General features: G+C 37.1%; 2 protein-coding genes across 3 annotated transcripts; both read right to left on the bottom strand.

Annotated features, from left to right (window-relative positions):
- Nucleotides 1-33,601: 33,601 nt before the first annotated feature.
- Nucleotides 33,602-45,935, bottom strand: LOC139846693 (serpin-ZX-like). Of its 2 annotated transcripts, XM_071836178.1 has the most exons (3): nucleotides 45,356-45,491; nucleotides 43,053-43,310; nucleotides 33,602-34,538 (listed from the first exon to the last, which is right to left on the bottom strand). In XM_071836178.1, exons 2-3 carry the CDS (start codon nucleotides 43,209-43,211, stop codon nucleotides 33,756-33,758), a joined length of 942 nt encoding a protein of 313 aa, XP_071692279.1. In that variant the 5' UTR covers nucleotides 43,212-43,310; nucleotides 45,356-45,491; the 3' UTR covers nucleotides 33,602-33,755. The 2 variants fall into 2 exon arrangements, with proteins under 2 accessions (XP_071692279.1, XP_071692278.1); XM_071836177.1 differs by lacking the exon at nucleotides 43,053-43,310 and having other exon boundaries at nucleotides 45,356-45,935.
- Nucleotides 45,936-47,778: 1,843 nt separating this feature from the next.
- On the bottom strand, nucleotides 47,779-49,043 carry LOC139850447 (serpin-ZX-like). Its single transcript, XM_071840021.1, has 2 exons — nucleotides 48,654-49,043; nucleotides 47,779-48,572 (listed from the first exon to the last, which is right to left on the bottom strand). Exons 1-2 carry the CDS (start codon nucleotides 49,041-49,043, stop codon nucleotides 47,787-47,789), a joined length of 1,176 nt encoding a protein of 391 aa, XP_071696122.1. The 3' UTR covers nucleotides 47,779-47,786.
- Between the last annotated feature and the right edge of the window lie 21,021 nt (nucleotides 49,044-70,064).

Genomic DNA, 70,064 nt, shown 5'->3' with positions numbered 1-70,064 from the left:
GTTATAGTCCCACTTTTAAAATCTAATATTTTTGGGATGAGAATACATGCAGGTTTTATAAATGATTTACAAAATAGACACAAGTACGTGAAACTACATTCTATGGTTGAATTATCGAAATCGAATATGCCCCTTTTTATTAAGTCTGGTAATCTAAGAATTAGGGAACAGACACCCTAATTGACGCGAATCCTAAAGATAGATCTATTGGGCCTAACAAACCCCATCCAAAGTACCGGATGCTTTAGTACTTCGAAATTTATATCATATCCGAAGGGTGTCCCGGAATGATGGGGATATTCTTATATATGCATCTTGTTATTGTCGGTTACCAGGTGTTCACCATATGAATGATTTTTATCTCTATGTATGGGATGTGTATTGAAATATGAAATCTTGTGGTCTATTGTTACGATTTGATATATATAGGTTAAACCTATAACTCACCAACATTTTTGTTGACGTTTAAAGCATGTTTATTCTCAGGTGAATATTAAGAGCTTCCGCTGTTGCATACTAAAATAAGGACAAGATTTGGAGTCCATGCTTGTATGATATTGTGTAAAAACTGCATTCAAGAAACTTATTTTGTTGTAACATATTTGTATTGTAAACCATTATGTAATGGTCGTGTGTAAACAGGATATTTTAGATTATCATTATTTGATAATCTACGTAAAGCTTTTTAAACCTTTATTGATGAAATAAAGGTTATGGTTTGTTTTAAAATGAATGCAGTCTTTAAAAAACGTCTCATATAGAGGTCAAAACCTCGCAACGAAATCAATTAATATGGAACGTTTTTAATCAATAAGAACGGGACATTTCAGTTGGTATCCGAGCGTTGGTCTTAGAGAACCAGAAAATTTGCATTAGTGTGTCTTATCGAGTTTGTTAGGATGCATTAGTGAGTCTGGACTTCGACCGTGTTTTCTTTAAAAATGATTGCTTAACATTTTTGTTGGAAACTATATATTTTTAACATATGAATATTATGTGATATATTAATCTCTTAACGTGTTTGATATTATGTGATAGATGTCTACCTCTAGAACAAGTCCCATTGACTCACCTAATAATAATGAAGAGTCAAATGTAAATTGGAATGATTTGTGGACTGATTCACAAGTTCCCGAAGAGGAACCGGAAGAAGAGTCGGAACCGGAAGAAGAATCGGAACCGGAAGAAGAATCGGAACCGGATGAAGAAATAGAACCGGTGGGGGAAATAATAAAACGGTTAAGTAAAAGAAAATCCTCAACCAACCGACCAAAGTTAATTATGGTCAATGGTGTTTCCGCCAAGGAAGCAAAATATTGGGAGGATTACCAATTCTCCGATGAATCGGATTCCGACGAGAATTCCGATGATGTTATAGAAATTACCCCAACTGAATTTAAAAAGGCAAAAGAAAATAATAAGGGAAAGGGCATAAAAATAGAGAAATCTAATTCCAACCCCGATGAACTTTATATGTATCGTCAACCCCCGAAGTCCTTAAGTTGTAACAATGACCCGGGAACCTCTAAACCACCAGGTTTTTCTAAACCAATGTGGACAACGACGGCTCGTATTAGGGGAACATCATATATCCCTAGAAACTTGGCAAAACGAACCAAAACCGAAGAAGAAGAAACGAGCGAGTCGGAATAAGATAGTTGTATTCGTGTGGTGTAATATATGGAATATAGTGTTCTTATGCTTTATGATATATGTAAAAATTGCTTGTATTAATAAGTATTTTTTTTATGAATCTAACTCTTGTCTATTTTACAGTTTAAAAACACAAAATGGATAGACAACCCAATATTTTAAGAGACCTACCCGGAGACATGATTGATGAAATCTTGTCTAGAGTCGGCCAGAATTCTTCGGCACAACTATTTAAGGCGAGATCAGTTTGTAAGACATTCGAAGAACGTTCCAAGAATGTCTTGGTTTATAAGAGACTTTCGTTTGAAAGATGGGGGATATCACATTGGGAAACCCATAAGTTACGATGTGTTTACTTTGACGCATATATTGCGGGGAACCCAAATGCTATTTTACGCAACGGGTTAAGAAATTATTTTGACTCAATATATCCGAATATTGGACTTCGTGATTTAGAAAAAGCGGCTAACATGCAACATAAAGAAGCATGTTATGCTTACGGATTAGTAATGTTCGCTTCTCACCAAAGTGAGAACAAGAACATCGGGCTACAACTATTAAACAAAACGTTTCCACAAGTGACGGAGTCGGTAATTGGGGTAAGAAATGAGGTTTTTAGATTATTACGGGACTGTTGGACATTACGTAACCCTCGTCCCTTTGATGACGTTACAACACGCTGTCTTATCAACGGCCATAACGGTTATGTTGCACAAGACCAAGGATGGGAAGTAGTCCTAGTAAAACCAGAATGCATGACTTGTTTCTGGACGTATGAATTACGTGTCTTTATTGCCTTTGCTGAACGACTTGTGTACTAGCTAGAATTGTCTTCACAACTATCTTGTATCAAAGTTATTGTGTGCTATATTTCATGCTTTATGTAAAATAAGCGGTATTGTAAGTTTGTAAAATATTGTATAAAAGTTTGAACGCGAAATATTATTATAATCAGTTTTTCATATAGAATTGTAGTAGTTGAATTGTATATTAGCTACTAAGTATGAACTTAACGGGTAGGTACTACCCGAATTTAAACTTATAAAACGCTAATATGAAGAAAAAGCTTTTATAAATGAGTTCATATTATGCTACGAAATACTATTAACTACTCTTAATATTCTGTATGATTAACTTGTTCCATTTAACTATTTTGAAGGAAATGGCACCGACTACTCGACACACCGTGAATATGAATGAAGAGGAATTCCGTACTTTTCTAGCTTCAAACATAGCCGCAGTACAGGCTGCGCTACATACCAACAATAACCTTGGATCTAGCAGTACAGGAAATCGTGTAGGATGCACCTACAAAGAATTCACTGCCTGCAAACCTTTGGAATTTGATGGAACCGAAGGACCGATCGGATTGAAACGGTGGACCGAGAAGGTTGAATCGGTGTTTGCCATAAGTAAGTGTACTGAAGAGGACAAAGTGAAGTACGCTACACATACCTTCACAGGTTCTGCGTTAACATGGTGGAATACCTATCTAGAGCAAGTGGGACAAGATGATGCGTACGCACTACCGTGGTCAGCATTCAAGCACTTGATGAACGAGAAGTACCGTCCCAGAACCGAGGTCAATAAGCTCAAGACAGAACTTAGAGGGTTACGAACCCAAGGGTTTGATATTACCACGTACGAAAGACGATTCACAGAATTGTGCCTATTGTGTCCGGGAGCATTCGAAGATGAGGAAGAGAAGATCGACGCGTTTGTGAAAGGATTACCGGAAAGAATCCAAGAAGATATAAGTTCACACGAGCCCGCCTCCATACAACAGGCATGTAGAATGGCTCACAAACTAGTGAACCAGATTGAAGAAAGAATTAAAGAACAGACTGCTGAAGAGGCCAATGTGAAGCAAGTTAAAAGAAAGTGGGAGGAAAACGGTGATAAGAATCACCAATACAACAACAACAGCAATTATAACAATAATCGCAACAACTATCCTAACAATCGCAACATCAATCGCAACTACAACAAACGGCCCAACAACAACAACAACAACAACAGCAACCACAACAATCATCTTAACAACAATAATAACCGCAACAACAACAACAATCAGAAGCCGCTATGCCAAAGGTGTGAAAAGAATCACTCGGGGTTCTGCACCAAATTTTGCAACAAGTGTAAAAGAAATGGTCATAGCGCGGCGAAGTGTGAGGTCTACGGACCAGGGGTTAATAGAACGAAAGGAACAAATGGTGTCGGAACGAGTAATGGTGGAGCAAGTAGTGTCGGAGCAAGTTATGCCAATGTAGTTTGTTATAAATGTGGAAAACCAGGCCACATTATTAGAAATTGCCCGAACCAGGAGAACACGAATGGACAAGGCCGTGGAAGAGTTTTCAATATTAATGCGGTAGAGGCACAGGAAGACCCGGAGCTTGTTACGGGTACGTTTCTTATTGACAATAAATCTGCTTACGTTTTATTTGATTCGGGTGCGGATAGAAGCTATATGAGTAGAGATTTTTGTGCTAAATTAAGTTGTCCATTGACGCCTTTGGATAGTAAATTTTTACTCGAATTAGCAAATGGTAAATTAATTTCAGCAGATAATATATGTCGGAATCGAGAAATTAAACTGGTTAGCGAAACATTTAAGATTGATTTGATACCAGTAGAGTTAGGGAGTTTTGATGTGATAATCGGTATGGACTGGTTGAAAGAAGTGAAAGCGGAGATCGTTTGTTACAAAAATGCAATTCGCATTATACGAGAAAAAGGAAAACCCTTAATGGTGTACGGAGAAAAGGGCAACACGAACCTACATCTTATTAGTAATTTGAAGGCACAAAAACTAATAAGAAAAGGTTGCTATGCTGTTCTAGCACACGTCGAGAAAGTACAAACTGAAGAAAAGAGCATCAATGATGTTCCCATTGCAAAAGAATTTCCCGATGTATTTCCGAAAGAATTACCGGGATTACCCCCACATCGATCCGTTGAATTTCAAATAGATCTTGTACCAGGAGCTGCACCAATAGCTCGTGCTCCTTACAGACTCGCACCCAGCGAGATGAAAGAACTGCAAAGCCAATTACAAGAACTTTTAGAGCGTGGTTTCATTCGACCAAGCACATCACCGTGGGGAGCTCCTGTTTTGTTTGTCAAGAAGAAAGATGGTACATTCAGGTTGTGTATCGACTACCGAGAGTTGAACAAACTTACCATCAAGAACCGCTACCCACTACCGAGAATCGATGACTTATTTGATCAACTACAAGGCTCGTCTGTTTATTCAAAGATTGACTTACGTTCCGGGTATCATCAAATGCGGGTGAAAGAAGATGATATTCCAAAGACTGCTTTCAGAACACGTTACGGTCATTACGAGTTTATGGTCATGCCGTTTGGTTTAACTAATGCACCAGCTGTGTTCATGGACCTTATGAACCGAGTGTGTGGACCATACCTTGACAAGTTTGTCATTGTTTTCATTGATGACATACTTATTTACTCAAAGAATGACCAAGAACACGGTGAACATTTGAGAAAGGTATTAGAAGTATTGAGGAAGGAAGAATTGTACGCTAAGTTTTCAAAGTGTGCATTTTGGTTGGAAGAAGTTCAATTCCTCGGTCACATAGTGAACAAAGAAGGTATTAAGGTGGATCCGGCAAAGATAGAAACTGTTGAAAAGTGGGAAACCCCAAAAACTCCGAAACACATACGCCAGTTTTTAGGACTAGCTGGTTACTACAGAAGGTTCATCCAAGACTTTTCCAGAATAGCAAAACCCTTGACTGCATTAACGCATAAAGGGAAGAAATTTGAATGGAATGATGAACAAGAGAAAGCGTTTCAGTTATTGAAGAAAAAGCTAACTACGGCACCTATATTGTCATTGCCTGAAGGGAATGATGATTTTGTGATTTATTGTGACGCATCAAAGCAAGGTCTCGGTTGTGTATTAATGCAACGAACGAAGGTGATTGCTTATGCGTCTAGACAATTGAAGATTCACGAACAAAATTATACGACGCATGATTTGGAATTAGGCGCGGTTGTTTTTGCATTAAAGACTTGGAGGCACTACTTATATGGGGTCAAAAGTATTATATATACCGACCACAAAAGTCTTCAACACATATTTAATCAGAAACAACTGAATATGAGGCAGCGTAGGTGGATTGAATTATTGAATGATTACGATTTTGAGATTCGTTACCACCCGGGGAAGGCAAATGTGGTAGCCGATGCCTTGAGCAGGAAGGATAGAGAACCCATTCGAGTAAAATCTATGAATATAATGATTCATAATAACATTACTACTCAAATAAAGGAGGCGCAACAAGGAGTTTTAAAAGAGGGAAATTTAAAGGATGAAATACCCAAAGGATCGGAGAAGCATCTTAATATTCGGGAAGACGGAACCCGGTATAGGGCTGAAAGGATTTGGGTACCAAAATTTGGAGATATGAGAGAAATGGTACTTAGAGAAGCTCATAAAACCAGATACTCAATACATCCTGGAACGGGGAAGATGTACAAGGATCTCAAGAAACATTTTTGGTGGCCGGGTATGAAAGCCGATGTTGCTAAATACGTAGGAGAATGTTTGACGTGTTCTAAGGTCAAAGCTGAGCATCAGAAACCATCAGGTCTACTTCAACAACCCGAAATCCCGGAATGGAAATGGGAAAACATTACCATGGATTTCATCACTAAATTGCCAAGGACTGCAAGTGGTTTTGATACTATTTGGGTAATAGTTGATCGTCTCACCAAATCAGCACACTTCCTACCAATAAGAGAAGATGACAAGATGGAGAAGTTAGCACGACTGTATTTGAAGGAAGTCGTCTCCAGACATGGAATACCAATCTCTATTATCTCTGATAGGGATGGCAGATTTATTTCAAGATTCTGGCAGACATTACAGCAAGCATTAGGAACTCGTCTAGACATGAGTACTGCCTATCATCCACAAACTGATGGGCAGAGCGAAAGGACGATACAAACGCTTGAAGACATGCTACGAGCATGTGTTATTGATTTCGGAAACAGTTGGGATCGACATCTACCGTTAGCAGAATTTTCCTACAACAACAGCTACCATTCAAGCATTGAGATGGCGCCGTTTGAAGCACTTTATGGTAGAAAGTGCAGGTCTCCGATTTGTTGGAGTGAGGTGGGGGATAGACAGATTACGGGTCCGGAGATTATACAAGAAACTACCGAGAAGATCATCCAAATTCAACAACGGTTGAAAACCGCCCAAAGTCGACAAAAGAGCTACGCTGACATTAAAAGAAAAGATATAGAATTTGAAATTGGAGAGATGGTCATGCTTAAAGTTTCACCTTGGAAAGGCGTTGTTCGATTTGGTAAACGAGGGAAATTAAATCCAAGGTATATTGGACCATTCAAGATTATTGATCGTGTCGGACCAGTAGCTTACCGACTTGAGTTACCTCAACAACTCGCGGCTGTACATAACACTTTCCACGTCTCGAATTTGAAGAAATGTTTTGCTAAAAAAGATCTCACTATTCCGTTAGATGAAATCCAAATCAACGAAAAACTTCAATTCATCGAAGAACCCGTCGAAATAATGGATCGTGAGGTTAAAAGACTTAAGCAAAACAAGATACCAATTGTTAAGGTTCGATGGAATGCTCGTAGAGGACCCGAGTTCACCTGGGAGCGTGAAGATCAGATGAAGAAGAAATACCCGCATCTATTTCCAGAAGATTCGTCAACACCTTCAACAGCTTAAAAATTTCGGGACGAAATTTATTTAACGGGTAGGTACTGTAGTGACCCGAACTTTTCCATGTTTATATATATTAATTGAGATTGATATTTACATGATTAAATGTTTCCAACATGTTAAGCAATCAAACTTGTTAAGACTTGATTAATTGAAATATGTTTCATATAGACAATTGACCACCCAAGTTGATCGGTGATTCACGAACGTTAAAACTTGTAAAAACTATATGATGACATATATATGGATATATATATATATAGTTAACATGATACTATGATAAGAAAACATATCATAAAGTATATTAACAATGAACTACATATGTAAAAACAAGACTACTAACTTAATGATTTTTAAACGAGACATATATGTAACGATTATCGTTGTAAAGACATTTAATGTATATATATCATATTGAGAGATATTCATACATGATAATATCATGATAATATAATAATTTAAAATCTCATTTGATATTATAAACATTGGGTTAACAACATTTAACAAGATCGTTAACCTAAAGGTTTCAAAACAACACTTACATGTAACGACTAACGATGACTTAACGAATCAGTTAAAATGTATATACATGTAGTGTTTTAATATGTATTTATACACTTTTGGAAGACTTCAATACACTTATCAAAATACTTCTACTTAACAAAAATGCTTACAATTACATCCTCGTTCAGTTTCATCAACAATTCTACTCGTATGCACCCGTATTCGTACTCGTACAATACACAGCTTTTAGATGTATGTACTATTGGTATATACACTCCAATGATCAGCTCTTAGCAGCCCATGTGAGTCACCTAACACATGTGGGAACCATCATTTGGCAACTAGCAAGAAATATCTCATAAAATTACAAAAATATGAGTAATCATTCATGACTTATTTACATGAAAACAAAATTACATATCCTTTATATCTAATCCATACACCAACGACCAAAAACACCTACAAACACTTTCATTCTTCAATTTTCTTCATCTAATTGATCTCTCTCAAGTTCTATCTTCAAGTTCTAAGTGTTCTTCATAAATTCCAAAAGTTCTAGTTTCATAAAATCAAGAATACTTTCAAGTTTGCTAGCTCACTTCCAATCTTGTAAGGTGATCATCCAACCTCAAGAAATCTTTGTTTCTTACAGTAGGTTATCATTCTAATACAAGGTAATAATCATATCCAAACTTTGGTTCAATTTCTATAACTATAACAATCTTATTTCAAGTGATGATCTTACTTGAACTTGTTTTCGTGTCATGATTTTGCTTCAAGAACTTTGAGCCATCCAAGGATCCATTGAAGCTAGATCCATTTTTCTCTTTTCCAGTAGGTTCATCCAAGGAACTTAAGGTAGTAATGATGTTCATAACATCATTCGATTCATACATATAAAGCTATCTTATTCGAAGGTTTAAACTTGTAATCACTAGAACATAGTTTAGTTAATTCTAAACTTGTTCGCAAACAAAAGTTAATCCTTCTAACTTGACTTTTAAAATCAACTAAACACATGTTATATATCTATATGATATGCTAACTTAATGATTTAAAACCTGGAAACACGAAAAACACCGTAAAACCGGATTTACGCCGTCGTAGTAACACCGCGGGCTGTTTTGGGTTAGTTAATTAAAAACTATGATAAACTTTGATTTAAAAGTTGTTATTCTGAGAAAATGATTTTTATTATGAACATGAAACTATATCCAAAAATTATGGTTAAACTCAAAGTGGAAGTATGTTTTCTAAAATGGTCATCTAGACGTCGTTCTTTCGACTGAAATGACTACCTTTACAAAAACGACTTGTAACTTATTTTTCCGACTAGAAACCTATACTTTTTTTGTTTAGATTCATAAAATAGAGTTCAATATGAAACCATAGCAATTTGATTCACTCAAAACGGATTTAAAATGAAGAAGTTATGGGTAAAACAAGATTGGATAATTTTTCTCATTTTAGCTACGTGAAAATTGGTAACAAATCTATTCCAACCATAACTTAATCAACTTGTATTATATATTATGTAATCTTGAGATACCATAGACACGTATACAATGTTTCGACCTATCATGTCGACACATCTATATATATTTCGGAACAACCATAGACACTCTATATGTGAATGTTGGAGTTAGCTATACAGGGTTGAGGTTGATTCCAAAATATATATAGTTTGAGTTGTGATCAATACTGAGATACGTATACACTGGGTCGTGGATTGATTCAAGATAATATTTATCGATTTATTTCTGTACATCTAACTGTGGACAACTAGTTGTAGGTTACTAACGAGGACAGCTGACTTAATAAACTTAAAACATCAAAATATATTAAAAGTGTTGTAAATATATTTTGAACATACTTTGATATATATGTATATATTGTTATAGGTTCGTGAATCAACCAGTGGCCAAGTCTTACTTCCCGACGAAGTAAAAATTTGTGAAAGTGAGTTATAGTCCCACTTTTAAAATCTAATATTTTTGGGATGAGAATACATGCAGGTTTTATAAATGATTTACAAAATAGACACAAGTACGTGAAACTACATTCTATGGTTGAATTATCGAAATCGAATATGCCCCTTTTTATTAAGTCTGGTAATCTAAGAATTAGGGAACAGACACCCTAATTGACGCGAATCCTAAAGATAGATCTATTGGGCCTAACAAACCCCATCCAAAGTACCGGATGCTTTAGTACTTCGAAATTTATATCATATCCGAAGGGTGTCCCGGAATGATGGGGATATTCTTATATATGCATCTTGTTATTGTCGGTTACCAGGTGTTCACCATATGAATGATTTTTATCTCTATGTATGGGATGTGTATTGAAATATGAAATCTTGTGGTCTATTGTTACGATTTGATATATATAGGTTAAACCTATAACTCACCAACATTTTTGTTGACGTTTAAAGCATGTTTATTCTCAGGTGAATATTAAGAGCTTCCGCTGTTGCATACTAAAATAAGGACAAGATTTGGAGTCCATGCTTGTATGATATTGTGTAAAAACTGCATTCAAGAAACTTATTTTGTTGTAACATATTTGTATTGTAAACCATTATGTAATGGTCGTGTGTAAACAGGATATTTTAGATTATCATTATTTGATAATCTACGTAAAGCTTTTTAAACCTTTATTGATGAAATAAAGGTTATGGTTTGTTTTAAAATGAATGCAGTCTTTAAAAAACGTCTCATATAGAGGTCAAAACCTCGCAACGAAATCAATTAATATGGAACGTTTTTAATCAATAAGAACGGGACATTTCATATTTCATGCTAGTTGCCAAATGATGGTTCTCACATGTGTTAGGTGACTCACATGGGCTGCTAAGAGCTGATCATTGGAGTGTATATACCAATAGTACATACATCTAAAAGCTGTGTATTGTACGAGTACGAATACGGGTGCATACTAGTAGATTTGTTGATGAAACTGAACGAGGATGTAATTGTAAGCATTTTTGTTAAGTAGAAGTATTTTGATAAGTGTCTTGAAGTCTTTCAAAAGTGTATGAATACATATTAAAACACTACATGTATATACATTTTAACTGAGTCGTTAAGTCATCGTTATTCGTTACATGTAAATGTTGTTTTGAAACCTTTAGGTTAACGATCTTGTTAAATGTTGTTAACCCAATGTTTATAATATCAAATGAGATTTTAAATTTTTATATTATCATGATATTATGATGTACGAATATCTCTTAATATGATCTATATACATTAAATGTCGTTACAACGATAATCGTTACATATATGTCTCGTTTCTAAATCATTAAGTTAGTAGTCTTATTTTTTACATATGTAGTTCATTGTTAATACACTTAATGATATATTTACTTATCATTTAACATAATTAACCAAGTATATCAATATCTTAATATGATTCATATGTACCTAGTAAGACGTTATAACGATAATCGTTATATATATCTTTTTCGAGTTTCTTAATTTAATAGTCTCATTTTTATGTATATAACTCATTGTTAAAATACCTAATGAGATACATACTTATAATAAAATCATGTTAACTATATATATAACCATATATATGTCATCGTATAGTTTTTACAAGTTTTAACGTTCGTGAATCACCGGTCAACTTGGGTGGTCATTTGTCTATATGAAACCTATTCCAATTAATCAAGTCTTAATAAGTTTGATTGCTTAACATGTTGGAAACACTTAATCATGTAAATATCAATTTCATTTAATATATATAAACATGGAAAAGTTCGGGTCACTACATGGGGTCCTGCACCGGTTGTTGGGGGGAGAAATTTGCGGTACTTTGTCCTATTTATTGATGACCATTCACGCATGACCTGGATTTATTTTTTAACCCACAAATCAGAAGTGTTTGAAATTTTTTTTCTATTTTTTTAAAATGGTACGAACTCAATTTAACAAGAATATACAAATTTTAAGATCCAATAATGGGGGTGAGTTTTTAAATACTTCAATGAAATAATTTTGTGAGGATAAAGGGATTATTCACCAAATATCTTGTGCTCATACTCCCGAACAAAACGGAGTAGTCGAACGAAAAAATCGACTACTCTTAGAAATGACAAGAGCTTTATTAATTGAATCCAAGGCCCCGAAGAGTTTTTGGCCCGAAGCTCTTACTTTCGCTACCTATCTGATCAACCGTTTACCCACTAAAATTTTAGACAAAAAAACTCTTTCCTAGTTCCATACCCTTCCGACTTCATTTAGCATTGAACCTCGAATATTTGGGTGCTCGGTCTTTGTCCATATTCCAAAACATGAGCGTGCCAAACTTGATTCATGTGCGGAAAAATGTGTCATGGTTGGCTATGGAATAAACCAAAAAGGATATCACTGTTATAGTCCAAAAAGAGGTCATGTTTTTACTACAATGAACTGTGATTTTGTCGAAATCTAATATTTTTATGATACCCAACTCACGAGTGTGGGGGAGAAAGAGGATAATGACACTCTTAGTTGGATAACCTGGATACCTAAACCTGGTAACATTCAAACACCAACACCCAATTCTGACAATACCCAAATATTAACACCAAACCCTAATCCCGAATCACCAAATTCTGATCCCGAATCACCAAATCCTGATCCCGAATCACCAAATCCTGGTCCCGAATCACCAAACATTGAACCAAATGAAATATCCTTAAGTAATGAACAAGGAGAATAAAATAGTCCGACTTCAGCTGAAACTACCAAAGATATGTTCTACCACAAAGAGCCAATAGAGGAGTACCACCAAAGAGATACTCACCAGAAAAAGAAGCTCAAAGATCAAGATACCCAATTGCTAATATTACACAGGGGAACCTATTAAGTGAAGCACAGAAATTCAATTCTGCTTTATATTCTGAAGAAATTACAGCTACAATTGATCAAGCAATGAAATCTGACAAATGGAGAAAGGCTATGGAAGAAGAGATAGAAGCACTTAAGAAAAATGACACATGGAAAAATGTGTTATTCCTTAAGAAAAGAAACCTGTAGGATGCCGATGGGTGTTTACAATTAAACGAAAACCAGATGGCACCATTGAAAGATATAAAGCACGTCTTTTTGCCAAAGGGTATACTCAAACCTATGGGATAGATTATTCCAAGACCTTTTCCCCGGTTGCAAAGATTGATACTATCAGAGTTCTCTTCTCTATCGCTGCAAATGAAGTGTGGCCACTTCACCAATTTGATGTGAAGAATGCTTTTCTCCATGGTGAATTAAAAGAAGAAGTCTATATGGATGCTCCACCAGGATTTGCAGGAAACTTCAATGATAGGAAAGTTTGTCGACTTAAAAAATCATTATATGGGCTAAAACAATCTCCACGGGATTGGTTTGGGAGATTTACATTATTTGTGAAAAAATATGATTTCAAACAAAGTAATTCGGATCACACTCTATTTTTAAAACAAAAAGGAAATTCAATTACATGCTTAATCAAACAGGGTCGCTAAGTGGTCAGACTTATCCTAACCATGAGAGGATCTGTCTCATACAATGGGGGGCACCATGCAAATTAGCTTATAAGACTAATAAATCAGATCCCCAGAATGGATAATCTCCTTAAAAAAATCAAAAATCAGCTTTTAAGCCTAATATTACTCAATCCTTGAGATTGACCATAAAGATTGAGAATTCAAACTCATGAAATTCAATGATATCTAAACTCGAGCTTGAACGAGAAAATATTTTGATCAAATTACAAACCGATTTGTTTTCTGAAACCCTATTTTCAATGCGTTCATTACCATTGAACGTAAAATCCTAAGAATTCACCGGAATTCATTAGGTCACCTGAACCAAATCGGGTGTCAACCTTAAGAATGGTGGTCGCATAGCATGGTCGAAGACAGGTGTGATGATCACTCCAAATCCATATGGACGAACACGTCATTCATCGATTTCATTGCGAGGTATTTGACCTCTATATGATACGTTTTGTAAACATTGCATTCTTTTGAAAAGGCACACCATAAATGAATGTTTAAATCAAAGATTTTCGACATCTGATGATTTCTACATATAGACAATCACCGTAAATAATAGTTTACAATAGTAATTTCGTTGACAATGCAGTCAAAATAAGATACATGGTGATGATTTGGTGAATGCAACGTTTCCTTGATAAATATGCCATGTAAGACTCTATGCACATAGCTTGTCTAACATATAAGCAAACAGCTGAAGACTTCTAGGGAACCTGAGAATAAACATGCTAACAAGTGTCAACACAAAGGTTGGTGAGTTCATAGTTTTAGTGTTTCGCATAGTCTGTATATAAAGGTGGATCACAAGATTTCAATTGTCTCATCCAGAAACGTTTATCAAAATATTCTACAAAATTGAGCACCCTGGTAACTAAACTTAACGTATATATAATTTATACCCTTTGTATAATCATCTTAATAATACACGCAAACCAACGTGTACGCTTCTCAAATAGCATATGTCCGTTAAAAGGCTAGTGCTCTAGCTCGGACGGGGATATCAAGCCCTATGGATCCATATATAACTACTCGCGCCCACCAGTTCCTATAACCGGCAGTTACTAGTTACCAAAGCTTAGGGATTTTCGGTTCAAACTCGGTGTAGAATTTAGTATGTACTTGTATCCATTGCGTTTAAAATAAAGTGCATGTATTCTCAGCCCAAAAATATAGATTGCAAAAGCAATTAAAAAGGGAGCAAATGAAACTCACCTTAGCAGCATATAAAGTCGTTCACCAAAATGTGACCGAAACTCGAATTACCAAATAACCTTAGATCTCAACCTAGAGAACATATGTTGGTCAATAAATGTTTATCAAGCTATGTTAGGTCATAGTGTATCACAATCCTAATGCTCGAGATCGACATACAAAAGTTATCCAAAGTCGTTTCAAAAAGTCAATTTTGACAATAGTTCAGCAAAACGAGACGTACCTTATATAAGGATTCATTTACTCGGTTGGTAATATTCAAAAATCCAATTTATCAATCTTACAAACAAGTTGTTTAAATATTAATTGCAGATTCAAAAGCAATTCCAATTAACGTCAATTATAATTCAGTTGATCATATCTTTTAATCCGTTCATCGAAACTATTCGATATCTAAATGAAAAGTTATTGATTTTTCGCCAGCTTTCCAAAAACACGTATATCATATACCTTTTACCAGTAATATATGTATTTAATTTGTGATCTATTATAAACTATTTAACGACAAAATTTAGCATACAAGCATGCATAAATATATATACTCGAGCACTAGACATGGATACACAATTAATATACAAAAGATAAAATATGAATGCTCACGTATCAATATTGCGATTCAATATTGTAGAAAAGTAAGTAGACGCAACAGAGATGATAAACACTAGGTTTGATTCATAAATATACCCCCGAACATTTCCCATAATTTTCTTAGCTCTATCCCGCTTGAAAACCCATTTTGAAAGTGACACGCTCAAGACCTCGTCGTAGTATTTTATGTATAATATTAATACTACTAATAATAATAAGATTAATAATAATATTAATCTTAATAATAATAATAATAATAATAATAATAATAATAATAATAATATAAATAAAATAAATAAATACTTACGGAGTAATTGAATCAAAACATAAGCAAAATGATCGAGCTTTTATAGGTGTGGCCTGTCCCCAGACCCCATGCGATCGCATGGTTCTGAAGGCCATTGGCCATGCGATCGCTTGGCCCATTTTTCCAGCTCACATAATTTTGGCAACTAGCTCGTCGACATATTTTTATAATATATATATATAATATATAATTTAAATTAATTAATTATATATTATATTTTATTCTCGTGCATAGTTGAATTGTAATTTTTGTTCCGATAAGTGTTACGTCGTCACTCGACTTATGTCCCGGTTCCGGTTTTTCGAATGTCCCTTCGTACGCTGAGAAAATTCGCTCTTTACGTTTCGTGACACGTACCTTTGTCAAAATATAGTCTTAAATTATCAATAAACTATATCACTCAAAGTGTATCTTAAACTTTCGAGTGTTTTGGTCATTTACTTCTATAAATCATCGTCTCGTAGTATATACATATACATTTTTATTTTGAAATAGTGTTTTACTGTAGCAAAGTTACTGTAGCAAAGTTTTTTACTGTAGCAAATAGTGATTTTTGAAAACACTGTAGCTTTTCGGGTACTGTAGCAATTCGAAAATACCGTAGCAAATTAGTGTTTTACTGGTTCATCTTAGACGTTTTAGTTAACTTATCTAAATATCAATCGAATCAATAATCGAATGTTACTATCGTTTACTAAATAACTTGAAATCATATATATATATATATATATATATATATATATATATATATATATATATATATATATATATATATATATATATATATATATATATATGCAGATTAAGTTATATATATATTGTTCGTGAATCTTCGAGAACAGTCAAAGAATAATTGATTACATGAATATAGTTCCAAAACTTTGAGACTCAACATTACAGACTTTGCTTATCGTGTCGAAAACATTAAATCATTTAAAGATAAAGTTTAAATTTGGTCAGAAATTTCCGGGTCATCACAGTACCTACCCGTTAAAGAAATTTCATCCTGAAATTTAAGTGAGGTCGTCATGGCTAACAATAAAAATGTTTTCATGACGAATATGAGTTGATAAATAGAATTTTATCACTGTTGAATAATATGGATAAAACAATCCGATTTCTCGAAGCATATGAGAGAAGTTATCGTAAAAGAGTGAAATGAAAGAATAGAGATTCGTCTTAACTTTTGACATAGTTACGATTGATTTTCGGAATTTAAGGAATAGAAAATCTTCATAATCTAAATAATATTTGATTCTTCGAAATTTAAGGAAATTAAGATTTCCTTTAAATGCGTAATCTGCCTCGATTGTTATGTCTGATATTTTGCTATAAATTAACCACTTCCGTTTCATTATTTTCACCACTCCTACATCTTCTTCCTTATTTCATATTTCCAAAAGATTGTGAAATGCTTAATCTAGTTCCGATTCTTGATATTTTCTTGGCTATCGTATCCTTCATTCTTCTTTTTCATCTGCCACCAGAGGAAGTTATTTTCTTCTACTATTACCTTGGGGTTATAGTATTTTTCATTCTCCCGCGTCTTTATATTGCTATATGCATTGATATACACAGTTTGTAATATATGTGTTGTTGTCAGGCTTTATATTTTTCCTTATATTTAGGAGCTCCATGCTTTCGTTTTTCCTTCCCGACTTCAAGTCAAGCGAATAATGGTCCAGAATTCATAGATATGAATTTCGCAAAGTTACTGTAGCAAATAGTGATTTTCGAAAACACTGTAGCTTTTCGGGTACTGTAGCAATTCGAAAATACCGTAGCAAATTAGTGTTTTACTGGTTCATCTTAGACATTTTAGTTAACTTATCTAAATATCAATCGAATCAATAATCGAATGTTACTATCGTTTACTAAATAAATTGAAATCATATATATATATATATATATATATATATATATATATATATATATATATATATATATATATATATATATATATATATATATATATATATATATATATATATGCACATTAAGTTATATATATATTGTTAATGAATCTTCGAGAACAGTCAAAGAATAATTGATTACATGAATATAGTTCCAAAACTTTGAGACTCAACATTACAGACTTTGCTTATCGTGTCGAAAACATTAAATCATTTAAAGATAAAGTTTAAATTTGGTCAGAAATTTCCGGGTCATCACAACAGGACCTTGTGCCAGACCTAAAAACTATAGGGTAATCTTTACTATTGCTCCTACCAAGGATAGTAATTGCATCCGACACGATATAGACCATAATCAAAAGCATGTCACGGGACATTGCCTTAATAGTTGCTTGTTCAACGCTTTCCTTTACAACCGGACGGTAGTTTACCGAAAGGTAATATACGGAGCAAGTATACTGGACGTGTTGCTTTCCTAAATACAAGGTTAGCAAGTGGGTGACACAAAACCATAAGTTTTGAGCTAAAATTTTCAAATCTGAAACCCACAAAAACAATTTGCAAACACCGGTGAAGGGTTATTTCGGAAAACTAATCTAGAGTAAAAGCTAGATTGAAATTTCAAAAGATCAAATGTTTTCATAAAGATCCAATTTCCCTAAAGGATCTAAATTTTCATAGTCATGTGGGACTGTAAACCACATCGTTACTATCATTATTTATACCGCCGTATAGAAATCACTGATGTACAAAATGTGAAGAATAAAGAAGTGATTCTAGTAAAGTTTTATTCAAGTTCTATATTGCTTGAGGACAAGCAACGCTCAAGTGTGGGAATATTTGATAATGCTAAAAACGAACATATATTTCATAGCATTATCCTTCAAGAAAGACAAGCTTTTAGTTGCAGTTGTTCTATTTACAAGTTATATTCGTTTAAATAATAAAAGGTGAAGACAAAAGACAGATTCGACGATTTGAAGACGCAAATGACCAAAAAAGTTAAAAAGTATAAAGTACAATCCAAGTGGTTCAAATTATTGATGAGAAACGTCTAAAAATTACAAGAGTACAAGCCGTGAAACGCAAAGTACAAGATATTAAATCGTACGAAAAGGCGTTCGAAAATCCGGAATCGAGACATGCTTTCAGCGCGCGACGCAATGGACCAAAAATTATAAGTCAACTATGCACAATAATATAATATAATATATAATTAATTATATATATTATTATATATTATAATTATACGCAGTCCACGTTTTTGAATTTAATCTATGAGCTAGAATCCAGACCTCCGCACTCGCGGAGCTATGAAGCACAAAAGCTCCGCACTCGCGGAGCTGTACAGTGAAACATGGGCCTATAAAATTCCGCGCATTCTGATCGATTAAACACACCTTTTTCTATCTATCTATCTACGATATATTTATATTTATATTTTATAATTTTAATTTTAATTTAAGTTTAATAATAATAAGGTTATAGTGGCGAATGTTTTAAGATTGTAAGTCGAAATTCTGTCCGTGTAACGCTACGCTATTAATACTCATTGTAAGTTATGTTCAACCTTTTTAAATTAATGTCTAGTAGCTAAGTTATTATTATGCTTATTTAAATCGAAGTAATCGTGATATTGGGCTAAATATTATGATTGGGTAATTGGGCTTTGTACCATAATTGGGGTTTGGACAAAAGACCGACACTTGTGGAAATTGGACTATGGACTATTAATGGGCTTTATATTTGTCTAACTGAATGATAGTTCGTTAATTTAATATAGAGATTTACAATTTGATGTATCTATAAATAACAATTTACACTCGATCGGATACGATGGACAGGATATTTATAAATACGAATTATTGTTCATTTGACCGGACACGGGGATGGATTAATAGTCAATGGACTCGTTGAAACAGGGGTGGATTACATTCAAGGGTAATTGTTGTAATTGTTAACAAAGTATTGAAACCTTGGATTACACGCAGTCGATAACCTGGTGTATTCATTAAACAAAGTATTAAGACCTTGTTATAGTTCGAATTCCCAATTAGTTGGAATATTTGAGTTCGGGTATAAGGATAATTTGACGAGGACTCTCGCACTTTATATTTATGACTGATTGACTATTATGGACATATCGAATAATCCAGGACAAAGGACAATTAACCCATGGTAATAAATTAAAATCAACACGTTGAACATCATGATTACGGAAGTTTAAATAAGCATAATTCCTTTATTTTATATCTTATTGCATTTTTAATTATCGTACTTTTTAATTATCGCAATTTTATTTATCGTACTTTTATTATCGTCATTTACTTTACGCCTTAAATTAAGTTATATTTATTTCTAATATTTTACATTAGATTTTAATTGTGACTTAAGACATAAAATCGACAAACCGGTCATTAAACGGTAAAACCCCTTTTTTATAATAATAATATTACTTATATATATATATATATATATATATATATATATATATATATATATATATATATATATATATATATATATATATATATATATAGTTTAAAAATGTGATGACCCGGAAATTTCTGACCAAATTTAAACTTAATCTTTAACGTTTTTGACACGATAAGCAAAGTCTATGAAGTTGAATCTCAATTTTTTGAACTATTCAATTACCCTTCGATTGTTCTCAACGATTCGCGAACAATTATATGTAAATAGATACATATGTTATAACTTGAAAACGTAACAAAGTGTTATGAAAATGATACTGCGCATTAACCTTATTGGTTTGATTATCTGTTTGATATTTAGATAAGTTAACTAAAACGTTTAAGATGAACCAGTAAAACACTAATTTGCTACAGTATTTCCGAATTGCTACAGTACCCGAAAAGCTACAGTGTTTTCGAAAATCACTATTTGCTACAGTAAAAACACTATTTTAAAATGTATTTTAACAAATAGCGAGACGATGATTTATAGAAGTAAATGACCAAAACACTTAAATGTATAAGTTATATTTCGAGTGATATAAATTAGGGATAATTTAAGGCTATATTTTGACAAAGGTACGTGTCCCAAAATGTAAATTACAAGTTTTCTCAGCGTACGAAGGGACACTCGAAAAACCGGAACCGGGACATAAGTCGCGTAATGACGTACGACTTATCGGAACAAAAATTACAAATTAACTATGCACGAGAATATAATATAATATATAATTAATTAATTTAAATTATATATTATATTATAATATGTCGACAAACTAGAAGTTAAAAGGTTTGTGAGCTGGATCTTCAGGCCATGCGATCGCAAGGCCATTCCTCTTCAGACCCATGCGATCGCATGGGATGGCTGGACAGGAATGCCTATAAAGCTCGATCAGTTTTTAGGACGAATTCAATCATAAATCTATCTCTCAATCTCTCCGTCTCTTTAATATATATATATATATATATATATATATATATATATATATATATATATATATATATATATATATATATATATATATTATTAAGATTAATATTATTAATCTTATTATTATTATTATTATTTTTAGTAATATTACATAAAATACTACGACGAGGTTATGAGCGTGTCACTTTCAAAATGGATTTTCGAGCGGGATAGAGCTAAGGAAATTATGGGTTATAGCTATGGAGGTTATGGGTAATGTACGTTGGGTATTATTGGCAAATCAAACCTAGTGTTTATCATCTCTGTTGCGTCTACGTACTTCCCTGCAATATTGAATCACAATATTGATACGTGAGCATTCATATCTTATCTTTTATATATTAATTGTGTATCCATGTCTAGTGCTCGAGTATGTAACATCCCGCGTTTTTCCGTTAAATTTATTTTTAACACCGTCTTTTTCTTTTAAATAATACCTTTCGTTATTTAAATTCGTAGTTTCCGTTGACTAACGTTCATAATAATTCCGTCATTTAATTATAACACCTCTCGTTAACTTGCGTTTTAAAAATATTCGATCGGTTAAATCCCGCACCCGCTTTGAAACTCGAGGGACCGGAGTTGCCAAATGGGCAAACTAGTTGACTAGGTCAACTAGTCAACCCATTTCATCCATTCCATCATCTCCCTCATCCCTTTTTCTCTCCATCTCAAGAACACACACACAAACCCATTCCATTCATTCATCATCTAAATTCAATCTTGGAAGCTCACAACAAATCCGATTACATATTTGGAATCCTCTCTTCATCCTCTACAATTTGATACCAACTTCATCTCGTTTGGGTAACATTTCTAAAACTCTAGATTTCTCTAAATTCGTGTTTTTGATTTGAAATGGTGTTAGTTAGTGTCTATGGCTCGAGTCTAACATGAATATATGTTTGGTTTGCTCGATTTGTTGTTTTTGGAGTAACTAGCATGAACTTGAAATGGGTGTGCTTAATCCTTGATTTTGGATGAGTTAATGTTGTTAGATTGTTAAAGTGTATGTTTTAATTGTGTTACTAGTATCACTAGCTTCGTTTTGATGCGTAGGTTGATTAAGAAAACTTCAAAAACATGAATATTGATTTTGTGATGTTTGACTAGGGTTTGATAGTTCTTGACATGAACTTTTGATGATTGAATGCCATGGAATGTTAATTGTTAGTGATTAGTTGTAATGTATGCTTAATTACCTTCGAAACGGCATATCGTATGTGTAAATTGGATTCCCGAATCATAAAATACGTTTTACGAACTTAAAACTTTGAAAATAAACCTTTCTTGATCAATTGACGAGTTTTCGGTTATTGTAAATGAGGTTTTTGATTGTTAAATTGTGTTTAGTTGCATTCTATGTCAAAAGAGCTTTCCAACGATATAAGGTGCGAGTCCTAAGTGTTTGTGTTTTATGCTTATTTGAAGTTTGGATCAAGTTGGACAAGTGAAACAGACCAGGCACCAGCACCCGCCTATTGTCGCGGCGCGACAGAAGGGTGCCGTGGCGCGGCATAAGCCGTGCCCAGCTTCTGTCTCCGGTGTCCATTTTATGGAAAATGTTTGGCATACTACGGACCTCCGATTCACATGAAACTTGTTCTAACATGTTCATATATGATTAAAAACCTCAGAAAAATAGTTCGGAACCCGACCCGAACGTGTTGACTTTCGTTGACTTTGACCGACCAAAGTTTGACTTTTAATCAAACTTAACCAAATATTTGTGCAATCGTTCTAACATGTTTTTATACTTGTACCTTGCATGAAACATGACAATTTGATTCACATGCTATTATGATCGAGTCTTAACGAGCCATAGGACTAATTGAACATCTTTGACCTATCGTGTTTACCGTTATTGATACAACCTATATGTTTAGGTCAAGACTAGCTTTGTCTTTGCACGCGTCTACTTGTTGAAGTACTTTATTAACTCTTGCACTCAAGGTGAGATCATAGTCCCACTTTTACTCTTTTTGAACTTATATTGGGATGAGAAAACATAAACGATTCTTTTGAACTAAGTGAACACAAGAACGGGAAAACAAACATTCTACATACGAGTTTAGAACAAAATCCTCAATTCGATTATCATTAGTTACACTTGCCGGGTGTAAGCGAGAACTTATGTTATATGGCCATATGGGTTGACAACCCTCATCCTTGACGGTTCGCTACCGTCTACGGATGAAATATATTTTCGAGAATCAGTGTTTGTTCTAGCACTAAGTGATGGGGTATACAATGGAAGGAATGTTAAGCTTTGATAATTGGGTGCTCGTGAAACAAACTTTTGGAATGTATTACTATTATTTCATTGATGCAAATCTTGTGGTTCACTTGTACTTACTTACTTAAACCTATGATTTCACCAACGTTTTCGTTGACAGATTTCTATGTTTTTCTCAGGTCTTGCACGATATGTGAAACATGCTTCCGCTTACTATTTGATACTTGCATCCGATGTCGAGTATACATGCATTTCATGGAGCGTCTTTTGACTTTACTTTAAACCGTGTCGCCTAGATTTCAATCGTATCTATAACGTTGTAACTTAACTTTTGGTTGAACAATTCTTGTAAACTTTGAAACAATCTTTATTTTGAAATGAAGGCGACATATTTTGGTCAAACGTTATCTTAAAGACTTATAATCAGGTAATGGGACCCACGTAGCCGACGCCGTCACTTGACGATTTGGTCGGGTCGCTACAGGTGGTATCAGAGCCTTGGTTGTAGGGATTTAGAGTTCATTTGTGTCCACCCCGAGTCATAGGGTACATAGGTGAATCTAGACTACAACCGGCATATAGACTGAAGTAGGAATTACTTGACTATTTGTGCATTTATACTCGAACTCTTCTATCATATCTGACTCGTATTCGATCTTGATCTTACGTTGATAAATTTTGTTGATGCGCCACCTTGACTTTATGAAGTAATGTTAAATGCACATGAGAGTCGGGGTAATATAATTTCCGGGATTATATTACGGTGATTCACATGGACGTTCCGACATTATGACATAGAGAATTTAAGGCGAGTCAAGGAAAATTTTCTCTCTATCCTTATTCCATGCCACGGTTAGTATTGTTGAAAATACTAACCAACGATATTCTTGTCTCATGAAGGAACAATGGCTCACCAAGGTCAACACAATACTCCTCTCGAAACTCTGGAACAAGCTCTTCAACGAATGATAACCACCGCCGTGGGTACGGCCGTGGCCGATCACTTTTCTAACAACAACAATCATGGAGCCGGTAATTCAATCGAGGGTTGCTCCTACAAGAACTTCATGAAGTACAATCCTCCCACTTTCGATGGAACCGGGGGACCGGTTACTCTCACCCGATGGTTTGAACAAATGGAGACCGTTTTTAACACAAGCGGTTGTCGAGACCAAGATAAGGTCAAGTTTTCCACCCTCACTCTTACCGGTATCGCTCTCTCATGGTGGAACACGTATGTACAATCAGTGGGTATCGATGAAGCCCTTACACTCTCTTGGACCGAATTAAGAGAAAGAATGATCACCGAATACTTCCCGCGCGATGAGACTCGATGGCTCGAGCAAGGGCTAAGGAATTTAAGAACGGTCGGGAATGACCTCGGAGCTTATAATCAACGGTTTACCGAACTAGTCTCAATGTGTCCAAATCTCATGACTCCCGAATTCCTAAGAGTCGAACTTTACATGGATGGCCTCCCTAAGAGCATTCAACACGGGGTAAGGGCATCCCAACCCACTAACCTACAAGAGGCTTTAACAAAGGCCCACCAAACTTTAGAAACGGTGAATGAAATGGAAGCACCGATACGAATGGTCGAGAACCACCCGGGTAACAACAAAAGAAAATGGGAAGCCTCGCAACCAAGCAACCACAACAATAGCAACATCTCCAAGAAGCCTTTCACCCCCGGCGGCAAGAAGGGGTATGCCGGAACCCTACCTCACTGTAACAAGTGTCGCAAACATCATTTTGGTGAATGTGGCAAACCATTTTGCGTCAAGTGTCAAAGAAGTGGCCATGTGGCCCATGTCTGTAAGGGTACCGTTACCGTCGCTCGAAGGGTGCCCAACGCACACAGGACGGGTGCATGCTTTGAGTGTGGCCAACTGGGTCATTTTAGGAATGTGTGCCCAAATAAGAAAATCAACCCCAACGCACGCCGTTGAACCTTCGACATCGACACCAAGGATGCCCGGAACGACGATGGACTAGTAACGGGTACGTTTCTTCACAACAAACCGTATATTTCATACTTGTTCGATTCGATTACCGCTAGACGTTTTATAACCAAGGATTTGACTCATGCTCTTTATATTCCACCTCTTTCCCCCAGATACTACTTAGACGATTTAAGTGACCGACGGAAAAATATTGTGTGCCTATAAATTTTATTGGAGGAAATACGTTAAGACTTTTGACTTGACACCTATAGAACTAGGGAGCTCGGAACCTATTCGTAAAAAAAAAAAAAAAAAAAAAAAAAAAAAAATGTTTCCCCATCATCTTGTATAGATTATTGTGAACTGAGTAATTTTCGGTTGGAAACCGATACCCTCTCCCTCGCATCCATGACCTCATGATTATTTGCACGAATCCCGTATGTTCCAAATCGACCTCCGTTCCGGTTATCATCAATTGGGGGTTAAGTGAGACGATGTCTCCTAAGCCACTTTCCGAACTCACAACGTTAGTTGTAAATCTCTCTTAGTACCGCTTGATTTATTTAGGGCTCGCCCGTATCCATAAACCTCTTGAACCGCGTATGCAAATTCATATAGACTAATCTGTTATCGTATTTATAGATGACATCTTAACTTATTTAAGTAAAGAAGGAAAACGAACAACATCACCATCTTAAGCTCGAACTTTTGAGAAAAGAGCAACTTTATACCAAATTCTCCGAGTGAGAATTTCTGTTGAACGAAGTCCAATTTTCTAGACCATGAAGTTAATGGTCAAGGAATTACAATCAATCTCGAAATCAAGCCACATGTAATCAGGAAACTCTCCCAACTCAGACTTGTATTCGTAAAAATCTTAGATCTCACCGGTTGTTACCGAAGATTCATTTCTGACTTTTCTCGTATTACACGACTTTAATCTCTCCGCGATCGAACCTTGAGCGTGATTCTTCACACCAACATTTCTAGCTAAATTCGTACAACACCAGATGGGACTCAAATATGGAAATATTTCTACTTGGACGCCGAAAGGCATACTCCGTCGACTCGAAATCAACGGGACGGAAATTCGTTATTTTGCACGAAGAATTCGAATACTAAATTGTGGATCCGATCAATATTCTTGTCATCACGTACCACACTACATACCTCTGTTATTTCACCGTTACCATCTGATATTACTGGAAATTAAGATAACACACAATCCAACGATACTTCACTCTTCTTTGACTTAACGCCCTTGTGTTTCTGATAATCGGTCAACTATTATTCAACCCCGAACTATACAACTACGTGTACTACCTCGTTTCTCTTTCAGACTTCAACTTTTGACAACTAGAGGCACGTTATAGCAACCTCGAGATGTAAACTCATCCTATTCTAAGTCCTCATTTCACTACTATCTTTACCGTTCGCATTTCCGTTTAAAGAAACTCCTTGTAACATTTCTCCATGGATAGAGAAACTCCTCATATTACATAAGTATTCGCCACGAGGGTGAATAGTCCCAACGAACATTTTTCGAACCCTAACTAACTTGTTCAAACGTATCTTAAGAGATTCTTTTCCAACACGGTGTATCTTTGTCAATTATTCTGTATCGAAATACTCGTTTCACTTCTAGTTTTACAAGAAACCTTGGGAACCTGCTTAGACATGAGTACCGCGTACCACCCACAAACTGACGAACCGAGCAAACGAACGATTTACGTCTTGGAAAGACATCTCACAAACTCGTATTGTCACCTTTAGTAGATCACTCTTACAACAGTAGTTACCACTCGTGTGTTCACGCGCACTTTTCGAAACCTTATATGACCGCTAATGTCATACCCCTGTTCATTTAACCAAAGCATCAACCACCGAAATCTGAACTCCATCAAGAAACAACAATTGAGATCGTTCAAGTCCGAGAAGGGCTCGAGACAACCCATTGTCGCCAGAAGAGTTATACCAAACTTAGAGGAGAACCTCACAAATCCCAGTGTGTAACCGCGTAATATTGAGAACCCGCACCTTGGAAGGGTGTAATCCGTTTCGGAAATCAGGGAAAGTTAACCCTTTTGAAACCTTGGGGCGTATTGGAACCGCTCCCTACCGTTTAGAACTTCCGACTCAATTAAGTTTCCGTTTACCCTACATTTCGTGTAACAAACTTAGAAACGTGTCCTGCGGAACAGGAACGTGCAATCCTGCTGGATACATCAACTATCGATGACAAACTTCTCTTCATAGGAAAACCAGTTGAAACTGGGGATCGTAAAAACCGAACCTTAATGCAACGTAAAACCCTGACTATCCAAATTCATGAGAACCCTCAAGAACGTACTTTCACTTATTCATAGCATTGACAACGTAAAGTCTCGAGTAAGAGATATCGACTACTACTTCCAACTAAATTTCGGGACGAAATTTCTTTTGAGTTGTGGATAATGTAACATCCCGCGTTTTTCCGTTAAATTTATTTTTAACACCGTCTTTTTCTTTTAAATAATACCTTTCGTTATTTAAATTCGTAGTTTCCGTTGACTAACGTTCATAATAATTCCGTCATTTAATTATAACATCTCTCGTTAACTTGCGTTTTAAAAATATTCGATCGGTTAAATCCCGCACCCGCTTTGAAACTCGAGGGACCGGAGTTGCCAAATGGGCAAACTAGTTGACTAGGTCAACTAGTCAACCCATTTCATCCATTCCATCATCTCCCTCATCCCTTTTTCTCTCCATCTCAAGAACACACACACAAACCCATTCCATTCATTCATCATCTAAATTCAATCTTGGAAGCTCACAACAAATCCGATTACATATTTGGAATCCTCTCTTCATCCTCTACAATTTGATACCAACTTCATCTCGTTTGGGTAACATTTCTAAAACTCTAGATTTCTCTAAATTCGTGTTTTTGATTTGAAATGGTGTTAGTTAGTGTCTATGGCTCGAGTCTAACATGAATATATGTTTGGTTTGCTCGATTTGTTGTTTTTGGAGTAACTAGCATGAACTTGAAATGGGTGTGCTTAATCCTTGATTTTGGATGAGTTAATGTTGTTAGATTGTTAAAGTGTATGTTTTAATTGTGTTACTAGTATCACTAGCTTCGTTTTGATGCGTAGGTTGATTAAGAAAACTTCAAAAACATGAATATTGATTTTGTGATGTTTGACTAGGGTTTGATAGTTCTTGACATGAACTTTTGATGCTTGAATGCCATGGAATGTTAATTGTTAGTGATTAGTTGTAATGTATGCTTAATTACCTTCGAAACGGCATATCGTATGTGTAAATTGGATTCCCGAATCATAAAATACGTTTTACGAACTTAAAACTTTGAAAATAAACCTTTCTTGATCAATTGACGAGTTTTCGGTTATTGTAAATGAGGTTTTTGATTGTTAAATTGTGTTTAGTTGCATTCTATGTCAAAAGAGCTTTCCAACGATATAAGGTGCGAGTCCTAAGTGTTTGTGGTTTGCGTTTTATGCTTATTTGAAGTTTGGATCAAGTTGGACAAGTGAAACAGACCAGGCACCAGCACCCGCCTATTGTCGCGGCGCGACAGAAGGGTGCCGCGGCGCGGCATAAGCCGTGCCCAGCTTCTGTCTCCGGTATCCATTTTATGGAAAATGTTTGGCATACTACGGACCTCCGATTCACATGAAACTTGTTCTAACATGTTCATATATGATTAAAAACCTCAGAAAAATAGTTCGGAACCCGACCCGAACGTGTTGACTTTCGTTGACTTTGACCGACCAAAGTTTGACTTTTAATCAAACTTAACCAAATATTTGTGCAATCGTTCTAACATGTTTTTATACTTGTACCTTGCATGAAACATGACAATTTGATTCACATGCTATTATGATCGAGTCTTAACGAGCCATAGGACTAATTGAACATCTTTGACCTATCGTGTTTACCGTTATTGATACAACCTATATGTTTAGGTCAAGACTAGCTTTGTCTTTGCACGCGTCTACTTGTTGAAGTACTTTATTAACTCTTGCACTCAAGGTGAGATCATAGTCCCACTTTTACTCTTTTTGAACTTATATTGGGATGAGAAAACATAAACGATTCTTTTGAACTAAGTAAACACAAGAACGGGAAAACAAACATTCTACATACGAGTTTAGAACAAAATCCTCAATTCGATTATCATTAGTTACACTTGCCGGGTGTAAGCGAGAACTTATGTTATATGGCCATATGGGTTGACAACCCTCATCCTTGACGGTTCGCTACCGTCTACGGATGAAATATATTTTCGAGAATCAGTGTTTGTTCTAGCACTAAGTGATGGGGTATACAATGGAAGGAATGTTAAGCTTTGATAATTGGGTGCTCGTGAAACAAACTTTTGGAATGTATTACTATTATTTCATTGATGCAAATCTTGTGGTTCACTTGTACTTACTTACTTAAACCTATGATTTCACCAACGTTTTCGTTGACAGATTTCTATGTTTTTCTCAGGTCTTGCACGATATGTGAAACATGCTTCCGCTTACTATTTGATACTTGCATCCGATGTCGAGTATACATGCATTTCATGGAGCGTCTTTTGACTTTACTTTAAACCGTGTCGCCTAGATTTCAATCGTATCTATAACGTTGTAACTTAACTTTTGGTTGAACAATTCTTGTAAACTTTGAAACAATCTTTATTTTGAAATGAAGGCGACATATTTTGGTCAAACGTTATCTTAAAGACTTATAATCAGGTAATGGGACCCACGTAGCCGACGCCGTCACTTGACGATTTGGTCGGGTCGCTACAGAGTATATATGTTTATGCATGCTTGTATGCTAAATTTCGTCGTTAAACAGTTTATGATTAATCACGAATTAAATACATATATTACTGGTAAAAGGTATATGATATGCATGTTTTTGGAAAGCTGGCGAAAAATCAATAACTTTTCATTTAGAAATCACGTAATTTCGATGAACGAATCAAAAGATATGGTCAACTGAATTATGATTGACGTTAATTGAAATTGCTTTTGAATCTGCAATTAAGATTTAAACAACTTGTTTACGAGATTGATAAAATGAATTTTTGAATATTACCAACCGAGTAAATGACTCCTTATATAAGGTATGTCTCGTTTTGTTGAACTATTGTCAAAATTGACTTTTTGAAACAACTTTGGATAACTTTTGTATGTCGATCTCGAGCATTAGGATTGTGATACACTATGACCAGACCTAGCTTGATAGACATTTATTGACCAACATATGTTCTCTAGGTTGAGATCTACGGTTATTTGGTAATCCGAGTTTCAGTCACATTTTGGTGAACGACTTTATATGCTGCTAAGGTGAGTTTCATTTGCTCCCTTTTTAATTGCTTTTGAAATCTATATTTTGGGCTGAGAATACATGCACTTTATTTTAAACGCAATGGATACAAGTACATACTAAATTATACACCGAGTTTGAACCGAAAAACCCTTAGCTTTGGTAACTAGTAACTGTCGGTTATAAGAACTGGTGGGCGCGAGAAGTTATATATGGATCCATAGGGCTTGACATCCCCGTCTGTTCCAGGTATAGAAACCCTAGCCTGAACTATAAAACAGATGTATGCTATTTGAGTTTAGTACACATTGGTTTGCGTGTATTGTACATGTTGGTTGCATGTATGTTAAAACAGGGGTACTTATTATAACGTTAAAGTTTAACTACCAGGGTGCTCAATCTTGTAGAATATTTTGATAAACGTTTCTGGATGAAACAACTGAAATCTTGTGATCCACCTTTATGTACAGATTATGCAAAACATTAAAACTATGAACTCACCAACCTTTGTGTTGACACTTGTTAGCATGTTTATTCTCAGGTTCCCTATAAGTCTTCCGCTGTTTGCTTATATGTTAGACAACATGGAGTCTTACATGGCATATTTTTCAAGGAAACGTTGCATTCACTAAATCATCACCATCTATCTTATTTTGATTGCATTGTCAACGGAAGTACTACTGTAAACTATTATTTACGGTGATTGTCTATATGTAGAAATCATCAGATGTCGAAAACCTTTGATTTAAATATTCATTTATGGTGTGCCTTTTCAAAAGAAGGCAATGTTTACAAAACATATCATATAGAGGTCAAATACCTCGCAATGAAATCGATGAATGACGTGTTCGTCCATATGGATTTGGAGCGATCGTCACAAAAAAATATAGCGTTAAACTTGGCTAGCTCCCTGCGGAACGAACCGGACTTACTAAAAACTACACTACTCTACGATTAGGTACACTGCCTATAGTGTTGTAGCAAGGTTTAGGTATATCCACTCTATAAATAAATAAATAACTTGTGTAAAATTGTATCGTATTTAATAGTATTTCGTAGTAAAAATATAACTATTTCGTATACACCTCGCATAACATCAACCTCCTACTTCAAGTTATAATTGTTTGTACCTGGCCCTTTCAAAACTAATGCTTACGGTCCATTTGAATATCAGTATTCATCAATTAAGTCAAACTTGTCTGAAATACAAGACATTAATATTAATACTATCTATTTATCTATAAGTTCTATTAAAATGCTAAAATGATGATGCAATAATTAGCTTTTTTCCTTCTATAAAGAATATTAAAAAGAAAAAAGAAAAATTGTGAGGGCATATAGGTGATGTCATAAATAAAATTATTTTTATAATTAAATTAAATCTACTTAATGATATCATAAATAAGATTTATCTAAGCTTAAAAAATTAACAAATAAAGAAAAAAAATCAAAGCCCTTATGATGATGTCGTTATATTTAATAAAAATATTAACATGTTAATTTTATAATATATGGAGCGTTATGTACAACCTTATAATAAAACACCTTCATGAGTAAATGTACAATATTTGAAACATTATGTACAACCTTATGGTAAAATACCATCAAGACCATATGTATAATATTTGAAGCATTATGTAGAACCTTATGATAAAACACTCACATGACCATATGTATAAACTTTAAAACAAATTGTATGATTTTTTACAAATCACCTTATAAACACGTGTACAAACTTTGAAATATATTGTACAACTTTTATATAATAATTGTATTTTCATTTTTGAAAATTTATCAAGCGGCATTTGTTAAAAATATAAATACTCAATTTTTAAACAAACTTTATTATTATTTATTATAATTATAATTATAGTTATTATATTATTATTATTATTATTATTCAGATATGAGTGTTTTTTACGAGATTAATTACGTTACATATGTATGCGAAATAAATGTCTCAATAAAAGGTTGTAAAGTAGGTTTTTATGACAAAGTTAAGTACATCAAGGTAGTTCATTTATTCTGACCAAGTTAAGTATATCAATATATTTGTAAAAACAACGACAAGTTTCTTAGTAGGAATTCGTTGTTCCACGGGGTCATTAAACTAAATGACTTCAACATTTACATTCTCTTAATACCTAAAACATATTATTAAACTGTTTCGTTTAAACAAACCCGTGATTTCACGGGTCATTTCACTAGTATATAATAAAAGAGGTGGGGAGACATGTCGTCCCCCTTATTTTTTTTTTTCGTTTCAAACCTCCGTTTTACACTGCAAATTTTCACTTTACCCCCCTCAACTATGTTGGCCTGTTAAATTTTTTAGGGGTTAAAAGCGTAACTTTAATTTTAAATTTAAATTAAAAAAGAAAACTCAACGTAAATTTCAACGGGTCCTATCTTCCTACTCAGTAAGAATTATTTTTCACCGCTACCACCATTAAACTTAAAATAATTTTACGAACAAAACGAGACTAACTACGTCGAAACGGATACCTTTTTAAAAACGCTAGCCACACCGGCATCTAAACGGGTATTTAACACATTGGTTATTTCCCTCTCTGTACATACACAACGCTACGTTAGATACGAACATGCAGGCAGAAAGCCCCCGCCGCATCGCGCGCGCTGCTCCGGACTAGTTTAATCTATCTTAAATTTAACAAAATTTAATATTGTAAAATTAAAATGAGACAATGAAAAGGTAGTGATTCCAAAAAGTAAGGTAAAAGAGTTGGGTCAATCTCATGTCCCATAAACACAACCCCTGAAACATTTTTCCCAACCCATATTCGTGACAGACCTAAAATTAGATTTGTTTTTCATTTCTGAATCGCGATATCAAGGTCACCGGCAAGGTCAATTAGCCACCCACCCGATCATATTCAGGAAATCACGGGTCATGCTGTCTTTCTACACCCGTTAGGAAGAAACCTCAGGATATTGCACTCAATGAAAACCCTTGCGGGAACCTTGCTAGATATGGGTAGAATCCATTATGAAAATTCCCAATTAAAACTCGAACTCAAGACCTCTCAGACACCCAAGAAAAAGCAGTAACCACTCAGCTAAATGAAGATGGTTAAAGCTTGATTCGTTTTAATATCCCAATTTCTACCATACATGTAGTCCAGCGCAAATCATAACCTTCACATCTTGCACTTACGGGAAGAAATAGCTTCACAAAACACAATAGCTAGCAATCCAGAAACTAGTAATATAAAACACAAGGCACGCTATATTCACACTACTACACGATTATTTGCCACTTTTAAGATACAAACATCAACGCATTCGCTTACAAGCAGAACGTACTACAAACCATCATACATTTGTACATGTGCTAAAGATTTCAAAAAAACGAGCTCAACCAAGACGAGGGTCAATAACCTGTCCCATAAACAACACGGCCCCAGTCACATCTTCTCTAATCACAAACAAAAACGGATGGTCCGCCACAAAGTCAACCTTATCAACATGTCTAAAAGACATCAGCATCATAACAGCTGCAGAAGCTGCAGCAGCCTCTGTACCTTCTTCATTCACCTCCACAAACGATTTATGATGAACGCTTGAAACAAACAGACTTTGACCCACAGTTGACTCCACCATTTCAGTCAAACCTTCCTCACCACCAAAAGGCAATACAAGCCCCAACTCCTTGAACATGTCAGAAGCTTCAAACCCGAACGAGATTTTAAACTTTGGGATCAAAAACTGCCCGATTTCCACCTTTTGACGTGGAATGTTTCGGTCGAAAAAGTCAGATCCTGAATTTATTTTCTCAACCAAAGATGAAAGTCCGTCTTTTGCAACTGGAAGATAAAAGTACATTGTGAATTGGCGTTTATCTTCACCTCTTGAATATGGAAGACCCAAGACTTTGTAACCATCATACTCACGCACGAACTGTTTCTTCTTGGTGGTCATGAAGGGTACTTGAACTTTGCTACCAACAAGAAGGTGAAAGTCAGAGTCTTTAGTCTTTGACTGGTCAAACTTCTCACTCCAGGCTCCTTTGAAATAGACTGCGTTTGCAAAGACGAGCCTGGTGGACCTCGTAACCGCACCACTAGGAAGGATATCTTTGATAAGTCCATTGGTTTGCTTATCAGCCCACAAATTTATTTCATTTGCTACCTCAACAGCCTTCATTTAACATATAAGTACAAAACATTAGTAACAGCTTTTAGAAACTTTTATATGTTTGATAAAAAAAACAATAAACTTAATATTTTATACACAATATAGTGTTTATTCCTTTTAAAATAAGCAGTTACAATGCTTTTAAAAAAGGGTGCTTTGATTTACATGTGCCAGTAAAATAAGCGATAAGCAAATAAACACCCCAATAAGCAATCCCAAAGGCTCCCTTAATCAAACTAATTAATGATACCGCAACCCGCATGCGCACCTCATATGCATGCGGGCGCTTAATCGTGTGCGTATGCGTGTGCTTGTGTGCGCTATGCGGTATGCGGATTGTATCTGATTCCTTTGTTCCCGGTACGGCGGTTGCTTAGCTGTCAAGTAAATATCTTTTCCATAATTATATCCGTGATTCGGGGGAGTCAGTTATGGATGAGATTAACGTGATCTGGGACGGCTCTAGAATTAGAATTAGGGTTGGCCTATAAATACAAACCCTAATCATCGTTTACCGGACACAGCACATTACGTAACCATCGCATACGATACACATTACGTAAAACAGCATCATCCAGCATCTTTTCAAGGTTAACAGGTTAGTCTTCTGTAAGCTAGTACCTACGACCTTATTTGGGGCCTCTTGATCGACGACCGTTATCAGAGGTGGACTTAATCACTTGGCCACCCCGCCGACATCATCATGTCGGCCTGGGTTATTCACGGTAGCCGGACCGGAGAGCCACGTTCTAAGATCCTTAAACCCCTCTTTACGTATTGAGCAGGCATATTAAACCCCACGGTTAAAATATGCATGATCAAGTGGTGCTTTCATTGAGAGTCGAATTAATTCAAGACTGTTTAATTGCTTTTTCTTTTAAGGTTTTGAATTGTATGACTCATTATTTACAAAATTTTTGAATTTTTTCTTTAACAGTATCATGACTTCCGAGGAATCATCGGAACATACCCAAACAGATGTTCAGAACGCACCGTCTGGTAGTCAACATACACCGGTTATGACTACGGGGGCCGCTACTCAGGCGGGATACACGATATACCCTCCACCTATATCCGGCGAACCCTTTCAGAGGTACAAGCCGATATATTCAGACGGGGTTACACCGCCAAGAGCAAACTCACCAGTCACAACCACGCGGCTGGACTTTTCGTCAGTGGATCCAAGGGTCATCTTTGCAGGCACTGGAGGTGGAACAACGGGGCCGCATGTAGTTTGCTGCGGCCAGGTACCTATTTACAGTACCACTGTTTCAATACCTCTGCATACGCAGAACATTCAGCAGAATTCGTCACTTACACCGTTGCAACCTTGGCAACCACCGCGCCCAGTTTCACAATTTTTAACTCCTGCGGATGCGCAGGCGCTACTTAATAGTTGGGGATTTGGGGTCATCCCAGATGCGAACTCTCATTGGGCGCCGATAACAGCGCAGCAGCAAAGCACAGCGCATACAGTTGGGCTTTTAAGTGTGTATCCTCAAGTTTCGCAGATATCTGCGCCACAGGTTTCGCTTCCTTTACAGCCACCTGTGTACTCTGCGTCTTCAAGTTATCCCTCTTTTCCAACGCAGCAGCCTTGGTTATATCCGCAGACGCAGGGTCAACCTTGGCAAAATGTCAAGGGCAGGCAAATCTTGCAAGTCAATTCATGCAGGCCGCACCTCCTGATATGGTTCACTTAGTTTCACAACCTGACTTTGTTCAGGACATGATGAAGCGTTTCTTTGCAAATTTGAAAGGGGATCCTGTTAAACCACCCTTCGAGCTACCGACTACCTTTGACAAGTTTCCTCCGCATATATCCGCATACCTGTTTCCATCAGCACCAAAGATACCTAGCACGTTGGGTACTTACAATGGCCTGACCGATCCAGATGATTTTTTACAGCGCTTCGAAGGCGCAATGCGCACTCAAGGCTGGGTGGATCCGGTTGCGTGTCAGATATTTCCTATGACACTACAGGGTATTGCTCGTGAGTGGTTTAATAAGTTGCCGACGGGTAGTATTGCCGGGTTTATGGATCTGCGGACAAAGTTTTTACTGCAATATCAGAATCAGAGACCACGTTGAATGCCATGACATCGTGCAGAAGCCCAAGGAATCTTTGGGCGAATTTCTCACAAGGTATACTAATGAGTGCCTGCGTATACCAGATCTCAAACCAGAGCAACAGATTTCCGGACTCATACATGGTATAAACTCAGAACGTCATCCAACACTGGTAAGGCGTCTGCGCCATACAGTCCCAACAACTTATGCTGAGGCGCTTAATGAATGCCACGACTATATGCGGAGTGGCGAAGATAATGACATTCCAACAGCTAGCTCACGCAACGAGAGAAAGGACGATGATGATCGTTCGCGCGATCAAAGTCGTGGTAACAACTCTCGTGGAAGGTATCCTAGCGGTGGTCCCATCAGGAATGATAAAGGGAAATCAAGTGGCAATTATCGAAACAATAATCAGCGCGACATCAATAATCAGAACTATGCGCTACTCAAAAGTTTGTCCAAAACGCCCAAGGAAATTTTGGCAACGGAGCCAGTATGCGCGACCTTCGCGGTTCCAACTCCGCTTACAGAATTTGGCAAGCGGGACAAAACAAAGTATTGTGAATTTCATGACGATTATGGTCACGACACCAATCGGTGTAAAAACTTGATGGAACGGGTTCTGGAAGCGCTTCGCGCGGGAAAATTGGATCATCTAAAACCACCTAAAAAGGACAAGGGAAAGACCGCAGAAGAGGCTTCGAAGTCTAAGACTTTCGCGTGGCAGAAAGTTGACAAAGCGAAAAATGCCGACTTAACCATTAACATGGTTGACGCAGAGAAAATCAGCCAGCGGAGAAAGTACAACGATCACCAGGATTGGGAGCTTCTCCCAATCACTTTCCCTCCTGTAATGTCAATTGATTCTATTAATGAGCCCATTATCATCAAGTGTCGCATCCCTGATTGCGGAATCCAGGTTAAGCGCATGCATGTTGACACTGGCAGCGGTGTCGATATTATGTATGAGCATTGTTATCGTTTCCTTCCGGTATAACTCAAAGCGCAGTTACGCCAGCCTGATATTACGCTATCAGGGTTTTCTGGAGAAAACTCGTGGCCGCTAGGACGAATAGAGTTAATGATAGAGCTTGCGGATGACAGGAACCCGCAGATGATCAGGCGTGAATTGGTCGATTTTTATGTGGTTCGTTCAACTTCACGATATAACGCACTGCTAGGGAGAAACTTCATACGGCGTTTTAACATTATCCCATCGGTAGTGCATGGTTTGATTAAGTTTCCCACACTAGGAGGCGTTGCCACAGTTGCGTCACATCAAGCAACCGAGTTGTGTGGCTCAGTTGCGCCTATAAGCACTCCTAGCGTGGGAGAACAACTGGCAAACTGTGCAGTAATAGCAAACCGCTTGCATCCGGATAAGCGAATTAAAATCGGCGCAGGCTTGTCAGCCGAAACGAAGGGCAAGTTGCATGGAATACTGTCAGCTAACGCAGATATTTTCGCATGGCGCGAGTCAGACATGACAGGGGTTCCGCGGGATATTGCGGAACATAAGTTAAACGTTAATCCATCATTGACACCCGTTAAGCAAAAGAAGCGGCATATGGCCCTAGACCGCAGTGATTGGTTGTGCGCAGAGGTGGACAACCTTGTCAAAGCAAACATTCTGCGGGAAGTGCGTTATCAGACGTGGGTTGCAAATCCTGTGTTGGTAAAAAAGGCTGACGGTAACTGGCGAATGTGCGTTGATTTCAAGGACATTAATAAGGCATGTCCCAAGGACAACTACCCTCTCCCGGAGATAGACTGGAAGGTAGAATCACTATCGGGATTTAGGTACAAGTGTTTTCTGGACGCATACAAGGGTTATCACCAAATCTTAATGGCTGCGGAAGATGAGGACAAGACTGCTTTTCATACGCCGCAGGGTATTTATTGTTACACGAAGATGCCTTTCGGTTTAAAGAATGCGGGCGCGACCTATCAGCGTGTAATTGACGCAGCATTCAAGCACCAAATCGGTAGAAATCTTGAAGCGTACGTCGACGACTTGGTAATTAAAAGTAACACCGAAGAAGACATGCTCACGGACATCCTAGAAACGTTTGCATCTCTGCGCAGGATCAACATGAAGCTTAACCCGCTTAAATGTAGTTTTGGGGAAGAGGAAGGCAAGTTTTTAGGTCATGTGGTGACAGCGCGGGGTATCAAGGCCAATCCCAAAAAGATTGAAGCCATTGATAATTTGCCATCTCCGAAGACAAAGAAAGATGTGCAGAGTCTAACAGGGAAGCTTGCGGCTATCACGCGGTTTCTGTCGAAAGCCGCAGAACGACAGTTACCATTCTTCAATACTTTGAAAAATTGTTTGAAGAAAAAAGACTTCGTATGGACTCAGGAAGCAGAATCAGCCTTTCAGGAGATGAAAAAGGTGCTTGCAGAATTACCAACACTTACTGCGCCAGTATCAGGAGAAACGCTAACGCTGTACCTCGCGGCATCGAAGGAAGCTGTCAGCTCAGTCCTCATCGCGGATCGCGGAAAGGTAATCCATTAATTTACATGCTTTATTTATATCGCAGAAATTTAACGACTGAGGTTTTTCTCAGACGCAAATGCCGGTCTACTTCGTAAGCAAGACGCTGACATCAAGCGAAGTAAACTACTCACCAATAGAAAAGCTTGTATATGCGCTGGTCCATACGGCGCGGCGTTTGCGCCGATATTTTCAAGCACATCCAATCGTGGTTCTAACTGATCAACCAATCAAACAGGTTGGTAAACACCTACTTTGCGGCAATGACCGGGGTTACCGCATTGACTAACGCAATCATTTTTCTTTCAGGTGTTATACAAGCCTGAGATTTCTGGCCGAATGGCTAAGTGGGCAGTTGAATTAGGTGAACATGAAATAAATTTTTCTTCGCGCAGTGCGGTTAAGGGTCAAATACTTGCTGATTACCTAGCAGAATTACCTGCGGATGTCGAGGCATCAGCAGAACATCAGGATCCACCTGCACCAACTTTGTCACCATGGGAATTGTACACCGATGGTGCGTGCAGCGCATCTGGTGCAGGTGCAGGTGTAATTTTAACAGGCCCGGATGGCGAAGAGCATACATACGCACTGCGGTTTAATTTTGCTGTTACAAACAACGAAGCAGAGTATGAGGCTCTGTTAGCAGGTATGCGCATTGCGCATAAGTTAAATGTTAAAATTTTGCACGCTTACGTGGATTCAAAGCTAGTATGCAGTCAAGTCAGCGGAGATTTCGAAGCGCATGACATAGCCATGCAGCAATATCTATCGCTTGTTCACAACCTCGCTGACCAGTTTGAAGCTTTTCAAATCTCCCACGTGATGCGGGGGCAAAATAAGAAAGCGGATGCGCTAAGCAAACTGGCTGCCTTGGCTTTTGATCATATGGGGAAGAAAGTTCTAATAGAAGAACTCAATGCGAAATCCATTGTTATGATGCCTTTAGTGGCACCAGTTGAGGAATCAAGCTCAACATGGATGACGCCCATTGTGGCTTTTCTGCGGGATGGCACATCTCCTGCTGATTCCGCTGATGCAAAGAAAGTCCGCGTTAAGGCACCGCTGTATGCCCTTGAGGGTGACGTCCTATATCGAAAAAATTATTTGGGACCGCACTTAAGGTGCATTGGCCCGAAAGAGGCAGAGGAAGTTGTACGCGAGGTGCATGAGGGTGCATGCGCACTCCATTCGGGGCACAGGTCCATTGTGTCAAAAATAATGCGGCTAGGATATTATTGGCCCACCATGTACGCGGATACTGCGCGCATAGTTAAGCAATGTGAATCATGCCAAATACATGCACCTATTAGCAGAGCACATGCGCATCCAATGATACCAGTCTCCTCACCGTGGCCATTCTGCAAATGGGCAATCGACATAGTCGGACCATTCCCAAAAGGCCGAGGTAATTTTATCATTTATTTTTTAAACATGTTACTCACATCAGTACCTTACGCACATTCTGCACACGCAGGAAACATCAAATTCTTGATTGTTGCAATCGACTATTTCACAAAGTGGGTCGAAGCGAGACCGCTGGCAGCAATCTCAGGAAAAAAGGTGCGAAATTTTGTATGGGAAGACATCGTCTGTCGATTTGGTATACCAAACGAAATTGTTAGCGATAACGGTACGCAGTTCGCGGGTGACCCTTTTCGCAGCTGGTGCGCGGAGCTTAATATTAAGCAAACTTTTACATCTGTTGCGCATCCACAGGCGAATGGCCAGTGCGAAGTCACCAACCGGGATATAGTAGCTGGAATCAAAGCTAGGTTGGGTCATGGTCGCGTTGGTTGGGTGGATGAACTACCAAAGGTTTTATGGGCGCATAGAACAGCACCCAAAGCAAGCACTGGTGAGACCCCGTTCAGTTTGGTCTATGGATCAGAAGCTGTTGTACCCGCAGAAATTGGGGTACCAACGTTCCGCATACAAAATTTTGATGAGCAAAATAACTCTGAAGCTTTGCGGGAAAATCTTAATTTGCTGGAAGAACGCAGACTCTCTGCGGCTGTCAACGAAGCAAATAACAAGCAAAAAATTGCAAAGTACTATAATCAGCGTGTGCGTTCGCGCTCTTACAAGTGCGGTAGGGTAGCGAAGGCAAACAATACCGGGGCGTACCATCTCGAGACATTAGATGGAAAACCTGTGAAACGCACTTGGCATGGGACGTTATTGAAAAAATGTTATATGTAGCTAGGTGGACCTGATCACTCCAGTTTATTGTAGCACATTATTTTTTCTATGTATTTTCCGTCCGTTTGGATGTGTCGCGGTTGTAATTGTGATTAATGCCAATTAAATATTTACTCGCGCATACTTTTGTTGTCAATCTTTTTTGTATGCGGTTCCTGCCTACTTAAGGGGTGTCCTCTAGCCCCCGTGCGGCAGAAGCCTTTTTGGTTACAAGGCTAGACGCTAGCGGCAGGCAACGGGAATTGGTTTTCCCCTAGCCAAGCGCCACGCAGACTAGATGGCTGCAAAGTCGACTTAAAAAATTACAAGCACTGGTTTGCTTGTGCGTAATTACTCTCGCATTGGTTTGCTTGAGGAACTCGAAGCATAAAAACATTGGCTTGTTTTTAGTTGCGTTGCTTACCATACAGCTATAGTGCACCTCTAGTACATGACAAAGCGATAACGCAGTAGCTTTCGAGTCTAAATTATTAAAGGGTAATTGTTATTGGTTTATTTTACGCAGTAATACCCGCATACGCATGAGTTTTGGTTAACTATGCGCATGGGCATGCGGTTCACCTTTTGTTTTGATTCGCGATATATAAACAAATAAACACACCACGCATGCATATCAGGAATGTATATACATCAAATTTACATGAGGTAATTGTTTGTAACGCCTGCCCAACACGGGACTTAGGGCTGCAAAAATACAAATGCCTGCCTAAGCATAGGACTTACGGCGCAATCCAGCACAAACTAATAATCCTCCTTTAAAAATCCATCGATCGACATGTTCGGGTCCGCAGCGAATGCGTTGATTAGGGGGATAGGGATGAACTTGATGGCTTCTTCCGCCTCCATTAACGCTGCAGTCGTTCCCTCTTTTAGTTTCTTTTGGACGATGTCGGGGAACGGCGGTGTTAGACCGCAAGCTTGGATTACCTCCTGCACAGCCTTGTTGATTTCATGGTCCCTGACCGCATCAACGTAGGCATTGAACTTGTCGGACACAGGCTCTGAGTCCATCACCTTTTGCGCAATGGTGGGGAGTGCAGTGCGCAGCTTCGCCAGATCCGCCTCTGCCAGCTCGCGGTTGGTTACCGCGTCATCCCTTTCCCTCGTCACCCTTTCCAGCTCCACCCGCAGACGCTCCGCCTCCCCCTTGGACTGGTCAACCGCACCAACCAGCTCGCGGTTTTTCTTTCTCTCTTCAATCAGTGCAGTTTTGGTTTCCACCGCGGTTAACTCCACCGCCTTGCGCGCTTCTTCTGCGGCGTCCCTGTCTTTCTTCACCTGATCAACCCCCGCTTGCAGCAGCCCTAGCTCTGTTTCTTTCCGCAAGGCCACTTGATACAAGTTAGTCGAACGGCGGGGCTTGATCTGCAACCATGCCAAAAAAGACAAGGCCGTTTTGGACGAAGGCGTTGAGCGCCTGATTAAAAGGCAGTGCGGCTAGTTGGTTGCGGAACTCAGCCGGGAAGATTTGTTGGAGGAAGGCGGACTGCTCTGCGGCGTTTTCCGCCGATATCTGGGTGAGCTGCGCCAGGTTTGCCAATCGGAAGCTACCGTGTGGCGGGGTTGGTGTGGACTCGGAGTCCAGGTGTATCGTCTTATCCTTTGACTCGGCAGTAGCTTCGAGGTCCGGATTGACCCGCGGTGGGGTGTGATGAGTTTCTTCCGCATGCCCTGCGTGTTAATAAGTGGTTATATAAATGCAAATTTAAATGTGCGGTATGCGCGAAAGCTGAGCTCTTACCAGAGGATGGGGGAGGTAGATCCGCAGAACGGGGTTCGATGGGAACGAAGTTATCGTTCCGCTTGTCCTCCCTCTGTTTGGGAGTGAGTTTCTTCTTCTTCTGTTGGGATTGGGAGGCTTCGGCGGCCTTGCGTTTATTGCCGGAGGTGGCAGGTGCATTCTCGCCAGTCTCCTGCTCTAACGGCTGGTTCACATTCTGTTTGCGGAAGGCGATGCCCGCAATCTCCTCCGCAGTCAGTACTCTCTTCATCTTCATCTCTGCAAACATGCACGCATGTGTTAGAACACATAAATAGCAAACTGTTAGTACGTGATTATACTATTCCTACCCTTTCCATCCGGTCCGACTATAGCTGGACGCACATCCTCCCATGGCCAGTGTGCGGATATCTTCCCTAGCCGCAACATCACGTTCCCGTATGACCGGTGCACCAGCTGTGCGTTAGCGCACTCCGCTAACAGCTTTGTTTCCTCGTCATCAAGGACCGGGGTTTTGTTCACATCCTTTTCCACCTTCTCGCACCATATAAGCGTTTGCGGAAAAGCGGTACCAACTACAGTTTGGTCAACGAAAAAGAAAGTTTCTTTCCAGTTACCCGCATTCGACTTTGGGGTTTTGGTGAAATTTTGTCGGCCGAAGAAGGTGAACCAGGATTTGTGGTGATTGGCTAGGCGGTATAGATGACAGAAAACTTTAACCAACGGTACCCTGTCGATTGCGGCGCACCACATTTCAAACAGAACTATTTTGCCTATGGCGTACGGGTGTAGTTGCCCTAATCCCACTCTGAAGTGATCTAATACGCCTAAGAAGAAGTCAGATGGGGGAACCCTAAAGTTACCATGCTTGAACGCATGTTCATAAATGGCCACTTTCTTCTCCGGGGGCTCGTGAGCACACTGATGGGGTAGGGGTGGCACCGGATTGTACTTAGCTAAGGGAGGATACTGTTTCACTAAGTAATCTATGTGCTTCTGCTCTATAACAGACTCTACGCTATCTACATACGTCTCGTTAGCTTTAGTCATTTTCTAGGAGTAATCGGATGAATACTAACCTTTAAATGGTGGCCGGAATGTTTGATTTTTGATCGGATTTCAAATTGGCAGCGTAACGAGGAAGCTTGAGGCAGGAAAGTGGAAATGAGCTGCAAAATGGGGTATTTATAGGGACGATTGGGAGTCATGGGATGGAGTAGTGTGATCGTGGCTGTACACGTGTTACGCAATCGACGGCTAGCACTTTATTGATGCGCGTGGATGCCAGTTGGGTATGATTACATGTACGCGCGTGGTTGGCACGCGCCTGACACACTGCCACTTTATGTCATGTCCGCCGAATGGGCTTCTGCGATTGTGACAGGCATTTAATGGCATCGAGGCGCACGCGGAATATTAAATGCTAGCCGTTTTCTTGTTTTTTCTTTCGCTTAATAGTTTGATATCATACGCCTCGCGCCATATAACATCAAACTGGGGGACATAATGATACCGCAACCCGCATGCGCACCTCATATGCATGCGGGCGCTTAATCGTGTGCGTATGCGTGTGCTTGTGTGCGCTATGCGGTATGCGGATTGTATCTGATTCCTTTGTTCCCGGTACGGCGGTTGCTTAGCTGTCAAGTAAATATCTTTTCCATAATTATATCCGTGATTCGGGGGAGTCAGTTATGGATGAGATTAACGTGATCTGGGACGGCTCTAGAATTAGGGTTGGCCTATAAATACAAACCCTAATCATCGTTTACCGGACACAGCACATTACGTAACCATCGCATACGATACACATTACGTAAAACAGCATCATCCAGCATCTTTTCAAGGTTAACAGGTTAGTCTTCTGTAAGCTAGTACCTACGACCTTATTTGGGGCCTCTTGATCGACGACCGTTATCAGAGGTGGACTTAATCACTTGGCCACCCCGCCGACATCATCATGTCGGCCTGGGTTATTCACGGTAGCCGGACCGGAGAGTCACGTTCTAAGATCCTTAAACCCCTCTTTACGTATTGAGCAGGCATATTAAACCCCACGGTTAAAATATGCATGATCACTAATAAGTTTCTTCATTTTGGTTAATTTTATTTCAGTATATGTTGTACAGTATGATTTTGCAGTTTCCACTTTAAACATAGTCAAATTCAATTAAAGTTTTCACCTTTTTTAGGAATCATATACTAAGTCGTAAACATAACAATACCCGACACAAATCTTGGTTATAATGGGCTAATAAATGGAAATAATAATAATAATAATAATAATAATAATAATAATAATAATAAAAATAAAAAGAACTGACCTTGGATTGAAAATCGACTTGATTAGAAGGGGCGTTATAAACAGAATCAACAACCTGTTTGAAAGAAGGTTTAAGGGGAAGTGTTTGTTCAACCCAAACGCCGTTAGCAAAAGACAAGCGTGGGCCACCACTTGGGCTACCGTCAGCAAAGATTAAAGACACAAGCTGCGACGACAGCGTATTGAGGTCATCGATGGTTTTTGCTTTGAGAAAAGAAAGCATCTGGTCGAGTGTTTTGTTTCCGGAACCTGCAGCGATTAAGCCCAGGACTACATGGAGTGAAAGGGGAGAAAAAACAACGTTGGAGTTACGGGAGATTTTAGTCAGCAGGTGGTTTGCGAGTGTGATTGAAACATGTGTTTGATTGGTGATTGATTCTTGGATGTCCATTTTTTTGTTTTCTAGACAAATGTGGTCAAAGGTTTGATTGATGGATTGTTAAGGTACGGTGGTCGGAAGGCTTTTTAAAGAGGGTGGTTTTCGAGTTAAGGTAACGATGTTAAGCAACGAAGCTGGTGCTTTCACTACGCATCCGCGTCACCACTTGTTTTTTCTTTTTCCAATTTATTGATTACATTTTCTTTTTCTCGACTATGAGTCTATGAGTCTATGACCCGTGTCAAACATGATTGATTAAAGAAATAGTAGTTCCGTTTTTAATTTTTTATTTGACAGAATCACTCAGATGGCCCTGTGGTTTGTAACTGATTTTGTGGGTGGTCCTTGTGCTTTTATCTTTGATGGTCCCAACGGTTTGCAATTGTTTCGTGTGTGGTCAGCCTGGCAAACGTCTGTTACCAGATCCGTTTACTAAATGTCATGTGCTATGCAAGTGAGGTTAATTTAGTCATTTTATTTACATAAACCGTCATACCAATAAGGCAATACCCTATATCACTGTTGTAAAAAACCCGATTACTCGCCGATTAATCTCCGATTAATCATTTTAAGAGCAATCCGTTCCGATTTTTTAAAACCCGTTTAATTAATCAGTTAACGTCAATTGATGGGTCAAAATCGAATTTGGTAATCAAATTCTGTGGAAGTCTAAATTGATCAACATTTTAACATGGATTTAAACTAGAAGTTTAGAGTTTTTGAACAAAATGAACAATTTTAGAAAATTATGTTAAAGTTTATGTTTATGTTTACAGTTTTCTTCTGTATTTACACATATAATTTTTGAATTTAATATTTAAATGTATAAAAATATAATTCGATTAATCCCCGAATATTCATCGAATTGCGGATTACTCTTCCAAAGTCCTGACCGATTAATCCCCAAATAGCGAGAATTGCAACCTTGCCCTACATCATTCAAACCGTTTGTATTCCTCAATAGAACAGTATATTGAATGTGTGCGTTTGATAAAACTGAATGATTTAGTGCTGAATGATTCAGAATCTGAATGGTCTAGAGCCTCTGAATAAAGTTTGTTCTGAATGAAAATAAGCTGTTTGATAATAATTTAAAATGAACAATATGAACAGACTAAAACTACCTTATTAACGTGTGACATGAATAAAAAATTCAATATACTTGTTAGTTAGGTAATCAGAATATGATTTGAGGAGAATATTATAGATAATTTAGGCTCTTAATAGTTAAGAGAGTGTTTCATCTCTGAATGGTTCATAGCTGAATTCTGAACCATTCAGTACCATATGTCATTCAGATGTCAGAAACAAACGCACTGAATGCTGAATGGTTCAGCATTCAGTGCTGAACCAATCAGTTAATTACATTAACATGGCAAAATTGTACAAGATCAGGCGTGATAATGAAGAAAAAGATCAACAATACGGTATGTTCATTTGCTATATTCGCACTATATTTTGATTTCTAATGCAATAGAACAGTAGATTATTTTTGTTTTGTTATATTCGAACTGTACTCTGATTGTAAACATATATCCTAAAGTACAAGTAGATCATCTTGTTCTAACAGTCTAAGTGTTAGCTTGTTGTGAAAATGGCCACCTCTGTTTTTCACCCTTTCTTACAGTCAATAAGTCAATATACACATGGTACTCGTACATCATATTATGACATATTTCCCAACCCATACATAAAATAACTTATTTAAAAACAAATTACAACCAGATCAGTTGATAGTTAGGTCAACAACCTGACCCATAAACAGCACGGTTCCACTTGTATCTTCTTTGAGATCACATACAAAAAATTGATCCAGGCGTTATTTGTTGGATGAAAGTGCACATTTTGGGTGTTTTAGGTGTTGTGTTCAAATATGAACCTTTAAAAAAAATACTTGTTCTTTCTTCTTCTCATCAAAGACAAAGAGATAGTGAGTCTAACATACTCTAATAGAGTTGCTATTATTACTATTGGTAAACTACAGTACAAATATCATAACATGCATTTAGAAATAGAACAAAATGAAACCATCATAAGACTCCAAACTTCTACTTCAAATGACACTAGGGTCAATAACTTGTCCTATAAACAACACAACACCACTTATATCATCTCTAATAACAAACAAAAACGGATGATCTGCCACGAAATCGACTATATGATCATCAACCATTCGTGACCCAAATGCCACACCTGATGCAGAGGCTGAAGCAGCTTCAGTACCTTCTTCATTCACCTCCACAAACGATTTATGATAAATACTCGAAACATATAGGTCTTCACCCATAACAGAGTCAACTATTTCGGTCAAACCTTCTTCGCCACTAAAAGGCAACACCAGACCTAGTTCCTTCAGCGTCTTAGAAGCTTCAAACCCAAACGCGATCTTGAATTTTGGGATTAAAAACTTACCAACTTGTACTTTCTCACTGGGAATATGAGATTCTAAGAAGTCGGATTTTGAACTTATTTTCTCGATTATAGTTGAAAGTCCATCTTTTGCATCTGGAAGGTAGAAATACATCGTGAACTGGCGTTTATCTTGACTTTGAAAGTAAGGAAGACCCAAGACTTTGAAACCATCGTATTCACACACAAGTTGTTTATTCTTGGTGGTCATGAAGGGTACTTGAACTTTGCTACCATCAAGAAGTTGAAAGTCAAAGTCTTTAGTCTTTGACTGGTCAAACTTCTCACTCCAGGCACCCTTAAAATAGATTGCATTTGCAAATATGAGCCTCGTAGAGTTGTTAACCGCGACAGCAGGAAGTATGTCTTTGATCAGGCCACTAGTTTGCTTTTCGGCCCATAAATTCACTTCGGTAGCAACCTCAGCAGCCTTCATTATCCAAATAAAAAAAAATTAGACATAGCAGCTCATATTTATTCAACAAAACATGTATAAAAAATAAGAACAGACCTTGGTCTTGAAATTGACAAGACTAGAAACAGCATTAAACACGGTATCCGCAACTTTTTTAAATGAATGTTTAAGAGAAAGTGTTTGTTCAACCCAAACCCCGTTTGCAAAACTCAAACGAGGTCCTCCGCTTGGACTACCATCAGCCAATACCCATGAAACAATTTGTGATGAGAAAGCGTTAAGATCATCGATGGTGTTTGTTTTGAGAAAAGCAAGCAGATGATTAAGTGTTTGGCCTTTGGAACTGGTGGCAATCAAGCCCAGGACAACATGGATTGAAAGCGGAGAAAACACAATGTTTGAGTTATTGGATTTGTTGTTTAGGATGGTGTTTGCGAGTGTGGTTGAAACATGAGTTTGGTGTTTGATAAATTGGTGAATGTCCATTTCTGTTTTCATAGGAGGATTGTTGACACCTACAAGGACTAACAATGTAACATATTAGTTAGTTCGCCAAAGTTAAAGCAATAGATTAATCGAATAAATTAATCGGATATTTTAGGTAAAAGTTATGATGAAAGATATTATGAAGAAATATTATAACTCGGATTCTTTATCCGATGTGGTAGGAATTGTTACATTATGCAAAGAAGTAGAACCTGGTGATTTGACAACGTATTTGCGTGACAACAATGCAATAAATTTATATATATATATATATATATATATATATATATATATATATATATATATATATATATATATATATATATATATATATATATTGGTAGGATCAAGAGGGAAGTAACCAATCGGGGGAAGTGGGGGGAAGCAAAATTTTTTTTTTTTTTTTTTCATTTTTTGAAAAAACTTTGTTCACGAACATTATAGATGGGACGAAAATATGAACATTTAATAAAGACACTTTGTGATAAAGGTTTTTATTTTGGCGGGAAAACGCTCGAAGAAGTAATATATAACAATTATCGTATTTTTCGAGCGTATGTTGAGGTTTTAGCTATTAGGGTTTAGATATTAAGGTTTATAGGGTTTAGATATTAGGGTTTAGAAATATAGGGTTTAGGGTTTAGATTTAGGGTTTAGATTTACTTTTAACACGAACGGTTTAAAGTTTAGGGTTTAGGGTTTGGTGTTTTGGGTTTATTCCATAAACCCAAAACACCAAACCCTAAAATCTAAACCCTAAACCCTAAACTCTAAATCGGGCTAAATTTTACTTCACAAAACATGAAGAAAAAAAAACGTTAACATTCTTCACGAACAATATTATCTTGAATGTTATTTTTGTCGATCGTTTTCCCGCCTAAATAATAACATTCAACACGAAGTGTATTTTCTAAATGTTCATATTTTCGTGTGATCTTGATGCCGAAATTTTTTTCCCAAAAAAACGAAAAAAAAAAATTTTTTTGCTTCCCCCGATTGGTTACTTCCCCATTGATCCTGCCCATATATATATATATATATATATATATATATATATATATATATATATATATATATATATATATATATATATATATATATATATATATATATATATATATAGTCATAATCAAGAGGGAAGCACTTTTTTTGGGGAAGGGGGAAACAAAATTTTTTATTTTTATTTTTTTATTTTTTGAAAAAACTTTGTTCACGAACATTATAGATTAGATGAAAATATTAACATTTAAAAAAAATACTTTGTTATGAATGTCATTATTTTGACGGGAAAACGCTCGAAGAAAAAAATAAAAACATTCAATGTATTGAATGTTTTGCTGCTGAGTTTATTTGCATCGTTTTGTTTTCATCTTGTGTGAAGTGTTTTTTTCGAATTTAGCCCGATTTAGAGTTTAGAGTTTAGGGTTTTGGGTTGGGGGTTTACGGAGTAAACCCTCAACCCAAAACCCAAAACTTTAAACAGTTCGTGTTAAAATATTCAATCTAAACCCTAATTTCTAAACCCTAAAGCCTAATTTCTAAACCCAAAACCCTAATTTCTAAACCCTAATAGCTAAACCCTAATTTTTAACCCCCTAATTTCTAAACCCTAATTTCTAACCTCTTAAAAAAACTCAGAATCAAAACATTCAATGCATTGAATGTTTTCATTTTTTTCTTCGGGCGTTTTATCGCCAAAATAATAACATTGATCACAAAGTGTCTTTTTTAAATGTTCATATTTTCATGTGATCTTGTAACATCCCGTTTTCCCTACATGTGACTAAAGGTGCGTAAATTTACCTTGTATTGTATCCGTGTTTGATTATGTTTAGTTAAGTGTTTAAAAATATAGGAAATGCTCAATCAGGCCTGTTGTCGCGTTTGGAGTTGGTGTATCGCGACCTGGTGTTTCGCGTAACGCGACGGGATAGGTTAAAACACGATGGGTATCTGGGAACTTCTCTACAGTAGGTATGTCGCGTTGGAGGTCAATGTATCGCAACCCAGTGTGTCGCGGATCGCGACAGGTCGTATTCAAACGCGATGGTTAGGGTTTCCTGACTTATGTGAATCTGTCGCGTTTGAAAAATGTATATCGCGTTTGGGTGTCGCGTATCGCGACAAAAGTCGCTGTTTTACCTTTTTAACATTTTAAATGGAATCTTTTGGGGGCATTGTAGTCTTTTCACTTAAGGCCGGTTTTGGGAGTGTAAAAGCTGATTCAAGCTTATATCATCTCCATTTCTCACATTTCCATTTATTTAAAATAAAACCTAGAGAGAGAGTTGAGGTTTTAGAGTGAGAAAGCTCATTTGGAGAAGAAGAAGACCGAATCTCGCCCGAACCCAAGTTCTAAAGTTGTTCCTTGTGTCTCTAGCTACACTTTGATAGTCTTGGTAAGTTCTAACTCTATGTTTTGAGTTTTAATTGGTTAATGGCTAGGGTTTTGGTTACTAGAGACTTGTATGACCCATTTGAGGGTAAAATGGGTGAATTTGGGTTATGTTGTTGTAATGAAACCCTAATAGCTACAATCTAGGGTTTTGGTCAAATGAAATGAGAATTGTAAGTGTTAATTGTGTTGTTAAGCACTAAAACCCTTGTTAAATGTTGAAAGAATTGTAAATGGGTTAAGTTGACCAAGTTTGTAAGTTTAAGTGTTGAAATGGGTCAAAATAGTAATGTTGACCTAGTTTGGGTGAAATGGGTATGAATTACCCTAAGTTTGTGTTGGTTTAAGTTAGTAGACTTTAAATCACTAGCTTTAGTGATTTAACATGTGTCTTGGCCAATTAAGGGTGGTTTTGGTGTAGTTGAGTTATTTAATGCAAATTGGGTCATTAAATGCTCAAGCGTAAGTAATGTGGCTAGTTCCACTAGTTTGTGTATTGAAAGTGTACTTAATGTATTAGGTACATTGCTTTGAAGTTCGGAAGTGCATAATCATCATCCTTGTGTCAAGGTGAGTGGAATAATTATGCGTGTACGTATATAATTTATTTATTTGTTTGGTATGAATGTGGAATTATCGTGGTGTTCAAGACACCACATTCTAAGTAACGAGTAGTATTGTCGCGGTGTTCAAGACACTACTCATTGTTTGATTGACATGTGGTATTGTCGAGGTGTTTTAGACACCACATTGTCATGGGAGTGGAATTGTAACGGTGTTCAAGACACCACTCATTGTTTTTGATTGACATGTGGAATCGTCGTGGTGTTCAAGACACCACATTGTCATGGGGGTGAGTTAGTCGCGGTGTTCAAGACATCACCTAGTGATTTGTGATTACGCGGTGTTTAAGTAACACTAATGGATGTTATGAACTCCGACGGTCTTTCAAGTACAGTTTCCTTGTACGATTGGTTAACCATGGTTGTGTGAATTGTATTTAGCATATTAAATTGTGAACTATATGCTATTAATGTTGCTAGCTTATTGTGAATTGCGGATAGTAGTTTATGCATGATGTTTGCATAGTTGTCGAATTGCTAGCTTGTATGCGGTATTGTGTAAGTGATTGCAAGTAAGTAGATTATATATGTATGTGTATAATTATTGCATTCACTAAGCATTAGCTTACCCCTCTCGTTGTTTATCTTTTTAGATACAGGTGGGGACAAAGGGAAGGGGGTTGTGGGGTACTAGTTCCCCATGTTAGATTGTTGTTGAAGCTTTTGAAGTCGACCAAGCGTTTTGGGTAGTTTAGCCCCAAACCATGCTCGAAGCATTGTTTGGATTAAAACTATCATATTTAGTGGGTCGAACTTGTATTAAACTTAATTAATGGCCTTCGTGACTTTAGTAAACATTTAAATTGTTGTATGTTTTAAATGGAACTTGTGGAATGGTTTACATCGTTTAATTGGCGCGTAAACGTGTATTATTTAAAAAAAAAATTTACTCATGTTAATCGGGTTGGGTTGTTTCAAGTGGTATCAGAGCATGGTCTAAGGGATTTAGGCGACTTGAGATAGGTGCCTAGACTTAGACTTTATTGTGTATGCGCTTATATGCTGGACTTGTAGGACTTCGGGTCGAATCGGGAATTGTTAGTGCTTAGGTTTATGTGATCTAACCTTGCACTAATTGTTTTGTGTTGTAGTTGAAATCATCAAGCGAGATAGACGTTGTACTAACGAGTTAATGCGATGTGCTCGCGTAGCAATGACTAGATACCATTGTTACGGGTGCAAATCGTTTCAAACGAGCGATCTACGACGATTGTTGAGTAAGATGGGGCTGTATGATGTATATATGTATATATATGTGTGTCATGTCTTTTATTTCGTTGTTTAATCTTTTCCGTTTTATAGAATGAAGATGAGAAACGGACACGACACCGAAAATGGGGGAACGAGCGAGGACCCCGAGTTCACGGCCAAGGTTGAGGCCATTTTGAAAAGTCATCATATGTCTTTCCTTGAAGATGTTAAGAAGATGTTTCTTGATACGATTGACGAGCAATTAGTCAACGTAGTGAAGGAACAAGTTAAGGTTGTCCTTCAAGAGGATAACGTTGGAAGACGAGACTTTTTCTTTAAGAACTTCAAAGATGCTCAACCACCTACTTTTGAGGGCGAAAGAGACCCGTTAAAGAGTGCCCGGTGGATCTCCGATATGGAGGGGGCTTTTCGAACTTGTGAATGCCCTCTTGATAAAAAGACGAGATATGGTTGTAGCATATTAAGAGGTGATGCTAAGTTATGGTGGGATGCGAAAATCCAAGTTTATGGTGAAGAACAATGTATGGATTTTACTTGGGATGAGTTCAAGGTGGAGTTTTTCGATGAATACCGAACTTTGGCCGATCTTACACGGCTTAAGGACGAGTTGCGTTCCTTGAGGCAAGGCTCGATGGATTTGAACACTCTTAAATCCATTTTCTTGTCAAAGACCCAATTTTGCCCGGAGTATGTCGGGAATGATAAAATGTTGAAGGAAGACTTCTATCGCATCTTGAATGATAGTTATCAAGAGAAGATATGAAATGTCCCGTTCATATTGATTATAAACGTTCCATATTAATTGATTTCGTAGCGAGGTTTTGACCTCTATATGAGACGTTTTTCAAAGACTGCATTCATTTTTAAAACAACCATAACCTTTATTTTATCAATAAAGGTTTCAAAAGCATTACGTAGATTATCAAATAATGATAATCTAAAATATACTGTTTACACACGACCATTACATAATGGTTTACAATAGAAATATATTACATCGACATATGTTTCTTGAATGCAGTTTTCACATAATATCATACAAACATGGACTCCAAATCTTGTCCTTATTTTAGTATGCAACAACGGAAGCTCTTAATATTCACCTGAGAATAAACATGCTTTAAACGTCAACAAAAATGTTGGTGAGTTATAGGTTTAACCTATATATATCAAATCGTAACAATAGACCACAAGATTTCATATTTCAATATACATCCCATACATAGAGATAAAAATCATTCCTATGGTGAACACCTGGTAACCGACATTAACAAGATGCATATATAAGAATATCCCCATCATTCCGGGACACCCTTCGGATATGATATAAATTTCGAAGTACTAAAGCATCCGGTACTTTGGATGGGGTTTGTTAGGCCCAATAGATCTATCTTTAGGATTCACGTCAATTAGGGTGTCTGTTCCCTAATTCTTAGATTACCAGACTTAATAAAAAAGGGGCATATTCGATTTCGATAATTCAACCATAGAATGTAGTTTCACGTACTTGTGTCTATTTTGTAAATCATTTATAAAACCTGCATGTATTCTCATCCCAAAAATATTAGATTTTAAAAGTGGGACTATAACTCACTTTCACAGATTTTTTTTACTTCGTCGGGAAGTAAGACTTGGCCACTGGTCGATTCACGAACCTATAACAATATATACATATATATCAAAGTATGTTCAAAATATATTTACAATACTTTTAATACATTTTGATGTTTTAAGTTTATTAAGTCAGCTGTCCTCGTTAGTAACCTACAACTAGTTGTCCATAGTTAGATGTACAGAAATAAATCGATAAATATTATCTTGAATCAATCCACGACCCAGTGTATACGTATCTCAGTATTGATCACAACTCAAACTATATATATTTTGGAATCAACCTCAACCCTGTATAGCTAACTCCAACATTCACATATAGAGTGTCTATGGTTGTTCCGAAATATATATAGATGTGTCGACATGATAGGTCGAAACATTTTATACGTGTCTATGGTATCTCAAGATTACATAATATACAATACAAGTTGATTAAGTTATGGTTGGAATATATTTGTTACCAATTTTCACGTAGCTAAAATGAGTAGTTTTTACCAATTTTGTTTTGCTCGCCATTTATTCGTTTCTAATCCGTTTTGAGTGATTTAAGCGGCCACGGTTTCGTATTGAACTTGAATTTATGAAACTAAACAGAAAAGGTATAGGTTTATAGTCAGAAATACAAGTTACAAGTCGTTTTTGAAAGAGGTAGTCATTTCCGTCGAAAGCACGACATCTTGATGACTGTTTTGAAAAACATACTTTCACTTTAAGTTTAACCATGATTTTTGGATATGGTTTCATGTTCATAATAAAAATCATTTTTCCAGAAGTATAGCTTTTATATCAAAGTTTTTCATAGTTTTAATTATCCAAACCAAAACAGCCCCCGGTTGTAACTACGACGGCGTAAATCCGGTTTTATGGTGTTTATCGTGTTTCTGGGTTTTAAATCATTAACTTAGCATATCATATAGATATAGATCATGTGTATAGTTGATTTTAAAAGTGTAGTTAGAAGGATTAACTTTATTTGCGAACAAGTTTAGAATTAACTAAACTATGTTCTAGTGATTACTAGTTTACCACTTCGAATATGATAGCTTTTTATGTATGAATCGAATGATGTTATGAACATCATTACTACCTTAAGTTCCTTGGATAAACCTACTGGAAAAGAGAAAAATGGATCTAGCTTCAACGGATCCTTGGATGGCTCGAAGTTCTTGAAGCAGAATCATGACACGAAAACAAGTTCAAGTAAGATCATCACTTGAAATAAGATTGTTATAGTTATAGAAATTGAACCAAAGTTTGAATATGATTATTACCTTGTATTAGAATGATAACCTACTATAAGAAACAAAGATTTCTTGAGGTTGGATGATCACCTTACAAGATTGGAAGTGAGCTAGCAAACTTGAAAGTATTCTTGATTTTATGAAACTAGAACTTTTGGAATTTATGAAGAACACTTAGAACTTGAAGATAGAACTTGAGAGAGATCAATTAGATGAAGAAAATTGAAGAATGAAAGTGTTTGTAGGTGTTTTTGGTCGTTGGTGTATGGATTAGATATAAAGGATATGTAATTTTGTTTTCATGTAAATAAGTCATGAATGATTACTCATATTTTTGTAATTTTATGAGATATTTCATGCTAGTTGCCAAATGATGGTTCCCACATGTGTTAGGTGACTCACATGGGCTGCTAAGAGCTGATCATTGGAGTGTATATACCAATAGTACATACATCTAAAAGCTGTGTATTGTACGAGTACGAATACGGGTGCATACGAGTAGAATTGTTGATGAAACTGAACGAGAATGTAATTGTAAGCATTTTTGTTAAGTAGAAGTATTTTGATAAGTATCTTGAAGTCTTTCAAAAGTGTATGAATACATATTAAAACACTACATGTATATACATTTTAACTGAGTCGTTAAGTCATCGTTAGTCGTTACATGTAAGTGTTGTTTTGAGACCTTTAGGTTAACGATCTTGTTAAATGTTGTTAACCTAAAGTTTATAATATCAAATGAGATTTTAAATTATTATATTATCATGATATTATGATATATTAATATATCTTAATATGATATATACATTTAAATGTCGTTACAACGATAATCGTTACATATATGTCTCGTTTCGAAATCCTTAAGTTAGTAGTCTTGTTTTTACTTATGTAGTTCATTGTTAATACACTTAATGATATATTTAATTATCATATTATCATGTTATATATAATATAATAATGTATTAATATGCTTCATATATATTTAGTAAGACGTGGTTATAACGATAATCGTTATATGTATCGTTTCGAGTTTCATACGTCAATAGTCTCCTTTTTAAGTATATAACTTATTGTTACTATTTTTAATGAGATACTTGATGATCATTATATCATGTTAAATATATATATTTATTCATTTATGTATCATCATGTCATATACAACTTATAGCGTTCGTGAATCATTGGTAAAACTGGGTAATCAGACGTTTACAAAATTTCCGTTTCAATCAACCAAGTCTTAACAAGTTTGATTGCTTAACATGTTGGAAACATTTAATCATGTAAATATAGTTTTCATTAAACATATAATCATTGAAAGGTTCGGAAAAGTTCGGGTTACTACAGTACCTACCCGTTAAATAAATTTCGTCCCGAAATTTTAAGCGATTGGAGGTGTTGGCTCATCTTCTGGAAATAAGTGTGGGTACTTCTTCTTCATCTGATCTTCTCATTCCCAGGTGAACTCGGGTCCTCTACGAGCATTCCATCGAACCTTAACAATCGGTATCTTGTTTTGTTTAAGTCTCTTAACCTCATGATCCATTATTTCAACGGGTTCTTCAATGAATTGAAGTTTTTCATTGATTTGGATTTCGTCCAACGGAATAGTGAGATCTTCTTTAGCAAAACATTTCTTCAAATTCGAGACATGGAAAGTGTTATGTACAGCCGCGAGTTGTTGAGGTAACTCAAGTCGGTAAGCTACTGGTCCGACACGATCAATAATCTTGAATGGTCCAATATACCTTGGATTTAATTTCGCTCGTTTACCAAATCGAACAACACCTTTCCAAGGTACAACCTTAAGCATGACCATCTCTCCAATTTCAAATTCTATATCTTTTCTTTTAATGTCGGCGTAGCTCTTTTGTCGACTTTGGGCGGTTTTCAACCGTTGTTGAATTTGGATGATTTTCTCGGTAGTTTCTTGTATTATCTCTGGACCCGTAATCTGTCTATCCCCCACTTCACTCCAACAAATTGGAGACTTGCACTTTCTACCATAAAGTGCTTCAAATGGCGCCATCTCAATGCTTGAATGGTAGCTGTTGTTGTAGGAAAATTCTGCTAACGGTAGATGTCGATCCCAACTGTTTTCGAAATCAATAACACATGCTCGTAGCATGTCTTCAAGCGTTTGTATCGTCCTTTCACTCTTCCCATCAGTTTGTGGATGATAGGCAGTACTCATGTCTAGACGAGTTCCTAATGCTTGCTGTAAGGTCTGCCAGAATCTTGAAATAAATCTGCCATCCCTATCAGAGATAATAGAGATTGGTATTCCATGTCTGGAGATGACTTCCTTCAAATACAGTCGTGCTAACTTCTCCATCTTGTCATCTTCTCTTATTGGCAGGAAGTGTGCTGATTTGGTGAGACGATCAACTATTACCCAAATAGTATCAAAACCACTTGCAGTCCTTGGTAATTTAGTGATGAAATCCATGGTAATGTTTTCCCATTTCCATTCCGGGATTTCGGGTTGTTGAAGTAGACCTGATGGTTTCTGATGCTCCGCTTTGACCTTAGAACACGTCAAACATTCCCCTACGTATTTAGCAACATCGGCTTTCATACCTGGCCACCAAAAATGTTTCTTGAGATCCTTGTACATCTTCCCCGTTCCAGGATGTATTGAGTATCTGGTTTTATGAGCTTCTCTAAGTACCATTTCTCTCATATCTCCAAATTTTGGTACCCAAATCCTTTCAGCCCTATACCGGGTTCCGTCTTCCTGAATATTAAGATGCTTCTCCGATCCTTTGGGTATTTCATCCTTTAAATTTCCCTCTTTTAAAACTCCTTGTTGCGCCTCCTTTATTTGAGTAGTAAGGTTATTGTGAATCATTATATTCATAGATTTTACTCGAATGGGTTCTCTGTCCTTCCTGCTTAAGGCGTCGGCTACCACATTTGCCTTCCCCGGGTGGTAACGAATCTCAAAGTCGTAATCATTCAACAATTCAATCCACCTACGCTGCCTCATATTCAGTTGTTTCTGATTAAATATGTGTTGAAGACTTTTGTGGTCGGTATATATAATACTTTTGACCCCATATAAGTAGTGCCTCGAAGTCTTTAATGCAAAAACAACCGCGCCTAATTCCAAATCATGCGTCGTATAATTTTTTTCGTGAATCTTCAATTGTCTAGACGCATAAGCAATCACCTTCGTTCGTTGCATTAATACACAACCGAGACCTTGCTTTGATGCATCACAATAAATCACAAAATCATCATTCCCTTCAGGCAATGACAATATAGGTGCCATAGTTAGCTTTTTCTTCAATAAATGAAACGCTTTCTCTTGTTCATCCTTCCATTCAAATTTCTTCCCTTTATGCGTTAATGCAGTCAAGGGTTTTGCTATTCTGGAAAAATCTTGGATGAACCTTCTGTAGTAACCAGCTAGTCCTAAAAACTGGCGTATGTGTTTCGGAGTTTTCGGGGTTTCCCACTTTTCAACAGTTTCTATCTTTGCCGGATCCAACTTAATACCTTCTTTGTTCACTATGTGACCTAGGAATTGAACTTCTTCCAACCAAAATGCACACTTTGAAAACTTAGCGTACAATTCTTCCTTCCTCAATACTTCTAACACCTTTCTCAAATGTTCACCGTGTTCTTGGTCATTCTTTGAGTAAATAAGTATGTCATCAATGAAAACAATGACACACTTGTCAAGGTATGGTCCACACACTCGGTTCATAAGGTCCATGAACACAGCTGGTGCATTAGTTAAACCAAACGGCATGACCATAAATTCGTAATGACCGTAACGTGTTCTGAAAGCAGTCTTTGGAATATCATCTTCTTTCACCCGCATTTGATGATACCCGGAACGTAAGTCAATCTTTGAATAAACAGACGAGCCTTGTAGTTGATCAAATAAGTCGTCGATTCTCGGTAGTGGGTAGTGGTTCTTGATGGTAAGTTTGTTCAACTCTAGGTAGTCGATACACAACCTGAATGTACCATCTTTCTTCTTGACAAACAAAACAGGAGCTCCCCACGGTGATGTGCTTGGTCGAATGAAACCACGCTCTAAAAGTTCTTGTAATTGGCTTTGCAGTTCTTTCATCTCGCTGGGTGCGAGTCTGTAAGGAGCACGAGCTATTGGTGCAGCTCCTGGTACAAGATCTATTTGAAATTCAACGGATCGATGTGGGGGTAATCCCGGTAATTCTTTCGGAAATACATCGGGAAATTCTTTTGTGACGGGAACATCATTGATGCTCTTTTCTTCAGTTTGTACTTTCTCGACGTGTGCTAGAACAGCATAGCAACCTTTTCTTATTAGTTTTTGTGCCTTCAAATTACTAATAAGATGTAGCTTCGTGTTGCCCTTTTCTCCGTACACCATTAAGGGTTTTCCTTTTTCTCGTATAATGCGAATTGCATTTTTGTAACAAACGATCTCTGCTTTCACTTCTTTCAACCAGTCCCTACCGATTATCACATCAAAACTCCCTAACTCTACTGGTATAAAGTCAATCTTAAATGTTTCGCTAACCAGTTTAATTTCTCGATTCCGACATATATTATCTGCTGAAATTAATTTACCATTTGCTAATTCGAGTAAAAATTTACTATCCAAAGGCGTCAATGGACAACTTAATTTAGCACAAAAATCTCTACTCATATAGCTTCTATCCGCACCCGAATCAAATAAAACGTAAGCAGATTTATTGTCAATAAGAAACGTACCCGTAACAAGCTCCGGGTCTTCCTGTGCCTCTGCCGCATTAATATTGAAATCTCTTCCGCGGCCTTGTCCATTCGTGTTCTCCTGGTTCGGACAATTTCTAATAATGTGGCCCGGTTTTCCACATTTATAACAAACTACATTGGCATAACTTGCCCCGACACTACTTGCTCCGCCATTACTCGTTCTGACACCATTTGTTCCTTTCGTTCTGTTAACCCCTGGTCCGTAGACCTCACACTTCGCCGTGCTATGACCATTTCTTTTACACTTGTTGCAAAATTTGGTGCAAAACCCCGAGTGATACTTTTCACACCTTTGGCATTGCTGCTTCTGATTGTTGTTGTTGCGGTTATTATTGTTGTTGGGATGAGTTGCTGCTGTTGTTGTTGTTGTTGTTGTTGTTGTTGTTGTTGTTGTTGGGCCGTTTGTTGTAGTTGCGATTGATGTTGCGATTGTTGGGATAGTTGTTGCGATTATTGTTGTAATTGCTGTTGTTGTTGTATTGGTGATTCTTATCACCGTTTTCCTCCCACTTTCTTTTGACTTGCTTCACATTGGCCTCTTCAGCAGTCTATTCTTTAATTCTTTCTTCAATCTGATTCACTAGTTTGTGAGCCATTCTACATGCCTGTTGTATGGAGGTGGGCTCGTGTGAACTTAAATATTCTTGGATTCTTTCCGGTAATCCTTTCACAAACGCGTCGATCTTCTCTTCCTCATCTTCGAACGCTCCCGGACACAATAGGCACAATTCTGTGAATCGTCTTTCGTACGTGGTAATATCAAATCCTTGGGTTCGTAACCCTCTAAGTTCAGTCTTGAGCTTATTGACCTCGGTTCTGGGATGGTACTTCTCGTTCATCAAGTGCTTGAATGCTGACCACGGTAGTGCATAAGCATCATCTTGTCCCACTTGCTCTAGATAGGTATTCCACCATGTTAACGCAGAACCTGTGAAGGTATGCGTAGCGTACTTCACTTTGTCCTCTTCAGTACACTTACTTATGGCAAACACCGATTCGACCTTCTCGGTCCACCGTTTCAATCTGATCGGTCCTTCGGTTCCATCAAATTCCAAAGGTTTGCAGGCAGTGAATTCTTTGTAGGTGCATCCTACACGATTTCCTGTACTGCTAGATCCAAGGTTATTGTTGGTATGTAGCGCAGCCTGTACTGCGGCTATGTTTGAGGCAAGAAAGGCACGAAATTCCTCTTCGCTCATATTTAAGGTGTGTCGAGTAGTTGGTGCCATTTCCATCAAAATAGTCAAATGAAACAAGTTAATCATACAGAATATTAAGAGTAGTCAATAGTATCTCGTAGCATAATATGAACTCATTTATAAAAGCTTTTTCTTCATATTAGCGTTTTATAAATTTAAATTCGGGTAGTACCTACCCGTTAAGTTCATACTTAGTAGCTAATATACAATTCAACTACTACAATTCTATATGAAAAACTGATTATAATAATATTTCGCGTTCAAACTTTTACACAATATTTTACAAACTTACAATACCGCTTATTTTACATATAGCATGAAATATAGCACACAATAAATTTGATACAAGATGGTTGTGAAGATAATTGTAGCTAGTACACAAGTCGTTCAGCAAAGGCAATAAAGACACGTAATTCATACGTCCAGAAACAAGTCATGCATTCTGGTTTTACTAGGACTACTTCCCATCCTTGGTCTTGTGGAACATAACCGTTATGGCCGTTGATAAGACAGCGTGTTGTAACGTCGTCAAAGGAACGAGGGTTACGTAATGTCCAACAGTTAGATTCATAAAAAAAAAATAGACATAAATCATAAAGCATAAGCACACTATATTACATATATTACACCACACGAATACAACTATCTTATTCTGACTCGCTCGTTTCTTCTTCTTCGGTTTTGGTTCGTTTTGCCAAGTTTCTAGGGATATATGATGTTCCCCTAATACGAGCCATCGTTTTCGACATTGGTTTAGAAAAACCTGGTGGTTTAGAGGTTCCCGGGTTATTGTCACAACTTAAGAAATACGGGTGTTGACGATACATATAAAGTTCATCGGGTTTGGAATCAAATTTCTCTATTTTTATGCCCTTTCCCTTATTGTTCTCTTTTGCCTTATTAAATTGTGTTGGGGTAATTTCTATAACATCATCGGAATCCTTGTCAGGATCCGATTCATCGGAGAATTGGTAATCCTCCCAATACTTTGCTTCCTTGGCGGAAACACCATTGACCATAATTAACTTTGGTCGGTTGGTTGAGGATTTTCTTCTACTTAACCGTTTTATTATTTCCCCCACTGGTTCTATTTCTTCTTCCGGTTCCGATTCTTCTTCCGGTTCTGACTCTTCTTCCGGTTCCTCTTCGGGAACTTGTGAATCAGTCCACGAATCATTCCAATTTACATTTGACTCTTCATTATTATTAGGTGAGTCAATGGGACTTGTTCTAGAGGTAGACATCTATTACATAATATCAAACACGCTAAGAGATTAATATATCACATAATATTCACATGTTAAAAATATATAGTTTCCAACAAAATTTGTTAAGCAATCATTTTTCAAGTAAATACGGTCGAAGTCCAGACTCACTAATGCATCCTAACAAACTCGATAAGACACACTAATGCAAAATTCTGGTTCTCTAAGACCAACGCTCGGATACCAACTGAAATGTCCCGTTCATATTGATTATAAACGTTCCTTATTAATTGATTTCGTTGCGAGGTTTTGACCTCTATATGAGACGTTTTTCAAAGACTGCATTCATTTTTAAAACAACCATAACCTTTATTTTATCAATAAAGGTTTCAAAAGCATTACGTAGATTATCAAATAATGATAATCTAAAATATACTGTTTACACACGACCATTACATAATGGTTTACAATAGAAATATATTACATCGACATATGTTTCTTGAATGCAGTTTTCACATAATATCATACAAACATGGACTCCAAATCTTGTCCGTATTTTAGTATACAACAGCGGAAGCTCTTAATATTCACCTGAGAATAAACATGCTTTAAACGTCAACAAAAATGTTGGTGAGTTATAGGTTTAACCTATATATATAAAATCGTAACAATAGACCACAAGATTTCATATTTCAATATACATCCCATACATAGAGATAAAAATCATTCATATGGTGAACACCTGGTAACCGACATTAACAAGATGCATATATAAGAATATCCCCATCATTCCGGGACACCCTTCGGATATGATATAAATTTCGAAGTACTAAAGCATCCGGTACTTTGGATGGGGTTTGTTAGGCCCAATAGATCTATCTTTAGGATTCGCGTCAATTAGGGTGTCTGTTCCCTAATTCTTAGATTACCAGACTTAATAAAAAAGGGGCATATTCGATTTCGATAATTCAACCATAGAATGTAGTTTCACGTACTTGTGTCTATTTTGTAAATCATTTATAAAACCTGCATGTATTCTCATCCCAAAAATATTAGATTTTAAAAGTGGGACTATAACTCACTTTCACAGATTTTTTTTTACTTCATCGGGAAGTAAGACTTGGCCACTGGTCGATTCACGAACCTATAACAATATATACATATATATCAAAGTATGTTCAAAATATATTTACAATACTTTTAATACATTTTGATGTTTTAAGTTTATTAAGTCAGCTGTCCTCGTTAGTAACCTACAACTAGTTGTCCATAGTTAGATGTACAGAAATAAATCGATAAATATTATCTTGAATCAATCCACGACCCAGTGTATATGTATCTCAGTATTGATCACAACTCAAACTATATATATTTTGGAATCAACCTCAACCCTGTATAGCTAACTCCAACATTCACATATAGAGTGTCTATGGTTGTTCCGAAATATATATAGATGTGTCGACATGATAGGTCGAAACATTGTATACGTGTCTATGGTATCTCAAGATTACATAATATACAATAAAAGTTGATTAAGTTATGGTTGGAATAGATTTGTTACCAATTTTCACGTAGCTAAAATGAGTAGTTTTTACCAATTTTGTTTTGCTCGCCATTTATTCGTTTCTAATCCGTTTTGAGTGATTTAAGCGGCCACGGTTTCGTATTGAACTTGAATTTATGAAACTAAACAGAAAAGGTATAGGTTTATAGTCAGAAATACAAGTTACAAGTCGTTTTTGAAAGAGGTAGTCATTTCCGTCGAAAGCACGACATCTTGATGACTGTTTTGAAAAACATACTTTCACTTTAAGTTTAACCATGATTTTTGGATATGGTTTCATGTTCATAATAAAAATCATTTTTCCAGAAGTATAGCTTTTAAATCAAAGTTTTTCATAGTTTTAATTATCCAAACCAAAACAGCCCCCGGTTGTAACTACGACGGCGTAAATCCGGTTTTATGGTGTTTATCGTGTTTCTGGGTTTTAAATCATTAACTTAGCATATCATATAGATATAGATCATGTGTATAGTTGATTTTAAAAGTGTAGTTAGAAGGATTAACTTTATTTGCGAACAAGTTTAGAATTAACTAAACTATGTTCTAGTGATTACTAGTTTACCACTTCGAATATGATAGCTTTTTATGTATGAATCGAATGATGTTATGAACATCATTACTACCTTAAGTTCCTTGGATAAACCTACTGGAAAAGAGAAAAATGGATCTAGCTTCAACGGATCCTTGGATGGCTCGAAGTTCTTGAAGCAGAATCATGACACGAAAACAAGTTCAAGTAAGATCATCACTTGAAATAAGATTGTTATAGTTATAGAAATTGAACCAAAGTTTGAATATGATTATTACCTTGTATTAGAATGATAACCTACTATAAGAAACAAAGATTTCTTGAGGTTGGATGATCACCTTACAAGATTGGAAGTGAGCTAGCAAACTTGAAAGTATTCTTGATTTTATGAAACTAGAACTTTTGGAATTTATGAAGAACACTTAGAACTTGAAGATAGAACTTGAGAGAGATCAATTAGATGAAGAAAATTGAATAATGAAAGTGTTTGTAGGTGTTTTTGGTCGTTGGTGTATGGATTAGATATAAAGGATATGTAATTTTGTTTTCATGTAAATAAGTCATGAATGATTACTCATATTTTTGTAATTTTAAGAGATATTTCATGCTAGTTGCCAAATGATGGTTCCCACATGTGTTAGGTGACTCACATGGGCTGCTAAGAGCTGATCATTGGAGTGTATATACCAATAGTACATACATCTAAAAGCTGTGTATTGTACGAGTAAGAATACGGGTGCATACGAGTAGAATTGTTGATGAAACTGAACGAGAATGTAATTGTAAGCATTTTTGTTAAGTAGAAGTATTTTGATAAGTGTCTTGAAGTCTTTCAAAAGTGTATGAATACATATTAAAACACTGCATGTATATACATTTTAACTGAGTCGTTAAGTCATCGTTAGTCGTTACATGTAAGTGTTGTTTTGAGACCTTTAGGTTAACGATCTTGTTAAATGTTGTTAACCCAAAGTTTATAATATTAAATGAGATTTTAAATTATTATATTATCATGATATTATGATATATTAATATATCTTAATATGATATATACATTTAAATGTCGTTACAACGATAATCGTTACATATATGTCACGTTTCGAAATCCTTAAGTTAGTAGTCTTGTTTTTACTTATGTAGTTCATTGTTAATACACTTAATGATATATTTAATTATCATATTATCATGTTATATATAATATAATAATGTATTAATATGCTTCATATATATTTAGTAAGACGTGGTTATAACGATAATCGTTATATGTATCGTTTCGAGTTTCATACGTCAATAGTCTCCTTTTTAAGTATATAACTTATTGTTACTATTTTTAATGAAATACTTGATGATCATTATATCATGTTAAACATATATATTTATTCATTTATGTATCATCATGTCATATACAACTTATAGCGTTCGTGAATCATTGGTAAAACTGGGTAATCAGACGTTTACAAAATTTCCGTTTCAATTAACCAAGTCTTAACAAGTTTGATTTCTTAACATGTTGGAAACATTTAATCATGTAAATATAGTTTTCATTAAACATATAATCATAGAAAGGTTCGGAAAAGTTCAGGTCACTACAAGATAAGTGTAAATGTGGTGAAGAGTTTTGATGACTTGTTTAATATGGCCAAAGGTTTTGAGGCGCTTGTGTTGAGAAAAAGTGGCTTTACCTTAGGCAAAAAGAAGTTTGAAGCTACTAATCATTCGAATTTTTCTAACAAGAAGCATAAGAAGGGCTCCGAGAGTGTTGGTAGCTTGAAGAAAGGTGCTTCGGGAGATTTTCCTTATTCTTGTCACAATTGTGGGCGAAGGGGGCATATGGCCCGTGATTGCACCAAACAATCTACCACAACCAAGCTCACTTGTTTTAATTGTGGTAAAGAAGGGCACAAGAGGCCGGAGTGTCCCGAATTGAATAATGATAATGTTAAGAGGTTGGAGAAGGCGGCGGGCACGACTAAGGGGCGAAATTATTTGATGAAAAATGATGAGGCCAAGTATTCCAATGAAGTTGTCTCATGTACTTTCATGTTCAACTCTAATCCGGCAAAGATATTATTTGATAGCGGTGCTAATTTGTCTTTTGTGTCGCCTCGATTTGTGTCTAAGCTTAACAAACCGCTAGCTAAGTTAAGTCATCCGGTAGAAGTTGAAATAGCGGATGGTAAGACGGTGCTAGGGGTTGATGTGTGTAAAGATTGTAATGTTGTGTTTGGTACCGAAACATTTAAAATTGATCACATTCCGATGACTTTGGGTGAGTTTGATATTGTTGTTGGTATGGATTGACTCGATCGTTATAGAGCCGATATTGCATGTCATGATAAGTTCATTCGTGTGAGAACCCCAAGTGGGGGAGAGTTGATTATTCATGGTGATAAACGAAGAAGACTCGTACCATTACGCACTTATGCACGGGCGCGACGTTTTCTCAAGAGTGGTGGTGTGTCTTATCTTGCCCATGTAGTTGACACTCGTGATGAGCCACCACCCATTCATAAAATTCCGGTGGTTAATGAGTTTGAAGACGTTTTTCTGGATGAGTTACCGGGTGTTCCGGCGGAAAGACAAGTTGAATTTCGCATTGAGTTGGTTCCGGGAGCTACTCCCATTGCTAAAACTCCTTATCATTTAGCGCCAATGGAAATGCAAGACTTATTAAACCAAACCCAAGAGTTGCATGAGAAGGGTTTTATTCGACCGAGTTCCTCGCCATGGGGTGCTCCGGTTTTGTTTGTGAAAAAGAAAGATGGAAGTATGCGAATGTGCATCGATTATCGGGAGTTGAACAAAGTGACGATCAAGAATCATTATCCATTGCCTAGGATTGACGATTTGTTTGACCAACTCCAAGGTGCAACGTATTTTTTTAAGATTGACTTACGGTCCGGCTATCATCAAGTGCGGGTCCGTGAGGAAGACATAGAGAAAACGGCTTTTCAAATGCGTTACGGGCATTTTGAGTTTGTAGTTATGCCTTTTGGTCTTACCAATGCACCGATGGCATTCATGGATCTTATGAACCGAGTGTGCCAACCTATGTTGGACAAGTCGGTAATTGTGTACATTGACGACATACTTGTTTATTCTAAGAGCATGAAGGAACATGAGCACCATTTGCGTGAAGTGTTGAAGACGTTGCGGAAGGAGAAGTTGTATGTTAAATTCTCCAAATGTGAATTTTGACTAAGGGAAGTTCAATTCCTTGGCCATATTGTGAATAAAGAAGGTATTCAAGTAGACCCGGGGAAGATAGAAACGGTGAAGAGTTGGGGACGACCGACTACGCCTACGAAAATTCGAAGTTTTCTCGGATTGGCCGGTTATTATCGTCGGTTTATCTAAGACTTTTCTAAAATTGCTTCTCCTTTGACGAAGTTGACGAGGAAGAACGTAAGGTTCGATTGGGGAAACGAGCAAGAAATTGCTTTTCAATTGTTAAAAGAGAAGTTGTGTCAAGCTCCGGTGTTAGTATTGCCGGAAGGGGTAGAAGACATGACGGTTTATTGTGATGCTTCGTTAAATGGGCTCGGGTGTGTTCTAATGCAAAGCGGTAAGGTCATCGCTTATGCCTCTCGACAATTAAAGGAACACGAAAAGAGATACCCGACTCATGATCTTGAATTGGCGGCGGTGGTACATGCGTTGAAAATTTGGCGTCACTACTTGTATGGTGTCAAGTGTACGATTTATTCGGATCATAAGAGTTTGAAACATCTCTTTAGTCAACGAGATTTGAATTATCGTCAACGTAGGTGGATGGATGTGGTAAAGGACTATGATTGTGAGATACTTTATAATCCGGGTAAGGCGAATGTGGTAGCGGATGCGTTGAGTCGAAAGAGTCAACACCCGGAAATACGATTAGGGTCGTTACGTATGATTATTACTAATGATTTTCTTGTAAAGCTTGGTGAGATTCAAATAGAGGCTTACGTTCACAACAAGCATGCGGAACGAATCGTGGGGCAAACGGAGTTCATTATTATGGGCTCGCATGGTTTGTTGTCTTTTCAAGGAAGAGTGTGGGTGCCTATGATGGGTGGTAACCGACAAGTGCTACTTGATGAAGCACATAAGTCAAAGTATTCAATTCATCCGGGTGCAACAAAGATGTACTATGATTTGAAGAAAGATTATTGGTGGCCCGGTATGAAACGTGATGTGGTTAAGTATGTTGAACAATGCGTCACGTGTTTGCAAGTTAAAGCCGAACACCAAAAGCCGTATGGTAAGTTACAACCATTGGAAGTCCCGAAATGGAAATGGGAGCACATTACCATGGACTTCATTACCAAGTTACCAAAGACGGTAAGAACCCAATATGATACGATTTGGGTGATAGTTGATCGATTGACGAAGAGTGCTTTGTTTCTTCCCATTCGGGAAACGATATCATCGGAGACTTTATCCAAGTTGTTTATCAAGGAGGTGATATCGAGGCATGGGGTTCCTATATCTATTGTTTCGGATAGAGATACTCGTTTCACTTCTCGGTTTTGGAAGAAGTTCCATGAAGATATGGGTACTCAATTGAAAATGAGCACGGCGTATCATCCTCAAACGGACGGTCAAACTGAGTGTACGAACCAAACGTTGGAGGATATGTTAAGGGCGTGTATTATTGACTTTGGTGGTAGTTGGGATGAGCACTTACCATTGGTGGAATTCTCGTACAATAATAGTTACCACACTAGTA

The sequence above is a fragment of the Rutidosis leptorrhynchoides genome, chromosome 5, assembly GCF_046630445.1.
Source record: "Rutidosis leptorrhynchoides isolate AG116_Rl617_1_P2 chromosome 5, CSIRO_AGI_Rlap_v1, whole genome shotgun sequence".
NCBI classification, from domain to species: Eukaryota; Viridiplantae; Streptophyta; class Magnoliopsida; order Asterales; family Asteraceae; genus Rutidosis; species Rutidosis leptorrhynchoides.
This window is presented reverse-complemented; position numbering and strand designations above follow the sequence as displayed.

Coding starts and splice junctions, on each gene's coding strand:
- LOC139846693 (XM_071836177.1), bottom strand. CDS start 45,745: ATGGACATCCAAGAATCAATCACCAATCAAACACATGTTTCAATCACA. Junction 34,539..45,355: donor AAGTCGATTTTCAATCCAAG/GTCAGTTCTTTT, acceptor TGTTAAATGAAG/GCTGTTGAGGTAGCAAATGA.
- LOC139850447 (XM_071840021.1), bottom strand. CDS start 49,043: ATGGACATTCACCAATTTATCAAACACCAAACTCATGTTTCAACCACA. Junction 48,573..48,653: donor TTGTCAATTTCAAGACCAAG/GTCTGTTCTTAT, acceptor TGGATAATGAAG/GCTGCTGAGGTTGCTACCGA.